General features: G+C 41.7%; 3 protein-coding genes across 3 annotated transcripts; 1 reads left to right on the forward strand and 2 right to left on the reverse strand.

Moving 5' to 3' along the window:
* Window positions 1–27,880: 27,880 nt before the first annotated feature.
* Window positions 27,881–29,442, reverse strand: LOC135473649 (uncharacterized protein F54H12.2-like). The gene is made up of 2 exons (XM_064753514.1): window positions 28,273–29,442; window positions 27,881–28,069 (listed from the first exon to the last, which is right to left on the reverse strand). Exons 1-2 carry the CDS (start codon window positions 29,440–29,442, stop codon window positions 27,881–27,883), a joined length of 1,359 nt encoding a protein of 452 aa, XP_064609584.1.
* A 3,988-nt stretch (window positions 29,443–33,430) lies between these two features.
* On the reverse strand, window positions 33,431–34,552 carry LOC135473650 (uncharacterized). The gene has a single exon (XM_064753515.1). The coding sequence runs from the start codon at window positions 34,550–34,552 to the stop codon at window positions 33,431–33,433; it is 1,122 nt and encodes a 373-aa protein (XP_064609585.1).
* Window positions 34,553–68,097: 33,545 nt separating this feature from the next.
* On the forward strand, window positions 68,098–71,955 carry LOC135473997 (uncharacterized). Its single transcript, XM_064753973.1, has 2 exons — window positions 68,098–68,251; window positions 70,701–71,955. The coding sequence occupies exons 1-2, from the start codon at window positions 68,216–68,218 to the stop codon at window positions 71,817–71,819; spliced, it is 1,155 nt and encodes a 384-aa protein (XP_064610043.1). The 5' UTR covers window positions 68,098–68,215; the 3' UTR covers window positions 71,820–71,955.
* The last annotated feature ends 134 nt before the right edge of the window (window positions 71,956–72,089 follow it).

Below are 72,089 nucleotides of genomic sequence, written 5' to 3' on the forward strand. Positions count from 1 at the left end.
CCTCTACTGTCCAAGCGGGTAGCCTCTTCTATGTTTCAGCTAAACCTAAGGATTGAAACACGTAGCGTGGCATACAAATTGTCAAAAATTTACATTCTTGAATTTTATTTTGAATTACTTATAGTCATAAAACAACTTCAAACTGAACCTTTGGTTTTTGCTTTTCATTCTTTAATTGTGTAATTTCATGTTGTTAGCTTTACATAAAAAATGCATAAATTTTTATTGTTCAGATTATCTCTGTGGCAGAATCTTGAGAATGTTGTCCAGCAGAGGTTACTTCAGATATCTCAGAACCGTATATCCCAGACCCAGGTGCCCGAGTGCTTCAGAGTTACATCAGACTCGTGTATTGAGGACATCAGTTTTACCACTGATGTTGGACTCTGCAGTCAGAGTACAAGGGCAACACAAATTACTCTTCGCCCAAAGCGAAGAAACACAGGTAAGAAACTCCTGTTTTCTGTGTGATTCTTTTCTTGGAACACAAATTGACTGTTTTCAAATTCTATTGTCATAACTGACTTACGATTTTCACTGCTTGTTTATCATTGTCTAAAATTGATCTTTGGTATCTCCCAAACATAGACATGAACATTACAAGTGAACCACTGAAGCTTAATAGACATGAACATTACAAGTGAACCACTCAAGCTTAATAGACATGAACATTACAAGTGAACCACTCAAGCTTAATAGACATGAACATTAAAAGTGAACCACTCAAGCTTAATGGTTCTACAGAAATAGTTCCCTCAAGTTATTTTATTATGGTAGCTACAGTAATGCAAGATGAATACCGGTAATGCATTTACATGTCTAATTATGAATATTACTCCATTTGCTTTTTGGGTGTTTAGGTATTTCATACAAATGGTAGCCTGCTACTGCATGCACAGCAGTACAGTGCAACCCATTGGACGCACCTGCACTTTGCCTCCTGTCTGAGGTTGATGAAGATAGTGGTGAGGAGAGTGAAGAGTCGGAAGAAGGTGACCATAATGAGAACGAGGATCCAGTTTATCACCCTGATGAGGAAGACTTGCAAGAAGAGGAGGCAATCATTAGGTTTGTTCAAAATGTCAACACTCATGCAGTATCTATGAAGATATTCAATTGAAGCACAGGGTCAATAAGTACTACTAGGATGATTTCCCAAAAGTCTTGAGGTATGACTCTTATGAATAAAAGCTATACTTCACTAATTATCTATGACTGTACTCCATATGTCACAGTCGGCCATTATGTTCAGGGAAAAGACGATTCAAACTATGGAAAAATCTTTTATTGTTTTTGAGTCCTGTCTCAGAAGCCTGTATCAGCATTGTTTGCAGTGTTGGAGTAAATGTCTGGTGACATTTAAGACCACAGGCACGATGGTCAGTGTGCGGCAGGTATGCACCAGCTGCAGTTTTACCTGAGACTGGGACAGTCAGCGATTTGGTTGGAAATTATCCTGCACTAAATACCTTAGTTTCCTCAGCTGTTGTGCGGTACAAATGTCTCAAAAACACTTCATGTCGTTCTTGAAGAAGACAGCACAGTATGTTCATAAGAGAGAGGAGCATTGCTGACAGAGTTCCAAAGGTGTCAGACTGGCTTACACCTGGCAGGAGATGGAAGGGCTGATAATCTAGGTGACAGTGCAAGGTATGGCACTTACAGCATTCTGGAAACAAAGATCAGTAAAGTCATCAACATTGAAACAGTGACAGTAAGATCATTTTTTTCATACATAAAAAATAAATTGTAATAAACTAAAATGTGATCAGGCATAAAATAATGCTAAATCATTCATGGTTACCATTTGCACAGTTATGCCTGTTTTTATTGTCGGTCTGTTCTTTGTCCTGCTTTGTAATTAGCATAGTATTAACGGTGTCGAACAGTTTAAATTATACTGTGTGTAAATTAAGAGGTGTGCACTTTGTAATCGTGAGGTCTCAGTGGTTATGGTGCAGCCCTTTATGTTAAATTTCAAGAGGTTGTTTGAAGTTATTCTCTCCATGTTCCGGCGATTTTGGTTATTGACATTCATGAGTCTCCTTTAGAGGCTGAATTTCAGTGTTTTGACTTATGAATGTAAGTGAACATTGCTGATTTGTGCTAAATACATAAATATAAATGTTTCATTATTATTTGGTCACAGAAGTTGCCAGCAGTAAGGCAATGGAGATGGAGGGGTTAATCCGAGGTTTAGATCACCTAAAGAAAGAGAATCTCACTGTGGATGAGATAGTTACAGATCAACACACCTCTGTTTGAAAATATCTTCACCATGAACAGCCTTCAATTAAATGCACCTTTGATGTTTGGCATGTTGCTAAAGGTATATCGATGCTTTTGTTTTACTGTAAAATGTTGTACTTTTAGTGAACACTAATCCCATCAACCACAGGTCAGACAATACATCAGGGGTTGAAATTTAATTTTTTGTGCACTGTTCCTGGGGTCATTTTAGGAATAGTGCTCAATGTATATACTGGTGATGCATGACTGCAGGTGAAAGTAATACATAAAAAACTGACATGACGTTTTAATAATCTGTCACCTTTCCATAAATCGGGAAAAATATGGGAGTAAATTAGTTGAGGCACATCAACCAGCTCTTAAATGTACAATGCCTGTAGTGTAATTTATGCACACTGTACTTCGTACTTATTGATCCATGACCATTTTAATAGTATGTACATGTAATTGTAACACTTTACTGTTACCCTACCAATTATGCAGTTGAAACAAAAAGCTTATTCAATAGCAACCTGTCATTTTGCATGAAGCAACCTTGTTTTGAGCACTGATCGGTCATTCCTTTATTGGAGGCATGATCTGTTCCTAGGCATGCAGTTTGCAGGTCCCAGTGTATTGCCATATTTTATGAATCCGTGTGTTGTGGTCATTTTCAGGTCTGGGTAAGAAACTTGACAAGCCTGGGAAAAAGACGGGTATGAAGAAAGTGAACCTTCTGAAGAAGCCCTTTGTAAACCACCTGTATTGGTGTCCCAATTCAACCAGTGACAGCAGTTCAGAGATGACAGTTTCCAAGTGGAATTCTATTGGTAATCATGTTCAAGACATTCATCGTCACAATGACCAGCTCTTCCCAAAATGTGCCCACAAACGTGTGGAAAAGAGAACAAAAATAGGAGTGGATGGCTATAAGGAGGCATACCTTAGTGTTTTATTTTGCATTATTAAATTTTTAGACTAAGTAGAAGAAGAGTGAAATAAGTTACCTGTTAGTAAAGACAGCCTACAGTTCTTCTCTATGCTAGAGTTTCTCTCTTATGACCCAAGAATTATATATCAACACAGTGTATTTCTGTAATTTAGCATTAGGATACCTTTTTTAAGTTGTGAACCAGTAAATGTACCTTCTCATCTATCACATTTTAAATTAGAGCCTTTAGACTATAGTGAAAATAAAGTCGCTGTATACATGTATGAAGTATTATTCTCCAAAATATAAGTGATTTGAACTGACTGGTTTACAAATGTTTGAGTCCCATTTAAGAGTGGTGTACATGTATGTATAGGCCAGGTGTCTGGCCTACATCATGGTCGTGCATTGTCGGAGCCATTTGCCATCAGTATATTTAGGGCCATATTCCTGGTGGAAGTTTACATAAGGATCATGATATTTATTTAGTTATTTGGCCACAAGTCTAGTATGTAACACTATGAGTGTAAAATGTATCGTTATGTTTCAGAGTCAGTCTTGCAGCACTGCACTTGGATGAAAATTCCGATAACAAGCAGGCGAATACAAGAGAAGGGAAGCTGCAATACAAGCTGTCATATCCGAAGTACAAATGTCCTGGAAAAAAATTCCTGGAACCATTTACACACAGTTTTTAACTCTTTAAATGCAGTGTGTAGGTACGGTAGAAATCATAATAAATGTGTGAGAGGTTGACAGCAGCAAAATTGTGTTACATCTCACAAAAACAAGAGTCAAGTTTCTTTGTTACGAGAAGGGCTGTTCAACTGAAGCAAATTGTATGTGTAGTTGTATTACAAGATTAATTCCATAGTCGTGAAATTAAGCATTTGAGGAAACTCATTTCTGTTTCTCTTTTTTGTTTTTATGTCTTTTATGTTATGGTTAATAGATGTAAAAAATTAAGACCAATAAAATTATCCAGTTGATAATATTTCAGTTTGGCTGAAACAACACAGAGGATCATTCCATACTGACCACATATGGTCTTGAGGTGTTTCCTTTTGGTTTTAGAGTATGTTCAAAAACTCATAGTTGTTGTTTACAAACTAGTCACAGATGGAGACAAAGCCAAAAATCAACAGATAGCGCCTTCAACCATGTCATTTCTAGTTCAGAAGCCTGACAAGGACACCGTTATTGCTGCTATTAAGAGCCGTTTCACACTATAACAACTTACTCAGCCCATTTTAAAAGCAAGGAAGTTCATCAGTTGCTGACCATTGTCATAACTTTTGAAAGTAAAGTACTACTAGGATATAAAATGTGAAACGATCTCGCAGTGTCCAGATGACTATTAAATAATTTGTAATACATGTATTGTAAGTGTATCAGTTTAATGGCTCAGGTGGGGGAAGACTTACTTGACTTCGGTAAGTCGTCTCAGTGAAGCGGCACTAGATAAAAGAGCGGTGAAAATCCATCCTGCAACAAGGAGGTACATTATATACACCCAAAGGATTCCTTCCTCGTCATATGACGAAGAAATCAAATTGTTGAGCACGACGTTAAACCCCAAGCACTGACTCACTCACTCTTTGATGACTGACTGTGCTCAGGGTTTTTTTTGTACCAACAAAACGTTATCCACAGTAAATACTGATGGTCTGCCTTGTCTTTATTGATTTCTTCATTCAGATGTTTTGTTGAATCGTCTTCAATGTGCCAGGGTATGCCGGCTATAGTGAAGTGGTTGATAATATATGATTCAAAAATTTGATCCAAAGTCAAAGGTCGAATGTCAGTACCCCCACCAGCAGGATTCATATTATTTTATGTATGTTGTAAATGTGACAAATAAAAATCTCAGCATATTTGAAAACGGCCCGTTGTGTTGATCTGACATCATCATTGGCCATTTTGTTCATAGATGATAGTTTTGTGATGTCACTACTCCGTTTATCATTAAGACATCAAACTGTAGCGTACTAATTTACAACCAATACAATAGGACTTGGCCAATACGGGCCTGTTGTGGAAGATCTGTACTGAAGTGCTTTTAGGCTGTATTCGAGCAATTCGAGTACAAATTTGATTAATAAGGTGGGCTGGTGCTTACTGTACCACACGGTGTCACTTCAAACCTCGCCTTTCACCAATATGGCAGGCTTTTTTTCGTGGTGGAAATCTGCGTTTGAGGTACATAGCAAAGGTCAGTGTTTTTCTTCAATGTAACGTCCAGTTTAATACCCCATTATGATTAACCTGACTAGAGAATGCCAGGAAACATTTGTGTACACCTTGTTATTGAGAGGTGGTTTTATGGGAATGGGGAGCAGCTGGATCCCACCACATAATACCAATAAATAAGGCGTTCTTTGTATGTAGTAGAGATGGACATTCCCGGAGGGGTGGAGATGTGACGTCACTGAGGGGGACAGGGGTCACAGTCTAGAGGATATGACCTCACGTGGTGCCAATCACAAGTCGGTCGTCTACTGCACACACACACACACACACACACAAAGACGTATAAACTAATATGTACATAGATCTACATAAATATTTATAAAGTCACCATGGCATACAAAATAAATATGCTCAGACTGAAAGTAGATTTTCGGGAGATTAGGGTTGGCCCTAAGAAGGGCCTTTGAGATGACGATTGATGCTGTTAACAGTCGTCATATGACAGTTCGGCGCATCGAGATACTTGGGTGAGTTGAATGATGTAGATGATGGCAGGGTGACACACAACTGTTAGCGGGTTGGTTCAGGGAAATCACACATTTTCGCCCTGTTTCTGGTGAGTTGGGTTCTGGGACGAGAGCGTTGTGGTTATTGACAAGATCATTCGTAATACATCATGAAATCAGTATAGTTCCCGGATGGTGAAGGGAATCGGGCACGGATGGCGGCGACTGCACATGAAGGTATTACTCGTCTAATGTTATTGCCAAGCCCGCGCCAACAGAACCGCACAAATTGACAACATGTCGACGTCTTCTGAAAAGATTAAGTTCAAATGGTGCAAGTTAATACCCAATGCCACATAAAAACCTCCTCTATTATTTAACTTTCAGATTATTGTCTGAAGACCAGCTTAGACTAAGTTCCAAAACTTGTGTACAATTGAATGCCATGTAAGAAATTAGTTACTATCTGGCTATTATGTCACCTAGCCAGTCATGTCTGATGTCTTTGGTATGTTGTTTCAGTGATGTTTTAACGGCACAGACTTGCTCTCCCACAAGGAAGCACAAGTTCAGTCATATGACACAGTTCCTCATTGTCATATGACTGAAAAATTGTAAAGTATGACGTAAAACCTAAGCGTACATACATACATACATACATATATTTACAAATTTATACTCACTGATCTACTGATTTATTGTCGTCGTCCATCTTGTACTATTGCCTGTACTGGTAATATGCCACGTCAAGCACATCGGGGTTGAGGCACACCGGTTCAAGTCCTCTATGGTCTGTGATGCACTGGACTCGAACATCCATCTCCTCACACTTGGGGTAGATCACAGTTATTTCATGGCAACAAACACATTCTGCTGCAGTTGGCATGATGATGTAGTTTCCACATTTACACCTGTCAAAACATTGCACAGTTTCAGAATCTTTACCTTCACAACATCACAAAGAACTGTAGACATAGATAATTTTTAATTATCCTGCTGTAACAATTAGCAGAGTTGACATCAAAGCATATGCATGTCAGTGACGTCAACGAAAGTATAGTCACTGTTCAATGAACCGTGGGTCTGACTCATGCAAATGTAGAATTTCATATATTTTAAAGTGTATTTTTGGACTGTTATGAAATCTGCGTAAAAGAACCAAAGAATTTAGGGAACATGTCTTGAATTCATTAAATTGACGTTATTGCATGTTAAAAACAACATAATATTCTGGTTCTAATCTACTGGAGAAGTGCTTTGAGATGGTAATATTAAAAAGCAGTTGAGGACGTTGCTGTTGTTGTGGTATGTAAATATTGTTGACAGACGTCTGGCTAATATAAATTTCCGGTTATTTACCTGACCAACAAGTGTAACTGGTAATAGAAAACGTTTCACATATGTGTTTATAGTGTCCTTAACGCAGGACTTACGAAAAGGTTATAGTCTGCTAACATATTATGTTACCGTAGCATTCAGTGTTCTGTAAACAGACAGCTCACTTTCACTGTCTTCAGTTGCAATGCTTGCGACCTCACTCCTCGCCTCTGTGTTGTTGCTATTTTCCCCATCATCAGACGCTTAAGGCTCAAGTCTTTAACGTTGGATTAGAAAGAAGAACAGTAAAGTGCTGATATATTTATTATACCATTTAAAGTTTAAAATATGAGTCGAAAACCAGGGCATACTTAAAAATGGTGTTGCCTTGTCTAACCATATATTCAATTAATAAAATCAAGATATACTCTATGTATAAATAAGCCACGCTCATTAATATTCAATATCTTTGATAAGATAAACAGTTTATAACACATGAACATTTGACAAAAGAAATGATTTTTGTGGACAAGATTTAGTCATGGATTAAACACTCAAGTCCTATCCGGTCGTACCTACATGGGAATGTTGCAGCAACCTGTGCATAGTCGTGGGTTTCCTCAGGCTTCTGTGAGCGGTTCCCTCCCACCATTCGTATAAGTGAAATATTCTTTAGTACAGCATAAAACACGAATAAAATAAATAAACAAACAGTCAAGTGTATGTCTGAATGCGAAACGCATGCGCGGTATTAGCGTATTTAGGCGATTATGAAGACACACTAAAGGCCTTCTATTAGGTGTATTCCTTCATGGTCCACGTAGATATGCGGAATTTTTAATCATACATGTAGGTCTATAAATATACTGTTGCCAGGCCACTAAAGAATAAAGAACTGCGGGACATCTGAAGAAATTTGAATTGAATATGATAAAATGTTACTCCAAAAGTTAAGAAGATATTAGGCTACAGGTAGCAACTACAGAGTTGGTGTAAATCTCGGAAGCTATCTTATGTCATACAAAAACACACAGGAGTATGGACAACGATGTAGGAAAAAACATGGTTTCACACGTCTGTAAGCTGTATACATACATAGAGGTTTAAAAGCTAACAGGCTCTTAAAGCAAGAAGGAACCCAGTGTTAAAGTTATAGTGGTGTGGGTGGGGGTTGGGGTGGAGCTGGAGGTGGAGTTGAAATCCTCGATTATCAAATTATCGATTATCAAATTATCGAGGAGAAAACTATATTATACCTTACAGCGTTTCTTTCCTAAGGCACGGCTTGTTTGTCATAATACATTCCGTGTTTTAATAAAGGTGTATTGAAAGAAAAACATAACGAGTTTAAAACAGGTTGCATGTATAAAACTCCTTGGAATGGTGATTCCGAAGGGAACGTTGGTTGCAATAATTATGTCTACATTAGAGCAATGAGCTTTAAACCAAACTGACACGGAGTCGACGTCAATCTCATGTGACTTTAAAGACTTTACTGTTGGCGTGGAATGTTGATGGGTCTCGGCATGACAGGCTCCCACAATAAAAGGACACGCCATGTCCTTGTCGGTCAGCTCTCAGTACAGTTTGGTAAAGTACGTGTCGTGCCTAGTGTCTCCCTTTACGGGAAGATATTGTTGTGATGTAGCTAAAATTCTGGCTAATCGGTTTGCATGGATTTCCTGTGTACGGCAGGAAATGCTGAAAATTAGCCACTTGTTGATCTCATGGAATATTTAATCAGGAAATAACAGCTTGCCTTTGCATCACTATTGGTATACATTATCCGTTAAAGAGGAAACCTACCCAAGACATCAGCACAAATGCAATCTACTTTTTTATTGTTATTTCAGAATAGCTCAAAAATTACCTGTCACAAAACATCAGCCTATGCACGTATTACCGTTACAAATTGGTAATCAAGTTCCTAAAGGTTTTAAAGCGGTTCCCATTACAAGTTGTTTAAACTTTAAAATCATTTTCATGCTAAAATTAGTACAGGTATACGAGTCTGATATTTATTAAAAGGCAATAACTTTAACTATTCTTGCATAGTAAATTCAGACAATTTGATTTAATCGGCGAATATGGATTGTTTTGCTAAAACTTTCCGGTGTATAACCTCTGTAAGTTTATTTGATTTGGCCTACATAATGAAGGCCGGAGTGAAAATGTCTAGTTATCACTCTCGTCTTACAGCGTGCGAGAGGAATACATTAGAGGATAGCATAAGTATGTAGATAAAACACACCTATACAGACAAACAAAATGTGGGTGAGATCAATAAATACTTAAATAGCACAAAACGGTAACATATTTTCCAATATTTTCATCTTTATATAAAGTACATGTACAAGACGACAAACATCAATAATGTATTTTTCTCACATTACTTTGCTGAAAAGTTGTCTTTCATGGTTGGTCGTCCTTATTGTTTATCAACGTGCTCTATGCCATCGTAAGAATTTCTGTGAAAATGATCATCAAGTGGTGTGATTCTGGCCGCCGTTGACAAAACCACATCAAACACCTCGCCTGTCGCAAGTGAACAGTCGCCATTGAGTGTAGTAGATCAGTTCACACTAGAATGAACTGCACAAGTAGTGACGCTATGTTTGTGACGTCACAGTTACGCTGCGTCATGTCGTGTATCATTGCTCGGCGCAAAACACATTCCCACTCCAGAATTGAAGTATGTTTGAGTACCAGCGCTAGGAGTTTCTCTTACGTGCATGTTTACTTGAAATTAAAATAAATACACAGGAAAATTGTCTCAATAGATGTCTTTTTAGAGCAAAACCCTACATGATACAGACTGTGTGCGCGTAACGTTTGTTTCTAGGATTGTAATTTGTCCATCGCATGCTTAGCAACGTCACTGCGCCGACGTTCGGTAAACATCGGTAATCATCGGCTGTTTATATATGAAGGAGATGTGCTATCAGGTTAATCACTGTTTAACCAAACGACATGTTCACATTTGACAAAGTGTGTTAAGAGTTAGTTGTATTTCATGTATGGCTTATTTCTTCCCACAGTAATACTGACGTATAAGTGAAACATTATTGAGTGCAGAGTAAAATGCCAATGAAATAAATAAATGGACACACCTATTTGAGTGAAAAATTGTTGAGTATACGAGACAAAAACCCAAGTATACGTAACAATGGTCTTGTCTCGTTACACTCTTACCATATATTCAATTAATAAAATAAAGATACTCGCTATATATAAATAAGCCACGCTCATTAATGTTCAATATCTTTGATCAAATAAACAGTTTATAACACATGAACATTTGACAAAAGAAATGATTTTTGTGGACAAGATTTAGTCATGGATTAAACACTCAAGTCCTATCCGGTCGTACATACATGGGAATGTTGCAGGAACCTGCTCATAATCGTGGGTTTCCTCAGGCTTCTGTGAGCGGTTCCCTCCCACCATTCGTATAAGTGAAATATTCTTGAGCACAGCGTAAAACACGAATAAAATAAATAAACAAACAGTCAAGTCTTTGGTGTGAGTATAATGGGGACACGTTTCAATGCAAATTTACAAATGTACTCTAAGCAGTCAAGTGTATGTCTGAATACAAAACGCATGCGCAGTACTGGCGTGATTAAGCGATTATGAAGACAGGCTATACTAACAAGTGTATTCCTTCTTGATCCACATAGATATGCAATCGTATATTTAAAAAATATCAGCACGAACTGGCGCTGAAAATATCCCCTCGTTCATTTGATTAGTTCTGGCCATAATAGGGCTGCCGTACTGCAGACGTGGCGTTATAAGCCATAATATTCATTGATTCTTTTAATCATACATGTAGGTCTGTAATTTTACTAATGTCAACCCATTAACAAATTGCGGGACTTCTTAAGAAATTTAAATTCAACATGATAAAATGTTACTCTAAAAGTTAGGAAGATATTAATCTACAGGTAGAGACTATACAGTTGGTGCAAATCTCGGAAGCTGTCCTGTGTCATTGCAAAACACACAGGAATATGGACAACGAAGTAGGAAAAAATGGTTTTACTCGTCTGTAAGCTGTTTACATACATAGAGGTTTTAAAAGCTAACAGGCTATTAAAGCAACAAGGAACCCGGTGTTCAAGTTACAGTGGTGTGGGTGGGGATTGGGGTGGAGCTGGAGGTGCATTATCAAATTTCCGATTATCAAATTATAGAGGAGAAAACTATATTATACCTTACAGCGTTTCTTTCCTAAGGCACGGCTTGTTTGTCATAATATATTCCGTGTTTTAATAAAGGATGTATTGAAAGAAAAACATAACGAGTTTAAAACAGGTTGCATGTATAAAACTCCTTGGAATGGTGATTGCGAAAGGAACGTTGGTTGCAATAATTATGTCTACATTAGCGCAATGTGCTTTAAACCAAACTGACACAGAGTCGACGTCGATCTCTTGTGACTTTAAAGGCTTTACTGTTGGCGTAGAATGTTGATGGATCTCGGCATGACAGGCTCCCACAATAAAAGGATACGCCATGTCCATGTCGGTCAGCTCTCAGTACAGTTTGGTAAAGTACATGTCGTGCCTAGTGTCTCCCTTTACGGGAAGATATTCTTGTGATGTAGCTAAAATTCTGGCTAACCGGTTTGCATGGATTTCCTGTGTACGGCAGGAAATGCTGAAAATTAGCCACTTGTTGATCTCATGGCATATTTAATCAGGAAATAACAGCTTACCTTTGTGTCACCATTGATATACATTATCCGTTAAAGAGGAAACCTACCCAAGACATCAGCACAAATGCAATCTACTTTTTTATTGTTATTTCAGAATATCTCAAAAAATTACCTGTCACAAAACATCAGCCTATGCACGTGTTACCATTTCAAATTGCTAATCAAGTTCCTAAAGGTTTTAAAGCGGTTCCCATTACAAGTTGTTTAAACTTTAAAATCATTTTCACGCTAAAATTAGTACACGTATACGAGTCTGATATTTATTAATAGACAATAACTTTAACTATTCTTGCATAGTAAATTCAGACACTTTGATTTAATTGGCGAATATGGATTGTTTTGCTAAAACTTTAAGGAATATAACCTCTGTAAGTTTATTTGATTTGGCCTACATAATGATGGCCGGAGTGAAAATGTCTAGTTATCACTCCCGTCTTACAGCGTGCGAGAGGAATACATTAGAGAATAGCATAAGTATGTAGATAAAACACACCTATACAGACAAACAGAATGTGGGTGAGATCAATAAATGATTAAATAACACAAAACGGTAACATATTTTCCAATATTTTCATCTTTATATAAAGTACATGTACAAGACAACAAACAAAAATAATTTATTTTTTTCACAAAATTTTGCTGAAAAGTTGTCTTTCATGGTTGGTCGTCCTTATTGTTCATCAACATGCTCTATGCCATCCTAAGAATTTCAGTGAAAATGTCATCAGGTGGTGTGATTCTGGCCGCCGTTGACAAAACCACATCAAACACCTCGCCTGTCGCATGTGATCAGTCGCCTCATTGAGTGTAGTAGGTCAGTTTACTCTAGAATGAACTGCACAAGTAGTGACGCTATGTTTGTGACGTCACAGTTACGCTGGGTCATGTCGTGTATCATTGCTCGGCGCAAAACACATTCCCACTCCAGAATTGAAGTATGTTTGAGTACCAGCGCTAAGAGTTTCTCTTACGTGCATGTTTACTTGAAATTAAAATAAATACACAGGAAAATTGTCTCCATAGATGTCTTTTTAGAGCCAAACCCTACATGATACCGACTGTGTGCGCGTAACGTTTGTTTCTAGGATTGTAATTTGTCCATCGCATGCTTAGCAACGTCACGGCACCGACGTTCGGTAAACATCGGTAATCATCGGCTGTTTATATATGAAGGAGATGTGCTATCAGGTTAATCACTGTTTAACCAAACGACATGTTCACATTGGACAAAGTGTGTTAAGAGTTAGTTGTATTTCATATATGGCTTATTTCTTCCCACCGTAATACTGACGTATAAGTGAAACATTATTGAGTGCGGAGTAAAACACCAATGAAATAAATAAATGCACACACCTATTTGAGTGAAAAATTGTTGAATAACAATGGTGTTGCCATGTTACACTCTTACCATATAATCAATTAATAAAATGAAGATACTCGCTATGTATAAATAAGCCACGCTCATTAATATTCAATATCTTTGATCAGATAAACAGTTTATAACACATGAACATTTGACAAGAGAAATGATATAATAGTGACACGTTTCAATGCAAATTTACAAATGCACTCTAAGCAGTCAAGTGTATGTCTGAATACAAAACGCATGCACAGTACTGGCCTGTTTAGGCGATTATGAAGACACACTATACTAGTATGTGTATTCCTTCTTGATCCACATAGATATGCAATCGTATATTTGAAAAATATCAACACGAACTGCGCTGGAAATATCTCTTTGTTCATTTGATTAGTTCTGACCATAATAGGGCTGCCGTACTATCGCTGTGGCGTTATAAGCCATAATATTCATTGATTCTTTTAATCATACATGTAGGTCTATAAATATACTAATGTCAATCCATTAAAAAATAAAACATTGCGGGACTTCTTAAAAAATTTAAATTCAACATGATAAAATGTTACCCTAAAAGTTAGGAAGATGTTAAACTACAAGTAGAGACTATAGAATTGGTGCAAATCTCGGAAGTTGTCTAATGTCATACAAAAACACACAGGAGTATGGACAACGAAGTAGGAAAAAACATGGTTTCACACGTCTGTAAGCTGTATACATATATAGAGGTTTAAAAGCTAACAGGCTCTTAAAGCAACAAAGAACCCAGTGTTAAAGTTATAGAGAAGTGGGTGGGGATAGGGGTGCAGCTGGAGGTGGATTTTCAAATTATCGATTATCAAATTATCGAGGAGAAAACTATATTATACCTTACAGCGTTTCTTTCCTAAGGCAGGACTTGTTTGTCATAATACATTCCGTGTTTTAAGAAAGGTGTATTGAAAGAAAAACATAACGAATTTAAAACAGGTTGCATGTATAAAAGTCCTTGGAATGGCGATTGCGAAGGGAACGTTGGTTGTAATAATTATATCTACATTAGAACAATGAGCTTTAAACCAAACTGCCACAGGGTCGACATCGATCTCATGTGACTTTAAAGACTTTACTGTTGGCGCAGAATGTTGATGGCTCTCGGCATGACAGGCTCCCACAATAAAAGGATACGCCATGTCCTTGTCAGTCAGCTCTCAGTACAGTTTGGTTAAGTACGTGTCGTGCCTACCTTCTCCCTTTATTGGAAGATATTGTTGATGTAGCTAAAATTCTGGCTAATCGGTTTGCATGGATTTCCTGTGTACGGCAGCAAATGCTGAAAATTAGCCACTTGTTGATCTCATGGAATATTTTATCAGGAAATAACAACTTACTTTTGCGTCACCATTGGTATACATTATCCGTTAAAGAGGCTACCTACCCAAGACATCAACACAAATGCAATTTACTTTTTATTGTTATTATAGAATAGCTAAAATAATTACTTGTCACAAAACATCAGCCTATGCACGTGTTACCGTTTCAAATTGGTAATCAAGTTCCTAAAGGTTTTAAAGCGGTTCCCATTACAAGTTGTTTAAACTTTAAAATCAATTTCACGCTATAAATAGTACAGGTATACGAGTCTGATATTTATTAATAGACAATAACTTTAACTATTCTTGCATGGTAAATTCAGACACTTTGATTTAATTGGTGAATATGGATTGTTTTGCTAAAACTTTCCGGTATTTAATCTCCGTAAGTTTATTTGATTTGGCCTACATAATGATGGCCGGAGTGAAAATGTCTAGTTATCACTCCCGTCTTACAGCGTGCGAGAGGAATACATTAGAGAATAGCATAAGTATATAGATAAAACACACCTATACAGACAAACAGAATGTGGGTGAGATCAATAAATGATTAAATAACACAAAACGGTAACATATTTTCCAATATTTTCATCTTTATATAAAGTACATGCACAAGACAACAAACATAAAGAATTTATTTTTCTCACATTATTTTGCTGAAAAGTTCTCTTTTATGGTTGGTCGTCCTTATTGTTCATCAACGTGCTCTATGCCATCCTAAGAATTTCAGTGAAAATGTCATCAGGTGGTGTGATTCTGGCTGCCGTTGACAAAACCCACATCAAACACCTCGCCTGTCGCATGTGAACAGTCGTGTCAGTGTGTGTAGTAGATCAGTTTACTCTAGAATGAACTGTACAAGTAGTGACGCTATGTTTGTGACGTCACAGTCAAGCTGCATCATGTCGTGTATCAATGCTCGGCGCAAAACACATTCCCACTCCAGAATTGAAGTATGTTTGAGTACCTACGCTAGAAGTTTGTCTTACGTGCATGTTTACTTGAAATTAAAATAAATACACAGGAAAATTGTCTCAATAGATGTCTTTTCAGTGCCAAACCCTAAATGATACCGATTGTGTGCGCGTAACGTTTGTTTCTAGGATTGTAATTTGTCCATCGCATGCTTAGCAACGTCACGGCACCGACGTTCGGTAAACATCGGTTATCATCGGCTGTTTATATATAAAGGCGATGTGCTATAAGGTAATTACTGTTTAACCAAAAGACATGTTCACATTTGACAAAGCGTGTTAAGAGTTAGTTGTATTTCATATCTGGCTTTTTTCTTCCAACCGTAATACTGACGTATAAGTGAAACATTATTGAGTGCGGAGTAAAACACTAAAGTAATAAATAAATGCACACACCTATTTGAGTGAAAAATTGTTGAGTATACCAGTCAAAAACCCAAGTATACGTAACAATGGTGTTGCCTTGTTACACTCTTCCCATATAATTAATTAATAAAATGAAGACACTCTCTATGTATAAATAAGCCACGCTCATTAATGTTCAATATCTTTGATCAGATAAACAGTTTATAACACATGAACATTTGACAAAAGAAATGATTTTTGTGGACAAGATTTAGTCATGGATTAAATACTCAAGCCCTATCCGGTCGTACATACATGGGAATGTTGCCGAAAACCTGCGCATAGTCGTGGGTTTCCTCAGGCTTCTGTGAGCGGTTCCCTCCCACCATTCGTATAAGTGAAATATTTATGAGTACAGCATAAAACACGAATAAAATAGATAAACAAACAGTCAAGTCTATGGTGTGAGTATTATAGTGACACGTTTCAATGCAAATTTAAAAATGTACTCTAAGCAGTCAAGTGAAATGAATGCAAAACGCATGCACGGTACTAGCGTGTTTAAGCGATTATGAAGACACGCTATACTAACAAGTGTATTCCTTCTTGATCCACATAGATATGCAATCGTATATTTAAAAAACTATCAACACGAACGGCGCTGGAAATATCTCCTCGTTCATTTGATTAGTTCTGGCCATAATAGGGCTGCCGTACTGCCGATGTGGCGTTATAAGCCATAATATTCATTGATTCTTTTAATCATACATGTAGGTCTGTAGTTTTACTAATGTCAACCCATTAATAAATTGCGGGACATCTGAAGAAATTTGAATTGAATATGATAAAATGTTACTCCAAAATTTAGGAAGATATTAGGCTACAGGTAGCAACTACAGAGTTGGTGTAAATCTCGGAAGCTGTCTAATGTCATACAAAAACATACATGAGTATGGACAACGAAGTAGGAAAAAACATGGTTTCACACGTCTGTAAGCTGTATACATACATAGAGGTTTTAAAAGCTAACAGGCTCTTAAAGCAACAAGGAGCCCAGTGTTAAATTTATAGAGAAGTGGGTGGGGATAGGGGTGGAGCTGGAGGTGCATTATCAAATTATCGATTATCAAATTATCGAGGAGAAAACTATATTATACCTTACAGCGTTTCTTTCCTAAGGCACGGCTTGTTTGTCATAATACATTCTGAATAAATACTTTTAATAAAGGATGTATTGAAAGAAAAAACATAACGAGTTTAAAACAGGTTGCATGTATAAAACTCCTTGGAATGGCGATTGCGAAGGGATCGTTGGTTGCAATAATTATGTCTACATTAGAGCAATGAGCTTTAAACCAAACTGGCACAGAGTCGACGTCAATCTCACTTGACTTTAAAGGCTTTACTGTTGGCGTAGAATGTTGATGGGTCTCGGCATGACAGGTTCCCACAATAAAAGGATACGCCATGTCCTTGTCGGTCAGCTCTCAGTACAGTTTGGTAAAGTACATGTCGTGCCTACCTTCTCCCTTTACGGGAAGATATTGTTGTGATGTAGCTAAAATTCTGGCTAATCGGTTTGCATGGATTTCCTGTGTACGGCAGGAAATGCTGAAAATTAGCCACTTGTTGATCTCATGGAATATTTTATCAGGAAATAACAACTTACTTTTGCGTCACCATTGGTATACATTATCCGTTAAAGAGGCTACCTACCCAAGACATCAGTACAAATGCAATCTAATTTTTACCGTTATTTTGGAATAGTTTATATTATTACATGTCACAAAACATAAGCCTGTGCACTTGTTACCGTTCCAAATTGGTAATCATGTTCCTAAAGTTTTTAAAACGGTTTCCATTACAAGTTGATCAAACTTTAAAATCATTTTCACTCTGTAAATAGTATAGGTATATGAGTCTGATATTTATTAAAAGGCAATAACTTTAACTATTCTTGCATGGTAAATACAGACAGTTTGATTTAATCGGCGAATATAGATTGTTTTGCTAAAACTTTCCGGTGTATAACCTCCGTAAGTTTATTTGATTTGGCCTACATAATGATGGCCGGAGTGAAAATGTCTAGTTATCACTCCCGTCTTACAGCGTGCGAGAGGAATACATTAGAGGATAGCATAAGTATGTAGATAAAACACACCTATACAGACAAACAAAATGTGGGTGAGATCAATAAATACTTAAATAGCACAAAACGGTAACATATTTTCCAATATTTTCATCTTTATATAAAGTACATGTACAAGACAACAAACATAAAGAATTTATTTTTCTCACATTATTTTTCTGAAAAGTTCTCTTTTATGGTTGGTCGTTCTTATTGTTCATCAACGTGCTCTATGCCATCGTAAGAATTTGAGTGAAAATGATCATCAAGTGGTGTGATTCTGGCCGCCGTTGACAAAACCCACATCAAACACCTCGCCTGTCGCATGTGATCAGTCGCCTCAATGAGTGTAGTAGATCAGTTTACTCTAGAATGAACTGCACAAGTGTGACGCTATGTTTGTGACGTCAAAGTCACGCTGCATCATGTCGTGTATCATTGCTCGGTGCAAAACACATTCCCACTCCAGAATTGAAGTATGTTTGAGTACCAGCGCTAGGAGTTTCTCTTACGTGCATGTTTACTTGAAATTAAAATAAATACACAGGAAAATTGTCTCCATAGATGTCTTTTTAGAGTCAAACCCTACATGATACAGACTGTGTGCGCGTAACGTTTGTTTCTAGGATTGTAATTTGTCCATCGCATGCTTAGCAACGTCACTGCGCCGACGTTCGGTAAACATCGGTAATCATCGGCTGTTTATATATGAAGGAGATGTGCTATCAGGTTAATCACTGTTTAACCAAACGACATGTTCACATTGGACAAAGTGTGTTAAGAGTTAGTTGTATTTCATGTATGGCTTATTTCTTCCCACCGTAATACTGACGTATAAGTGAAACATTATTGAGTGCGGAATAAAACGCCAATGAAATAAATAAATGTACACACCTATTTGAGTGAAAAATTGTTTAGTATACGAGACAAAAACCCAAATATACGTAACAATGGTCTTGTCTCGTTACACTCTTACCATATATTCAATTAATAAAATAAAGATACTCGCTATATATAAATAAGCCACGCTCATTAATGTTCAATATCTTTGATCAAATAAACAGTTTATAACACATGAACATTTGACAAAAGAAATGATTTTTGTGGACAAGATTTAGTCATGGATTAAACACTCAAGTCCTATCCAGTCATACATACATGGGAATGTTGCAGGAACCTGCGCATAATCGTGGGTTTCCTCAGGCTTCTGTGAGCGGTTCCCTCCCACCATTCGTATAAGTGAAATATTCTTGAGCACAGCGTAAAACACAAATAAAATAAATAAGCAAACAGTCAAGTCTATGGTCTGAGTATAATGGGGACACGTTTCAATGCAAATTTACAAATGTACTCTAAGCAGTCAAGTGTATGTCTGAATACAAAACGCATGCGCAGTACTGGCGTGTTTAAGCGATTATGAAGACAGGCTATACTAACAAGTGTATTCCTTCTTGATCCACATAGATATGCAATCGTATATTTAAAAAATATCAGCACGAACTGGTGCTGAAAATATCTCCTCGTTCATTTGATTAGTTCTGGCCATAATAGGGCTGCCGTACTGCCGATGTGGCGTTATAAGCCATAATATTCATTGATTCTTTTAATCATACATGTAGGTCTGTAGTTTTACTAATGTCAACCCATTAAAAAATTGCGGGACTTCTTAAGAAATTTAAATTCAACATGATAAAATGTTACTCTAAAAGTTAGGAAGATATTAATCTACAGGTAGAGACTATACAGTTGGTGCAAATCTCGGAAGCTGTCTAATGTCATTGCAAAACACACAGGAATATGGACAACGAAGTGGGAAAAAATGGTTTTACTCGTCTGTAAGCTGTTTACATACATAGAGGTTTTAAAAGCTAACAGGCTATGAAATCAACAAGGAACCCGGTGTTAAAGTTACACTGGTGTGGGTGGGGATTGGGGTAGAGCTGGAGGTGGATTATCAAATCATCGATTATCAAATTATCGAAGAAAAAACTATATTATACCTTACAGCGTTTCTTTCCTAAGGCACGGCTTGGTTGTAATAATATATTCCGCGTTTTAATAAAAGATGTATTGAAAGAAAAACATAACGAGTTTAAAACAGGTTGCATGTATAAAACTCCTTGGAATGGCGATTGCGAAGGGAACGTTGGTTGCAATAATTATGTCTACATTAGTAGTATAGAATGTGACTTAGGTGTCGCTTTGGGGAGCCGTTTTTTGTGGTTTTGGGGAGTCGTTTTTTGTGGTGATGTGGTGGTGACGTCACACCTGCCAGCCCGAAGGGCTGGTAGGTGTGACGTCACCCCTCAGTTGTGGGTTTTTCCCTCACCGCGGGGCGTATGTGTATAGACGAGTGTGATATGTTGTATAGTATAACAGTATAGGGAAAAAAAGAGCGAAAAAAAAGAGGCAAAACGTCGGCTTGTAAAGTCGAGTGGGACAGCTCGAAAAGAGCTCCCGGGCGCCAAAACGGGCCAATGGGTGAGCTGGATTTGCCCCAAAACTGCCCAATGGGAGGCCCGCAAAACGGACCAATCAGCGTGCGAGAAGAGGTTACATAAGAAAAAACGAACCAATCAGCGTGTGGTGAATTTCCGCGTAGATAGGTACAAAAAGACAGGTGCAGGAGTAGCAGATCACTTCACCCGAAGACACCGACCGAGCGAGCGAGCGAGCGACCGAGTAAACAAGCAACGATGGATCAAGAGGATTTCGAGGTTAATATGGAGAAGAAGACGTTGGAGGAGAAGAAGACGGAGAAGCTATTTACCTGCGAGGTGTGCGATCGAGGGTTCACCCGACGCGATAGCTGGCGACGTCATCAAAAAACACAGCACGGCGATAAGGAAAAGAAGACGGAGAAGTATTTTTGCCGGGTGTGTGCCCAGCATTTTACCCTGCGGCGTAACTGGCTCCGGCACCAGCGGACACATCACCAGCCCCAGACAAACAAAAGATTCACCTGTCCGACCTGCGACCGGGCGTTTTTGCGCCGAGGACATTTGATCCGCCATCAACAGCGCCATGGCAACAAACGAGAACGTGTGTGGTATTGTGAAGACTGCGAGAAGTCTTTCTACCGGTTGTGGGATTGGCGGACCCATCAACGTGGGAAACACGGCTCGGTAAGTTTTTTTTTTATTATTTTATTTTATTTTTCTCCACCCCAAGCAGCAGGTTGAGTGACCTACTAACCCACGAAGACGCCGCTTGATTATGGAGGTTGAAAAGCCACTCTATTGCAGGAATGGCCGGTTAGCTCAGTCGGTAGAGCGTCGAGCTAACAATGCGAATGTCACGGGTTCGAGCCTCATATCAGCCAGTAGACATTTTTTCATTTTTGTTGGTGGGCATTGATTTTTTTTTATCATTTTCGTTTCTTTGCATACTATTTCGTTTTAAATAACGACGAGTATGTTGAATTTGGGGATAGTCTTTGAAGTCCAAATGTTGAATCATGTGCATGTATGAGTAGTTGCTTTCCGCGTTCAGCGTTGGTCATCTCAGACTTGGTGATCAAAAGGGTCCGTTTCCAAAAAAAAATCATGCGCACAATAAATGTACATGATTTGTTTGTTTCAGGCTGGGGATAAATTAGGGGGAGTAATTTGCTTCTTGAAAGTTAATTTAAGACAGTAAGAGCTATCTCATGTTACATGTTTGTAACAGTATATGAAAAAAAGTATAAAAAAAAACTTCTTTACTGGATCATATGCAATAAGACATGCTGCATTTCATTGCTGAAAATTACTATGCAGCCGATCAAAACAAAAAAACACGTGTCCAAACAAAATCCACGTGTCAAAACAAAGCACAGCTGACAACGATATGTTTCCTGAACAATGGTGAACGGGAATACCTATCTGGGTGGTTCCTATGTTTTATGTATTAAAAAAAAAAAGGGACTGGGTCAGTGTGTCAGTGTGTCATGCTAGGGCTGCTATCTATCGGAATGGTTCCTATGTATTATGTATTAAAATAAATTTTTTCAGCGGATTGACGCTTCATTTTAATTAGTAGATTACCACATAAAGTAGTTGTCTATCGGTCACCTTCAGACGTTGTTGTTGTTTCCAATTAATTAATATTACGTAATATTACGCTTCGTATTCGCTAGATTTCTTATTGAACAGTAGTTTTAGTTCAATATATTTAAGGATAGTTGTGTCTTTTAATAGTTTGTAACTCCAGTAAAGCCGGATAGAAAGCTTGAGTAGCTTAGAGGATATTTCCTTATGTATTTCGTAGTAGAAATCCATGAATGTGTGCAGTGTCAAATGTATGTAAACAAGGGGGATAACTCCTGATGGAATACGCTTAGCAGGGGCGACTACTTTTGTTGGAATACTGGAAATAAGGGGCATAACTCTAAATGTCAAACGACAATACGTGTCTGGAAAGAGTAATATATAGTCATTTTCTTTATTTTTTGTTCCAAAACTGTATAGGGGTTTTGCAGAGTTAACAATTGTATCAGTATATATATCTATATATATATATATAGATTTATTTTATTTAGTTCATATTTGTGTAAAGCAAACTCATGTCACAATTCATTTAAACACATTGTATGACTTTATTTCACTTAATTTACAATATCCCATGGAAATTAATTATGGTTTGTTGTTATTTAAATCGGGCACTCATTTACCATCCTTGAGACGACCCCCAATAGTATGGGTCAGTGTGTCAGTGTGTCAGTGTGTCATGCCAGGGTTAATATCTATCGGAATGGCTCCTATGTATTATATGTATTATAAAATTTTTTAGCGGAACATATGTACATATGCACATATGTACAATAGTATGTATATAGAGTATGTCTAGGGTTTGGTTATAACGTCTACACCCTTGTATGTTACAGAGACCTGTTTCATCTACCACCACCACCATCACCGACGACAACAAACCCAGCACGAGTCAAGCTCAAGTGAGTTTAGCGGGGGATGCCTCGCTGGGAGAAGAAAAGAAAAAACAAAAGAAAAAAAGTCCAACGAGCCAGTTCGAGCCCGACCCGGTACAGCCTCACGAGGCTGTCTTGCCGAGCGGTGACAGTGACGTACGGGAGTTGTACCAGCGGCATTGGCGATCGATCAGGACGTATTTCCATCGCCACAAGCCAATTCAAGACTGCTATAATTACCGACTGAGTGATCTCGGTGCTATCCCAGCCTATGTAGACGAGATTTACGAAGACCAACCGACTGCTTTCACTATCAATTACAGTTTTGGATATATCCTCCGCCACAAAGAGACGGGTCAGGTGCGGTATTATTACCCGAGCACCAACAACACCCGAGTACTCGACGCACCGTACCGCGTGGCGAGTCGGGCTGACCTGCGAGGATTCCACACCCAGCATCTCCTCACCCAAGACCCGCTTACCTGGGCCCAAAAACAACGCCCCAATACGAAATGGACCGTCGACCTCATCACCAACGTGCTGTTTTTCGTCCACAAACTACCGCATCAGCCTATCGGTAAAGGTGGGGTGACGTTACCCTCTTACCTGAAAGGAAACAAGGGGCTACACACGTTGGTGGGTGGAGCTCATGGTCCTTACAGGGACTATTTGTGTTTGTTTCGGTGTCTGGCCGTTCATCTAGACCAAGCCGACCCCAAAAACTGCGACGCCCAGGCTGGGGTGTATTACCGCAGGTATCTGGAGGAAATGGAGATGGAGCCGAGGTATTTCCGCGGAGTACCCCTCAGTGCGCTGGACACGGTGGAAAGCCTGTTTCAAGTGAACATTCAAGTCTACCAGCTCATCCCCATGGACAGGTCGTACTCAGCACAACTCATTCACCGCAGTGCCGAGCGTTATTCTACACCTACCCTGCGGTTAAACCTGTACCAGCGGCATTTCAGCTATATCAAAGACATGGGCCGTTATGCTCGATCTTTCACCTGCCAGGTGTGCCAGAAGAGTTTCCCGAAACTGTGGGAGTTACGACGGCACGGTCAAACGTGCACCGACGCCATTCGACGAAAGTACCCGGGGGGTGTCTTCCGCAATCAGCCCACCATTTTCGAAACGTTGGCGGACATGGGGATCGAACTCCAGGACGGTGACGACGGCATCTTCCCGTACCGAGCGTGTTATGACTTTGAGGCGTACTTGGCTCCGGTGAACCCGGTGGACGATGCGGCGACTACCTCGACGGAATGGACGGCTCAACACATCCCCATGAGTGTCAGCGTCAACTCTAATGTACCGGATTACGACCAGCCCGTGTGTTTCATCTCCACCGGCGATCCCCAGGCACTCGTCGGGGATATGATGGCTTACCTCAACACCATCAGCGAGATCAGTAGCGCCTATCTCCACGAGCGTTATGCTTACATCCTGGACGCCTTAGACGAGCGGATCGATCCCGACGAGAAGAAACCGTCTTACACGCGCCGAGTGCGGGACAGATTCGCGACCTATATGGACCAACTCCCCGTCCTCGGCTTTAACTCGGGTAACTACGACCTGAACTTAATCAAACAACAGCTTTACCCCCACCTGGTCCAGAGCGGTGATTTGGAGTATGTGATTAAGCGGAACAATAATCACATGGCCCTCGCCACACCACAGCTGAAATTTCTGGACATTCGGAATTACCTGGCCCCGAATTACAGTTACGACAAGTGGGTGAAAGCTTACGACTGTCACGTGACCAAAGGGAAATTTTGTTACAGCTACATAGACTCCCTGGCCCGGCTGGAGGAAACCACACTGCCACCGCAGCATGCTTTCGACAACGATCTCACCCACCAGCCGTGCACGGACGCGGAGTACAAGACCTTACAGACGGTGTGGCGAGAGCACGGCATGCGGACCGTCAAAGACTTGCTGCGGTGGTATAATAACCTAGATGTCATTCCCTTCATGGAGGCTGCGGAGAAGATGTCGGTGTTCTACCGAACCATGCATGTGGATGTCTTCAAACTGCATCAGCATACCAGGGCTTACCCTCCGCTACTTATTCCATGATTTACGCTCCGTGTTCACCCTCGTCGGTGAGAAAGACAAAGACATGCACGATTGCCTCAAGAAAAACATCGTGGGTGGGCCGAGTATCATTTTCCACCGCTACCACGAACGAGGTGTGACCCGTATACGGGGCGGAAAGCTTTGTCAGCGCATCGTGGGATTCGATGCCAACGCGCTGTACCTGTACTGCCTGGCCTCACCTATGCCGACAGGTCACTGCGTCCGTTGGCGCCGTCAGGACGGGGAAGAGAAGTTCGTTCCCTCCGGCACCGCCACCCGTCTGGCTGAAAAATGGCTGGACTGGAAGGCACAGCAGCTGGGGGTATCGATCCGTCACCGACTCAACCACACCGAGAAGCGGATCGGTGATCGACAACTCCCCGTAGACGGGTTCGCCTATATCGACGGGCAGCCTACTGTGTTTCAATTCCACGGGTGTTATTTCCACTATCACGGCTGTCACCTGAATCACCCTCGCCCGGGGAAGGTGTGCTACAACGAGCGGCGGGGATTAACCCCCCAGGACTTACGGCAGGAGGTGGATGCGAACGACGCATACATTCGCTCCCAGGGCTATCCATTGGTAACGATATGGGAGTGCGAGTTCCACCGCCAACGCGCGACAAACCCAGCCTTACGGGACTTCCTACAACAGTACGGTTTACCCCCGTCACAGCGACAACCCAAGACACAAGCTCAGCTCATGGCGGCTGTCATTCAAGGTCAGTTGTTTGGATTTGTGGAATGTGACATCCACGTGCCGGACCACCTCAAAGCGGACTTTGCCGAATGCCCACCCATCTTTAAAAACACCGAGGTGAGTCGGGCTGATATAGGCCCCACCATGGCAGAGTTCGCGGCTGTGAATGACATCATGCCCACACCCAGGCGTATGCTGATCGGGAGCATGTTTGGGAAGCAAATTCTGCTAGCCACACCTCTGCTCCAGTGGTATCTCGGTCGGGGATTGGTCGTCACGCACGTCTACCAAGCGATGGAATATACACCGGACCGAGCGTTCGAAGCCTTCGCAGACGCCGTCACCCAAGCTCGACGGGAGGGAGATGTCGACCCGACCAAAGCCCTGATCGGAGAGACGATGAAGCTGTTGGGGAATTCAGGTTATGGAAAAACAGTCACCAATCAAGACCGACACGTGGATGTCAAAATCTGTGATCTGGCAAAAACACGAAAATTACTGGCGAGTGTTCGGTGTCGAACCGTCGACCCCATCGACGAGACCACCTTTGAAGTGACGAGTAGCAAGAAGACCATTCGCTACAATCTCCCCTTGCAAATAGGGTGCATGGTCTACCAGTATGCCAAACTCCGCATGCTGGAATTTTATTACGATTTCATGGCTCGTTTTTTCGACAAGGCGGATTGGCAGTACTGTGAGATGGACACAGACTCTGCGTACATGGCTTGGTCCGACCCAGACTGGGAATCCCTCGTCAAACCCGAGCTGCGAGTTGTGTACGAGACCGAGCGGGATGCGTGGTTACCCCGTCGCGACCATTACGACCACGATAAGCGCACACCGGGGCTTTTCAAAGTCGAGTGGACCGGTGATGCCATCGTCAGTTTGTGTTCCAAGACTTATTACTGTTACGGCGGGGCATCCAACACCAAAGACAAACTCTCCTGCAAAGGTGTGAGCGCACGAGGTGTGGACAAGGCCGTGTACCTCTCTGTGTTGCGCAATCACCAAAGCGCGAGTGGTGTGAATCGGGGGATGCGGATGCGGGGTAATACGATGTACTCGTATACCCAACACAAAGACGCATTCACATACTTTTACGGAAAGCGAAAAGTGCTCCCCGACGGGGTGAGCACCACCTATTTAGATCTGTAGAACGGTGCTATGGATACTCTACACACCCGGCTCCTGTGCTCTTGTGGTCTTGTGCTCTTGTGATACTTCCCACGGCCCTTTTCAGGGCCAACCAACTCTTCCCGAAAGAGTACTTTCTCAATCTAAGCACTAAAAAAAGAAAGAAAAGAAACCCCACACCAGACACAGTCTTCCCATTTTTTTTTTTTTTTTTTTTTTTTTTTTTAATTGTACAATTTTTTTCATGTGTTTTATCATTCGCAGTGGTACGTACGTGAAAAAGTTAAAAACGCCTAGCGGGGGGGCGGCGGGCCGGCAGCCGTAATAGCCTGACACACTGACCCGACTTGCCGTGCCTGCTACATCGTCATACATTGTTGCCGAGCGGTGCCTTGCCGGTATACGGCAGACGGCCTGGTAACAATGTATGACGCAACAATGTATGACGATGTAACAGGCGGTGAGTGGGTCAGTGTGTCAGTGTGCTATAGCTGGCCTGCATGCTGTTGTGGTAGTCCTCATCATAATAAAGAAAAAAGTCAAACCACCACGGTATGTGAGTCTCATAGTCTCTTTTTTTAATTTTATTCCATACTGTATGGGGTAACAGGTCGAACAGGAAAAACAAGAACGTGGAATGCATAACACGTCGAACTGGGAAGCAAGAATGTTATTTGATGAATGTTTTACAGTCCATGGGTGTGGAAAAAAAACGAGGGATGGATCCCAAACTGACGATCCACCCAATCGAACACCCGTAAGTCATTATCATAGGTCGTGCACGCTGTGTCCAACGTGTGTACAATAGCATCCATGGGACGGCCTCGAGCTCGCTGGGTTAAGTAGTACACACAATATTGACCGCACACGGTCGTGTCCAGACTCTGCAGCCGCCGATCGTTCCACGTCCAGTGATGTGTTCCCCGGTTAAGCCAAGCGGTGATATCGGGGTAGAGGGGTGGGAGTCCGTAGGAATCAAAGTATTCACCCCGGAGATGGGGTGGATTGGACCACTGGTCTATGAAGACGGCGACCCAATGTCGTCCTGGGCGAAGACACGTGTCTGTGTTAATGATGCAGGCCCAGGGGGTCCAGGGGATCCTAGGGGTGGGGCGTGAGGGTCGTGAGGGGGGTGGGGGAAGTGAGGGGAGATGATCCCGAGGGTAGACCCCACCTCCTGCCCCCACCACAGCCCGGGTAAACGCGTCTGTTTGTAGCACACGTCGCAATTGTACCGTGTCCATGTTGTTGTTTGTTGTTTTGGGCTGTTCAACTGGCGAAGTCACAGAGCACGTTTCGGCTTTGGTCTATTTCTATGATATTGCTGAATTCAGCGTAGCACACCACGTTAATGGTTTCCGGCAGTGGTTTGGCAAACCGCATCTCCAGGCGCAAATCCCCTTTTTGTACCAGGTTCAGTTGGTGGTCATCGTGGAGGCTAGGGGTCAAGTCGAAACAAAACAGCGTGTGGCCTTCGGCGAATGTGGTGCGCTTGATATTGTTTCCCTCGTCGTGGAACGCTTTCCCCGTGTGGGTAAAGAGGTTCATGTACGTGCGGATGAAATTCTCGTTCTCAAAGTCGGGTGTCAGGGGCTTGGTTGGAATCTGACGACCGCCGACGTACAAGGCGACGAAGTTTGTGTAGTAGTGTCGGAAACGAAACGGGTTTTTAGTGTAGTCCCCGTCAAAAGCCTTGTTGCTCACACACCCCACCACTAAACGTGTCGGTAAGCTGCCCAGAAATAGGTTTTGTTCATTGATGAGGGTGTGGCCTCTGGGGACAGAGAAATACTTGGTCAGCACGCGGCGGATTGGGTACTTGGCAGGAGCTTTGGCCAAGGCTTTCAAATGCCCCAGTTGCACACCGCTGGTGATTTTCACTTTGCGCACAAAGATCAAGACCTCCTCCAAGCGAGTCTTGTAGCCGGGAGCGGCTTCATCGGACATCAAAGCAAACGAATCCTTAGCCGGGGTGAGACGGATGCGGACCGTGACGTTGTTGAGCAGGTGTCGGTGTTGCAGGAACATGTCACAATGCAGGCGACCCAGCATGTCAACCGACCGACTTTCAGCCGTGCACTCCAGCCGATCGACAAACCCATCGTTGGTGTCACTCATCGTGTCAAACTTTCCTGGGGTGTCCGCATACCACAAGGCAGCAGACAGCTGGCTCTTTTTAGCCTCTTTACCGTAAGACAACAATGTCCCCAAGTAAGCCCGGTATGGGTACATGTTGGTGGACGGCGTGATGAGTTTATCGTTCAGGGAGACGTCGACCTGTCGCCACATGGATTGTATCCACAGGTTAGTCGGAGCCACCTTCTTGTCAGCCGCCACAGCCGTCCCGTCCCCGTTGAGGATTTTTGCCTTCACGTACAGCATGGTGTTGGCCAAGTCCAAGTAAGTGTCTGCGTCAGCGTTGGTGATGACAAATTCTACAGGTCCCACATCACTCAGGCTGGCGATGGGGCTGTAAGCATCCCAGCGGCCTTCTCGAACGCTGGTGTCGGTCGGGGGTAAGGTCCACAAATCAAACTCACTGCTGACGGACGGGCAGCATTCGGGGTGGGGAAGAGCCATGGCTTGTGTATGTGCGCGTGCGCGTGTGTGTTTAGCTGAAAATATCCGGTGGATTCAGGGCATTCGATGTGGCTCGAGCTTTGATGTGTCTTCTTCTGGGCTTGACGGCACGTCTTTTAAGTCCCACGTGTCGGTGACGAGTGGGCGTGACGCGCGGTGTCTTCCGTTTTATAGGCTCACCCAGTAACCGCTGTCGGGCGTAGCGACTAGCTTTGACCAGCAGCTGTTTTCCAGTCGCCAAACCGCGTCGTTTCAAAGCCTGTTGTGGTGACACGCCCCCACTCAGCACGTCCCCCACGACTTGCAGTCCTGTTCGTAACGCCGTTTTGCCCAGTGCTTTCACAGCCGGCGAGGTTAACAAGGGTTGCGGGAGGAGTTTGCTGAGACCGCCCAGCAAACCGTGACCGCGCTGGACAGCCACACCCCGAAACACAGGTAACCCACCTCCGCCGGCTTGTTTGGTGTAATAGTCGATGTAAGCCTGCTGTGATGCCATTATTGCAAGGGTAAAGCACGCCGCTGTCGAAAGTGAAGTGTCACCACCACTTTACCGCGTTCAAATGCGACGGATCGACCCGTGTCGTCCCTAATATCAATGTCCACCGTCGAGAAATGTTTGGACTGCACGGGGATGTATTCCACGTGTTGGAAAGTCTTGGAGACGTGCTCCCCATACTGCCCTTCCGTGGTAACCGTCCGCAACAGCGGGGCCAACGTGTCCCCCACCACACGCGGTTCGATAATGTCTGTGTACACGTACAGCGTGGGGGTGCTGATCGTTAAATCCTCGGCACCAACATACATGAGGTCCGCCGGTCCCATGAGCCATCCGTAGGGTAAATTCATGAGTTGCATTAGCCGTGGGCTGAAACCAAGCCCCAGTGGTTTCTCAAACCGCACGCTGTATTTCCGCTGCATATCGTCGAACTCAAACGTTAAGTCCCCGGCGTGCTCCTGGAGATCGCGGATCTCTGTCTCGCTTAACAATTTGGTCAACCCCCAGGCCAGGTCTTTGGGTGTCGGGTAGTAGCCGGCTGGTAATATGAGCTTATGCGTACCGTGGTGCGAGTCTTTTGGGGAGTCTATGGTATACCACACTTCACCTGACCGCACGTTAAACCAGGTCCGGGGATACTGTATTTCGACCAGCCCACATTCCCAGTCACCTGTCAAATGGATGGGGCGGGGTAATTGGGTGGTGAAACGCGTCAAGGTATTGTTGGGGAAGTAGTCCAGCGAGCTGTTACTGGGTAGCGTCACGTAAAACATGGTGTGGGTGAGATGATCTCCCTCAGGTGGACTGATCGTTTTGTCCTCTGGTGCCTGTATTTAATTAATAGGGACTCCACCTGAGCGGGCGTATGATAGATGAAGCGGGCCGGAGTTCAGGTCGCTGGCCTCGTCGCGTCTTCTTGGGTCGCTTTGGTGTGGTGTGTGTGGTGTGTGTGGTGTGTGGTGTGTGTGTGGAATTAGAGGTGGTAGTGGAGGGCCTGGTTTTTTTTTTATGTTGGCTGGTCGGGGTTCTGGCGATCGGGGGATTCCCCAACTCGGTCGGGGGATTCCCCAGCTCGGCGGGTGTGCTCATTTTTTCCCGCACCCAAGCCCGGTAGTGATCCCGGGGTATTGAGCGCTCGTGTGAGGGGCTAGGGGTGGTAGGGGTGGTAGGGATGGTAGGGGTGGTAGGCTGGAGGGTTTGGGTCGGGGTGTCTAACATCGCCTTGTCCGCCTCGCTCAAAAATCGACTGGCTGTGGATTTGGCCTGAGGTGGGATCGAACTCGGTCGCTGTCCGATTTGGTATTGATCTTGAAACGTTCGGTACCGTTGAAGGGTGTGGTGATATCGCTGTATTTTCTCCTCGTCCGAGAGAGTCCTGTCGTGGAGGATTGAGGCCATCTCTTGATCGAGCGTGTTGAGGGCTTTCACCGTACTGGGGACGGGGTATGGGGAGCTGGGATGGGCTGGAGGTGGATGGGCTGGAGGTGAAGGTCGTGTGAGCGTCTCTAAGAGCCGTGGCTCGACCAAGGCCATTTTCTTGGCGTGCTGCATTACCTCCCACCAGCTATAGCCTTACTAGTGACTCCCTTAACGACACCGCCGACAACACCCCCGAGAACGGCTGGTACAATGGCTTTGGCGAGGAGGGGAGCGAGTAGCAGTGGCAGGAATCCACCACGTTGAACAATCCGTCCTTTCTTATGCAGGGGAACACTTTTCTTCACCAAAGTGCGAAGACCCGTCTTGTGTCGCTGTAACTTCACCTTCTGAGCCGGCGAGAGTGGGACGTTTCCATTTAACACATTCTTAGCACATTCACATAAGCACCGGAGTAATCCTGGATCGTTACCCCGCAGCACAGCCTGACGAATAGAGGGGGTGGCTCGCGCGAGCAGGGTTAATAAGGGACCGTAACGTTGGAGACGGTGTGACCTCATCACGGGTCGTCGTCGTGAGAGCAACTGAGGTGATAGACTGTGTGTTCAAAGTTTTATGCTGACACACTGACACACTGACCTAGTCACCGCTCGCCGCAATAATACACTGTTTTACCAGTCCGTCAGCTGACACGTCAGCCCACCCACCAGCCTACCCACCAGCCAGCCAGCCAAAACAAACTGATGTGATAGATTGTAGGTTCAAAGTTGGTGTTATGACTTGGGGAGATAGGCGTGTTGAATCTCCCCGGGGAAAATGTGGGTGCGAAGTCGCAGGTGATCGGGTGTGGTTTGCTTGAAATCCACCAGCAAATACCCGTGAGGTTCAGCCGTGGCATCTTCAAAGGCCTCGCGCACGTACTGTGTCCGCCCTGGAGCCATTTGTTTAGCGATCGTGGTAATTTGGGATACATCTCGCGGGTTTTTGAACAGCACCAAGTAGTGTGCGTTCAGACTGATGGTCCGATGGTCTTTGGTTTTGTTAAACAAATTCTGCACGATGTACACCACGCTGATATTGCGGTGGTGACTGCCTTTGGTGAAGAGTTTTGTCACGCGATCGTCGGCTTCAGCCATCAAATCATCCACGACGACTAACGTCCGCTCCCCCGGGTCGAAACTGGACGGGCTGGGCACACCTTCTTCAAACTGAACGTGAGGTAACGTGGTGTACAATGGCTGCCACTCCCCGTAACACCAGACGATGCGTTGTGGGGGCGGATGAATGAGAGCTGGAGCGTGTTCCACTAACCGTTTCACAAACACAGACTTCCCAGATCCCGTCGGGCCGCTGACAATGCAGGTAAAGGGATGCTCCCATCGCGTGTCCATGGGTAGAACTAGCTCCGTCGGCGGTTTGGATCGTCGTACGGGTGGGGGTGGTGGATAGTGGGGGGAGTGACGGCAGGTGATGGTACCTGTGTCGCCTGCGTTGCCTGTGTTGCCTGTGTTGGCTGTGTTACCTGTGCTGCCTGTCTTGCCTGTGTTGCCTGTGTTACCTGTGTTACCTGTGTTACCTGTGTTGTGTTAGGGGGTAGATAGACAGGTGTGGAAATGATGCCCGGTATTGGTGTGGTGGAGTGAGTAGGGGTGGGTGAAGGGGGTGAGGAGTTTGAAGAGTTTGAGGAGTTTGAGGAGTTTGAGGAGTTTGAGGAGAGTGGGTGTCGTCGGTGTAGTGTGGTTGTGGTGGGTGTGGAGGGTTGTGACGTGGGAGTTCGATCCCAGCTCGGGGTAATGGCGCTAGTGGCAGTGACGGCGTTCTCGGTATTGTCAAACCGACGGGCAATTGACGGTGGATGGGGTGGCGGTACAGGTGTCCCAATCCAGCGGAAACGCGTCTTGTTTAATTGTCCTCGTAGATATTGGAGGGTTGACTGGTCTTGGAGTAGTTGTAGGCTGAGTTCCGCAGCCAATCCACCCACTAAAGCACCGATGTACAAGAGAACGCCCAGTACGGCTGCTACGGTCCCTTTATTCTCGCGCAAGCCTTGTATACACCGATCCATCCCTTAAGGCAGGTCAGTCGGAAGTGGTAGCGACCCCGTTAGCCTCGGGTTTAAATACGTTTCACGTCCGTGGCCGGCACCCAAGAATTAAAGCTGGGTGGATAACCGACCCACTTCACCCAATAGTACAGTTTCCCTCGCCGCCGCTCCCTTTTTAAGATCTTCTCCACCTGATAAAACTTATCCACCGCGGCTGTCACCGGTTGGAGTTCGGTTTCGTAAAACGTCCCTAGCAATTGGTCCCCGTTCAAATCCTCCAGTGTGTACACAGCAGGCTGTCGAGGATGGGAGCGGACGATGCGGAACATTTCCGTGCTCCAATTCGGCAGGTATGATTTTTCAAATTTCCCTTTCACTTTACTGATACGCACGAGATCCCCGACCCGATACCGGTGGACCGAGCGTTTGTGTGTGGATGGACCGTACAAGACTTGCCGGACTTCCTTCTGGTTCTGGGGAGTGACGTCGATAGGGGCTCGTCGTATGCTTCGGTGGTAGGCTTGATTGTAACCGCGAACCAGCGCCGGTAAGGCGTCCAGGTAGCGCCGAGTGTTGTGAGCGGTGAAATATTTGTACATGCGACCTTTCAAAGTGCGGTTGAACCGTTCTACCGCGGAGGCTTTGGTTTCGTTAAACGTGTGAAAGAAAAACACCCCTTTGTCCTTTAAAAAGGCTTGAAAGGGTCTGTTCAGAAACTCTTTCCCCTCGTCCGTTTGCAGGTACAACGGTCGGCGACCCGTCTTGAAAATCTGTTGAAATGCCTCGATCAAACGAGCCCCGGTTTTGGCCCGGAGTGGGATCACCCAGGCATACTTGGAGAGCACATCGATGCAGGTCAGTAGGTAACGGTTGTTGTCATTCTCTTTGGCGAACGCTGTCATGTCGACCAGGTCCGCCTGCCACTGACTGTCCATACCCCCAACCACCACTCGGTTACGCGGGTAATGGCGGCGTGCAGGTCGGTGGAGTGTGTACGTGTCCTGCTGAGCCAGCCAAGCCGACACGTGGGTTCGACTCACTTTGAGTCCCTGTTGTCGAGCTGCCTTGAGCAGGGGTTGAACCCCGCTGTAAGCCGCTGGACTGTCCGGGTTGTAATACAAAGCATGGAGAGCGGTATCGATCGGGTTTGAACCACGACCCGGCGTGATTGATTTTTTTTTCGTGCGAGGCATAGTCCACCACGTCGTCCTTGCTGCTTGGTGTCTGTTGTGTGTAATGAGTGAACCCACCTCACACCGCCTATATATAGTATAGAGTGGCCCTAGCCTGACACACTGACACACTGACCCAGTCCATATAAAAAGAAAACACAAAAACACCGGGGATGGATTCCATAGTAAGGGAACAGTATTATTAGTATTCTTTACAGCAATGTACAGGTCTGTAACACGGAGCGTTGATAGACCTCTGTTAACGTGGGCCGAGCAATCTCTACGTAATACGCTTGAATAGGTCGGGAATCCTCGACATGCTGACAGACGTCTTCAGTATACGCTTGCAGCACCTGCAGTCGTCCCCCGTTCACCCTACCATCCGCAAACATACTATGTAGTACACTTGTGTAGCTTCGCAGGTCGGTGACGACAGCGACCCAGTCTTTCCATTGCGGTGTTGTACGGAGCTTCGCCAGGCTAGAAAAGACATAAAGAAAACACCGTCGTCATTCTAATGCCGTCACCGACCGAACCCTAGCCACATCAATCAAAACGATAGATAGATAGATAGATAGATAGACTATCCCTACACCAACAGGTAAAGACAATAACCAACACCAAAGACCAGGGTCGTCAACCTGAAAACTTTTTTTATTTATTTTTTCGAACTCGAACAGTGAACAAACGAATGAACGAATAAATACATGCTGTAAGTGTCCATTATTTTGGTGTCACGGTGAGAAATGTCTCGTGATGATGATTGTATCGCCAATATGAAAGTCCTGACACTGGTCAATGTTTATAACGTGCATCACCCTAGTCATCTCCCTGTAAAAAACACACATAGGTAAACACAAAACGAGAATGTATGAAGGGAAAAAAAAAAAAAAAAAAAGCTGGGTAAGGGTGGTGCAGTTAAAACAAAAACACACTCACTCGGTCATCGTAGCCTGGGTGGCCTGGGTAGCCTGGGTAGGCTGGTTGGTTTGGTTGTTAGGCCGGATTGTAGGCTGCTTGTCAGGTGCAGAGAGGTTGTTGGCTGTTGTCAAATACTCCACGTACATCTGGGCGAATGCCGGGTTCGATTTGTTGATCGGCGTCTCATTTAAAAACTGCCGCAGTTGGTCTTTCACACTCTTCTCCACAGCCCACGGGAGGGAGGCTGCCTTACGGGCCTGGCGCATGAACTTGGCCAACACAGTTCCCTCTTTCAGGTAACGCATACGGGCCTCGTCCACGATACTCAGGGCCAGCTCTCGGTTCTCCAGCAAGGGAGGCCGGGGAGGAGATGGATCACTCGCGGTGTTGGTGGATTGTCGAGCGTACACATCGCGCTGTAACTTGAGGAGGTGGGGTTGGAGAGCTACATCGTAAGCTTGCCACAGCAAGGCTGTTAGCGCCGTCTCAAGCTCAGGGTTTAACGGGTCCGCCTTTTCCACCTTTTCCACCTTTTCCACTGGGATGTCGGGGATGGTGGGGGTTGCAGTAGCAGCAGTAGTCGCATCATCGGCAGTCTCCTCATCAGCAACCGTCACAGCAGCCGTCACAGCAGCGGTTAAAGCAGCACTCATAGCAGCATTCACCCCACCTCCAGTCCCTCCAGTCTCTCCAGTCTCTCCAGTCTCTTCAGTCTTCCCCTCCTCCGTTTCCATCATCTCCATCCCCGGCTCTTGGGGCTCTTGGGGGTCTTGGGACTCTTGGATGTCGTCGTTATCACCAGCCTCGACCACCACCAGCACCAAGGCGTCGATGTCGGGGATGGCCTGGACTAGTTTTTGCCAGTAAGTCCAGTACTTGAGCGTGATACCCTCACTCGTCGGGTAGAGTCGACCGTTCGGCTGGTAGGCTCGCCATTTCTTCACATGAACGTACAGGACACCCTCCGAGTTCGTCAGCGTGAATAGAAAGTACCCGTTGGAGAGTGGCTCCCGCACAGGTAAACCCGCCTCAGGTAGATCAGCAGCCAGGGTCTTGAGCCGAGTCCACCCCACCCCGTCAAGCCTGACGCGTTTGGGTGGAGCGTTCGGGTCTGTCGGTGATTGGCAAATCTCAATCGTCTCGTCTCTACACACCCCCACCCACAGCCAGGGGGCCAGCTGTAATTTGGCGAGAACCTCGCTGGGTAAGGGCAGGCACACCTTCCTCTTCTTCTCGGGAGGTTGTTGTTGTTCGGCTATGGTGGATAGCCGGGCAGGTACAGACGCTGAGCGTTTCATCCTGATGGCAGCATGCAGGGGGTTCACGGTGGTGGAGCGTTTCATCTCACCAGGCAGGTAGGTAGGTAGGTAGGCAGGTAGGTAGGTACAGGTAGGTAGGTAGGTCGTGTAGCAGTCTCTTCTCTTCTCTTCTCTTCTCTCGGCAGGTCAGTAGGTCGGGTCGTCAGCAAGCAGGTCGGCAGGCAGGCAGGCCGGTAGAGCGTCAGGTGCGTCTGAGGCTGCCGGTCGCTGTCTTCACCGGCTTTTATCCTATCCACGCGGAAATTCACCACACGCTGATTGGTTCGTTTTTTCTTATGTAACCTCTTCTCGCACGCTGATTGGTCCGTTTAGCGGGCCTCCCATTGGGCCGTTTTAGGGCAAATCCGGCTCACCCATTGGTCCGTTTTGGCGCCAGGGAGCTCTTTTCGAGCTGTCCCACTCGACTTTACAAGCCGACGTTTTGCCTCTTTTTTTCTCTCTTTTTTCCCTATACTGTTATACGGTTATACTACCTATCCACGCGGAAATTCACCACGCGCTGATTGGTTCGTTTTTTCTTACGTAACCTCTTCTCGCACGCTGATTGGTCCGTTTTGCGGGCCTCCCATTGGGCCGTTTTGGGGCAAATCCGGCTCACCCATTGGTCCGTTTTGGCGCCAGGGAGCTCTTTTCGAGCTGTCCAACTCGACTTTACAAGCCGACGTTTTGCCTCTTTTTTTCTCTCTTTTTTCCCTATACTGTTATACGGTTATACTACCTATCCACGCGGAAATTCACCACGCGCTGATTGGTTCGTTTTTTCTTACGTAACCTCTTCTCGCACGCTGATTGGTCCGTTTTGCGGGCCCCCCATTGGGCAGTTTTGGGGCAAATCCAGCTCACCAATTGGCTCGTTTTGGCGCCCGGGAGCTCTTTTCGAGCTGTCCCACTCGACTTTACAAGCCGACGTTTTGCCTCTTTTTTTTCGCTCTTTTTTTCCCTATACTGTTATACTATACAACATATCACACTCGTCTATACACATACGCCCCGCGGTGAGGGAAAAACCCACAACTGAGGGGTGACGTCACACCTACCAGCCCTTCGGGCTGGCAGGTGTGACGTCACCACCACATCACCACAAAAAACGACTCCCCAAAACCACAAAAAACGGCTCCCCAAAGCGACACCTAAGTCACATTCTATACTACTTACATTAGAGCAATGAGCTTTAAACCAAACAGACACAGAGTCGACGTCAATCTCATGTGACTTTACAGACTTTACTGTTGGCGTAGAATGTTGATGGATCTCGGCATGACAGGTTTCCACAATAAAAGGATACGCCATGTCCATGTCGGTCAGCTCTCAGTACAGTTTGGTGAAGTACATGTCGTGCCTAGTGTCTCCCTTTACGGGAAGATATTGTTGTGATGTAGCTAAAATTCTGGCTAATCGGTTTGCATGGATTTCCTGTGTACGGCAGCAAATGCTGAAAATTAGCCCCGTGTTGATCTCATGGCATATTTAATTGGGAAATAACAGCTTACCTTTGTGTCACCATTGATATACATTATCCGTTAAAGAGGCTACCTACTCAAGACATCAGCACAAATGCAATCTACTTTTTTATTGTTATTTCAGAATATCTCAAAAAATTACCTGTCACAAAACATCAGCCTATGCACCTGTTACCGTTTCAAATTGGTAATCAAGTTCGTAAAGGTTTTAAAGCGGTTCCCATTACAAGTTGTTTAAACTTTAAAATCATCTTCACGCTAAAATTAGTACACGTATACGAGTCTGATATTTATGAGTAGGCAATAACTTTAACTATTCTTGCATGGTAAATTCAGACACTTTGATTTAATTGGCGAATATGGATTGTTTTGCTAAAACTTTCCGGTATATAACCTCCGTAAGTTTATTTGATTTGGCCTACATAATGATGGCCGGAGTGAAAATGTCTAGTTATCACTCCCGTCTTACAGCGTGCGAGAGGAATACATTAGAGGATAGCATAAGTATGTAGATAAAACACACCTATACAGACAAACAGAATGTGGGTGAGATCAATAGAAACTTAAATAACACAAAACGGTAACATATTTTCCAATATTTTCATCTTTATATAAAGTACATGTACAAGACAACAAACAAAAATAATTTATTTTTTTCACAAAATTTTGCTGAAAAGTTGTCTTTCATGGTTGGTAGTCCTTATTGTTCATCAACGTGCTCTATGCCATCCTAAGAATTTCAGTGAAAATATCATCAAGTGGTGTGATTCTGGCCGCCGTTGACAAAACCACATCAAACACCTCGCCTGTCGCATGTGATCAGTCGCCTCATTGAGTGTAGTAGGTCAGTTTACTCTAGAATGAACTGCACAAGTAGTGACGCTATGTTTGTGACGTCACAGTTACGCTGCGTCATGTCGTGTATCATTGCTCGGTGCAAAACACATTCCCACTCCAGAATTGAAGTATGTTTGAGTACCAGCGCTAAGAGTTTCTCTTACGTGCATGTTTACTTGAAATTAAAATAAATACACAGGAAAATTGTCTCAATAGATGTCTTTTTAGAGCCAAACCATACGTGATACAGACTGTGTGCGCGTAACGTTTGTTTCTAGGATTGTATTTTGTCCATCGCATGCTTAGCAACGTCACGGCACCGACGTTCGGTAAACATCGGTAATCATCGGCTGTTTATATATGAAGGAGATGTGCTATCAGGTTATTCACTGTTTAACCAAACGACATGTTCACATTGGACAAAGTGTGTTAAGAGTTAGTTGTATTTCATATATGGCTTATTTCTTCCCACCGTAATACTGACGTATAAGTGAAACATTATTGAGTGCGGAGTAAAACACCAATGAAATAAATAAATGCACACACCTATTTGAGTGAAAAATTGTTGAATAACAATGGTGTTGCCATGTTACACTCTTACCATATAATCAATTAATAAAATGAAGATACTCGCTATGTATAAATAAGCCACGCTCATTAATATTCAATATCTTTGATCAGATAAACAGTTTATAACACATGAACATTTGACAAGAGAAATGATATAATAGTGACACGTTTCAATGCAAATTTACAAATGCACTCTAAGCAGTCAAGTGTATGTCTGAATACAAAACGCATGCACAGTACTGGCCTGTTCAGGCGATTATGAAGACACACTATACTAGTATGTGTATTCCTTCTTGATCCACATAGATATGCAATCGTATATTTGAAAAATATCAACACGAACTGCGCTGGAAATATCTCTTTGTTCATTTGATTAGTTCTGACCATAATAGGGCTGCCGTACTATCGCTGTGGCGTTATAAGCCATAATATTCATTGATTCTTTTAATCATACATGTAGGTCTATAAATATACTAATGTCAATCCATTAAAAAATAAAACATTGCGGGACTTCTTAAAAAATTTAAATTCAACATGATAAAATGTTACCCTAAAAGTTAGGAAGATGTTAAACTACAAGTAGAGACTATAGAATTGGTGCAAATCTCGGAAGTTGTCTAATGTCATACAAAAACACACAGGAGTATGGACAACGAAGTAGGAAAAAACATGGTTTCACACGTCTGTAAGCTGTATACATATATAGAGGTTTAAAAGCTAACAGGCTCTTAAAGCAACAAAGAACCCAGTGTTAAAGTTATAGAGAAGTGGGTGGGGATAGGGGTGCAGCTGGAGGTGGATTTTCAAATTATCGATTATCAAATTATCGAGGAGAAAACTATATTATACCTTACAGCGTTTCTTTCCTAAGGCAGGACTTGTTTGTCATAATACATTCCGTGTTTTAATAAAGGTGTATTGAAAGAAAAACATAACGAATTTAAAACAGGTTGCATGTATAAAAGTCCTTGGAATGGCGATTGCGAAGGGAACGTTGGTTGCAATAATTATATCTACATTAGAACAATGAGCTTTAAACCAAACTGACACAGAGTCGACATCGATCTCATGTGACTTTAAAGACTTTACTGTTGGCGCAGAATGTTGATGGCTCTCGGCATGACAGGCTCCCACAATAAAAGGATACGCCATGTCCTTGTCAGTCAGCTCTCAGTACAGTTTGGTTAAGTACGTGTCGTGCCTACCTTCTCCCTTTATTGGAAGATATTGTTGATGTAGCTAAAATTCTGGCTAATCGGTTTGCATGGATTTCCTGTGTACGGCAGGAAATGCTGAAAATTAGCCACTTGTTGATCTCATGGAATATTTTATCAGGAAATAACAACTTACTTTTGCGTCACCATTGGTATACATTATCCGTTAAAGAGGCTACCTACCCAAGACATCAGCACAAATGCAATCTACTTTTTATTGTTATTATAGAATAGCTCAAATAATTACTTGTCACAAAACATCAGCCTATGCACGTGTTACCGTTTCAAATTGGTAATCAAGTTCCTAAAGGTTTTAAAGCGGTTCCCATTACAAGTTGTTTAAACTTTAAAATCAATTTCACGCTATAAATAGTACAGGTTTACGAGTCTGATATTTATTAATAGACAATAACTTTAACTATTCTTGCATGGTAAATTCAGACACTTTGATTTAATTGGTGAATATGGATTGTTTTGCTAAAACTTTCCGGTATTTAATCTCCGTAAGTTTATTTGATTTGGCCTACATAATGATGGCCGGAGTGAAAATGTCTAGTTATTACTCTCGTCTTACAGCGTGCGAGAGGAATACATTAGAGAATAGCATAAGTATGTAGATAAAACACACCTATACAGACAAACAGAATGTGGGTGAGATCAATAAATGATTAAATAACACAAAACGGTAACATATTTTCCAATATTTTCATCTTTATATAAAGTACATGTACAAGACAACAAACATAAAGAATTTATTTTTTTCACATTATTTTGCTGAAAAGTTCTCTTTTATGGTTGGTCGTCCTTATTGTTCATCAACGTGCTCTATGCCATCGTAAGAATTTCAGTGAAAATGTCATCAGGTGGTGTGATTCTGGCTGCCGTTGACAAAACCCACATCAAACACCTCGCCTGTCGCATGTGAACAGTCGTGTCAGTGTGTGTAGTAGATCAGTTTACTCTAGAATGAACTGTACAAGTAGTGACGCTATGTTTGTGACGTCACAGTCACGCTGCGTCATGTCGTGTATCAATGCTCGGCGCAAAACACATTCCCACTCCAGAATTGAAGTATGTTTGAGTACCTATGCTAGAAGTTTGTCTTACGTGCATGTTTACTTGAAATTAAAATAAATACACAGGAAAATTGTCTCAATAGATGTCTTTTCAGTGCCAAACCCTAAATGATACCGATTGTGTGCGCGTAACGTTTGTTTCTAGGATTGTAATTTGTCCATCGCATGCTTAGCAACGTCACGGCACCGACGTTCGGTAAACATCGGTTATCATCGGCTGTTTATATATAAAGGCGATGTGCTATAAGGTAATTACTGTTTAACCAAAAGACATGTTCACATTTGACAAAGCGTGTTAAGAGTTAGTTGTATTTCATATCTGGCTTTTTTCTTCCAACCGTAATACTGACGTATAAGTGAAACATTATTGAGTGCGGAGTAAAACACTAAAGTAATAAATAAATGCACACACCTATTTGAGTGAAAAATTGTTGAGTATACTAGTCATAAACCCAAGTATACGTAACAATGGTGTTGCCTTGTTACACTCTTCCCATATAATTAATTAATAAAATGAAGACACTCTCTATGTATAAATAAGCCACGCTCATTAATGTTCAATATCTTTGATAAGATAAGCAGTTTATAACACATGAACATTTGACAAGAGAAATGATTTTTGTGGACAAGATTTAGTCATGGATTAAATACTCAAGCCCTATCCGGTCGTACATACATGGGAATGTAGCAGGAACCTGCGCATAGTCGTGGGTTTCCTCAGGCTTCTGTGAGCGGTTCCCTCCCACCATTCGTATAAGTGAAATATTTATGAGTACAGCATAAAACACGAATAAAATAAATAAACAAACAGTCAAGTCTATGGTGTGAGTATAATAGTGACACGTTTCAATGCAAGTTTACAAATGTACTCTAAGCAGTCAAGTGTATGTCTGAATACAAAACGCATGCGCAGTACTGGCGTGTTTAAGCGATTATGAAGACAGGCTATACTAACAAGTGTATTCCTTCTTGATCCACATAGGTATGCAATCGTATATTTAAAAAATATCAGCACGAACTGGCGCTGAAAATATCTCCTCGTTCATTTGATTAATTCTGACCATAATAGGGCTGCCGTACTGCCGATGTGGCGTTATAAGCCATAATATTCATTGATTCTTTTAATCATACATGTAGGTCTGTAATTTTACTAATGTCAACCCATTAAAAAATTGCGGGACTTCTTAAGAAATTTAAATTCAACATGATAAAATGTTACTCTAAAAGTTAGGAAGATATTAATCTACAGGTAGAGACTATACAGTTGGTGCAAATCTCGGAAGCTGTCTAATGTCATTGCAAAACACACAGGAATATGGACAACGAAGTATAGGAAAAAATGGTTTTACTCGTCTGTAAGCTGTTTACATACATAGAGGTTTTAAAAGCTAACAGGCTATTAAAGCAACAAGGAACCCAGTGTTAAAGTTACACTGGTGTGGGTGGGGATTGGGGTGGAGCTGGAGGTGGATTATCAAATTATCGATTATCAAATTATCGAGGAGAAAACTATATTATACCTTACAGCGTTTCTTTCCTAAGGCACGGCTTGGTTGTAATAATATATTCCGTGTTTTAATAAAGGATGTATTGAAAGAAAAACATAACGAGTTTAAAACAGGTTGCATGTATAAAATTTCTTGGAATGATGATTGCAAAGGGAATGTTGGTTGGAATAATTATGTCTACATTAGCGCATTGTGCTTTAAACCAAACTGACACAGAGCCGACATCGATCTCATGTGACTTTAAAGGCTTTACTGTTGGCGAAGAATGTTGATGGGTCTCGGCATGACAGGCTCCCACAATAAAAGGATACGCCATGTCCATGTCGGTCAGCTCTCAGTACAGTTTGGTGAAGTACGTGTCGTGCCTAGTGTCTCCCTTTATTGGAAGATATTGTTGTGATGTAGCTAAAATTCTGGCTAATCGGTTTGCATGGATTTCCTGTGTACGGCAGGAAATGCTGAAAATTAGCCACTTGTTGATCTCATGGAATATTTAATTGGGAAATAACAACTTACCTTTGTGTCACCATTGATATACATTATCCGTTAAAGAGGCTACCTACCCAAGACATCAGCACAAATGCAATCTACATTTTTATTGTTATTTCAGAATATCTCAAAAAATTACCTGTCACAAAACATCAGCCTATGCACGTGTTACCGTTTCAAATTGGTAATCAAGTTCCTAAAGGTTTTAAAGCGGTTCCCATTACAAGTTGTTTAAACTTTAAAATCAATTTCACGCTATAAATAGTACAGGTATACGAGTCTGATATTTATTAATAGACAATAACTTTAACTATTCTTGCATGGTAAATTCAGACACTTTGATTTAATTGGCGAATATGGATTGTTTTGCTAAAACTTTCCGGTATATAACCTCCGTAAGTTTATGTGATTTGGCCTACATAATGATGGCCGGAGTGAAAATGTCTAGTTATCACTCCCGTCTTACAGCGTGCGAGAGGAATACATTAGAGGATAGCATAAGTATGTAGATAAAACACACCTATACAGACAAACAGAATGTGGGTGAGATCAATAAATACTTAAATAACACAAAACGGTAACATATTTTCCAATATTTTCATCTTTATATAAAGTACATGTACAAGACAACAAACAAGAATAATTTATTTTTTTCACAAAATTTTGTTGAAAAGTTGTCTTTCATGGTTGGTTGTCCTTATTGTTCATCAACGTGCTCTATGCCATCGTAAGAATTTCAGTGAAAATGTCATCAGGTGGTGTGATTCTGGCCGCCGTTGACAAAACCACATCAAACACCTCGCCTGTCGCATGTGATCAGTCGCCTCATTGAGTGTAGTTGGTCAGTTCACACTAGAATGAACTGCACAAGTAGTGACGCTATGTTTGTGACGTCACAGTTACGCTGCGTCATGTCGTGTATCATTGCTCGGCGCAAAACACATTCCCACTCCAGAATTGAAGTATGTTTGAGTACCAGTGCTAGGAGTTTCTCTTACGTGCATGTTTACTTGAAATTAAAATAAATACACAGGAAAATTGTCTCAATAGATGTCTTTTTAGAGCCAAACCCTACATGATACAGACTGTGTGCGCGTAACGTTTGTTTCTAGGATTGTAATTTGTCCATCGCATGCTTAGCAACGTCACTGCGCCGACGTTCGGTAAACATCGGTAATCATCGGCTGTTTATATATGAAGGAGATGTGCTATCAGGTTAATCACTGTTTAACCAAACGACATGTTCACATTTGACAAAGTGTGTTAAGAGTTTGTTGTATTTCATGTATGGCTTATCTCTTCCCACCGTAATACTGACGTATAAGTGAAACATTATTGAGTGCGGAGTAAAACGCCAATGAAATAAATAAATGTACACACCTATTTGAGTGAAAAATTGTTGAGTATACGAGACAAAAACCCAAGTATACGTAACAATGGTCTTGTCTCGTTACACTCTTACCATATATTCAATTAATAAAATAAAGATACTCGCTATGTATAAATAAGCCACGCTCATTAATGTTCAATAGCTTTGATCAAATAAACAGTTTATAACACATGAACATTTGACAAAAGAAATGATTTTGGTGGACAAGATTTAGTCATGGATTAAACACTCAAGTCCTATCCGGTCGTACATACATGGGAATGTTGCAGAAAACCTGCGCATAGTCGTGGGTTTCCTCAGGCTTCTGTGAGCGGTTCCCTCCCACCATTCGTATAAGTGAAATATTAATGAGTACAGCGTAAAACACAAATAAAATAAATAAACAAACAGTCAAGTCTATGGTGTGAGTATAATAGTGACACGTTTCAATGCAAATTTACAAATGTACTCTAAGCAGTCAAGTGTAATGAATGCAAAACGCATGCACGGTACTGGCGTGTTTAAGCGATTATGAAGACACGCTATACTAACAAGTGTATTCCTTCTTGATCCACATAGATATGCAATCGTATATTTAAAAAAATATCAACACGAACGGCGCTGGAAGTATCTCCTTGTTCATTTGATTAGTTCTGACCATAACAGGGCTGCCGTACTGTCGATGTGGAGTTATAAGCCATAATATTCATTGATTCTTTTAATCATACATGTAGGTCTATAAATATACTAATGTCAGGCCACTAAAGAATAAAGAATTGCGGGGCATCTGAAGAAATTTGAATTGAATATGATAAAATGTTACTCCAAAATATAGGAAGATATTAAGCTACAGGTAGCAACTACAGAGTTGGTGTAAATCTCGGAAGTTGTCTAATGTCATACAAAAACACACAGGAGTATGGACAACGAAGTATAGGAAAAAACATGGTTTCACACGTCTGTAAGCTGTATACATACATAGAGGTTTTAAAAGCTAACATGCTATTAAAGCAACAAGGAACCCAGTGTTAAAGTTACAGTGGTGTGGGTGGGGATAGGCGTGGAGCTGGAGGTGGATTATCAAATTATCGATTATCAAATTATCGAGGAGAAAACTATATTATACCTTACAGCGTTTCTTTCCTAAAACACGGCTTGTTTGTCATCATACATTCCGTGTTTTAATAAAGGTGTATTGAAAGAAAAAACATAACGAGTTTAAAACAGGTTGCATGTATAAAACTCCTTGGAACGGCGATTCCGAAGGGAACGTTGGTTGCAATAATTATGTCTACATTAGAGCAATGAGCTTTAAACCAAACTGACACAGAGTCGACGTCAATTTCATGTGACTTTAAAGACTTTACTGTTGGCGTAGAATGTTGATGGGTCTCTACATGACAGGTTCCCACAATTAAAGGACACGCCATGTCCTCGTCGGTCAGCTCTCAGTACAATTTGGTGAGTGAGTGCGTGCTTGGGGTTTAACGTCGTACTCAACAATTTTTCAGTCATTTGACGACGAAGGAATCATTAGGGTGCATGCATTAGGGTGCATTAATGTGCCTCCTTGTTGCAGGACGGATTTCCACCGCTCTTTTATTTAGTGCTGCATCACTGAGACGACTTACCGAAGGCAAGGAAGCCGCCCCGCCCGAGCCATTATACTGATACGGGTCAACCAGTCGTTGCACTATCCCCTTCATGCTGAACGCCAAGCGAGGAAGTTACAACTTCCTCTTTTAAAGTCTTAGGTGTGACTCGACCAAGGATTGATCCTGGATCTACCGGTCCCGAAGCGGACGCTCTACCAACTGTGCTATCCGGGCCGGTCCAGTACAGTTTGGTGAAGTACGTGTCGTGCCTAGTGTCTCCCTTTATTGGAAGATATTGTTGTGATGTAGCTAAAATTCTGGCTAATCGGTTTGCATGGATTTCCTGTGTACGGCAGGAAATGCTGAAAATTAGCCACTTGTTGATCTCATGGAATATTTTATCAGGAAATAACAGCTTGTCTTTGTGTCACTATTGGTATACATTATCCGTTAAAGAGGCTACCTACCCAAGACATCAGCACAAATGCAATCTACTTTTTTATTGTTATTTCAGAATATCTCAAAAAATTACCTGTCACAAAACATCAGCCTGTGCACGTGTTACCGTTTCAAATTGGTAATCAAGTTCCTAAAGATTTTAAAGCGGTTCACATTACAAGTTGTTTAAACTTTAAAATCATTTTCACGCTAAAATTAGTACAGGTATACGAGTCTGATATTTATTAAAAGGCAATAACTTTAACTATTCTTACATGGTAAATACAGAAACTTTGATTTAATTTGCGAATATGGATTGTTTTGCCAAAAGTTTCCGGTTTATAAACTCTGTAAATTTATGTGATTTGGCCTACATAATGATGGTCGGAGTGAAAATGTCTAATTATCACACCCGTCTTACAGCGTGCGAGAGGAATACATTAGAGGATAGCATAAGTACGTAGATAAAACACGCCTATACAAACAAAGAAAATGTGGGTGAGATCAATAAATAATTAAATAGCACAAAACGGTAACATAGTTTCCAATATTTTTATCTTTTTTTATCATATACCTATGTGTTTTACCCGCCTGATACAGAGCCCCCTGATATTTTTTCGTGTCACCATCCTCTGAACATTTTGCACGCGCGGAACTATTTTCGCACCGAGTGACCTTTCCCTGGGAAAGCCCTGCGGTCCTTGACGGGGATTTCCATGCAGAGCTGACCTATTTACACGAACATTCGATTTATTCTCCCTAAAATTAGGACCCAGAAAAACTAATAAAATTTTTTCTACACTGTCTACATGCCAACATTATGGGCAAAAAGGTTATAACCAAATATTTTCGTCCTTTTTTTTGTGTCGTCTGCTTCGTGATTTTTGGCGTCAAATTACATTCCGCAACGCTGATAGCTGCCGATGTCAAACTATATGACTGCCCGGTAGAGGCGTACAAAGTCTACAAGGACCACAGGCCACAAAAAATGTGAACAGCCGACAGTCCATTTTCCCTCGGCATCAATTACAAAAGAAAAGCTTGCAGTAATGTATGGTACAAATCCCAACCAATAGGACAGCACACCCTAAAATCAATTATGAAAACCACGGCAAAACGATAGAACTTACTTGGCCGTTTTACAAACCACCGTGCCCGCAAAACAACATGTAACCGTCTCCATCATGCTGGCGTAGTTCCCACGACTATTATGCAACTTACTGGCCACGAAAATGTTGCAAGTATAAATAATTACGCTGTTTTTGTCTTTTTTTTCTCATGGAACGTAGGAAAATATGAGCTACATCATTTCAAATGCACCAGTCACAAAACCTTCCGCTGCGAGCGTAACTCTTCCTCCCCAACCCAGTACATCCGCAGAAATTGATGCAGCTGTCCCATCATCTTCTACAGTACAGAATGATCTGTTTATTTCATAGAATTTCACACACAATGTAAACCATGCCACTAGAACATGTACAACTGCCGGTATTTTCCAGGGTGCATTCTTCTCAAATTGCACGTTCCACCTCAATTTCTGCCACGGATCAGCTGTCCATTAACTTTGTTGACAAACTCTTTCAAGAACTCACAGAGACTTCAGCAAATTTAAAGAACTTTCAGTCATTCACATGTAATTAAATCACTTCCTCACTTCTAAAATTGGTGGTTGACCTGAATTTTTTTGGCGCACTTAACAGCTGCTATACTCCATTTCAAAATGCCACTTGCCAGGTTTGAGATGATGTTCATATAAACGTTATAGCTCTTGTATTCAGATAGCATCTGTGTTTCGAAAAGCCAGCTATACTTACTTGATGTATAAATAATATTTCCATGGTTTTTCGAGTCTTTGTTTTATTTTATTTCCTTTATTTTCATTTTTTTTTACCCAATGTTTGTGTCTTCTGCGGTGGTCAACTATTTTGAAATATGCTATATTTAGAACGAATCCATGTGCGCGTAATGGTTTGTGAGCCTTATCACACTATTCGCCAAGCAAAGTAGTCTAAAGAAATATATGGATTTTATGCCCCCCAAAGTAGTGTCAATAGAAGGTATGTAACAAATAGATTATCATTACACTGTGCAGATCTGCATCGTCGCATCTGCTCTCGTTCTCTGCGGTTGCATCGCCGTATCGGCGACGCAACCGCAGAGAACTCGAGCAGATACGACGATGCAGATAAGCACAGTGTGATGATAATCTCTATATATACAGTACATGTGCAAGAAAACAAACATAAAGAATTTATTTTTCTCACATTATTTTGATGAAAAGTTGTCTTTCATGGTTGGTTGTCCTTATTGTTCATCAACGTGCTCTATACCATCGTAAGATTTTCAGTGAAAATGTCATGAGGTGGTGTTATTCTAGCCGCCGTCGACAAAACCACATCAAACACCTCGCCTGTCGCATGTGATCAGTCGTCTCAGTGTGTGTAGTAGGTCAGTTTACGCTAGAATGAACTGCACTAGTAGTGACGTTTTGTTTGTGACGTCACAGTCACGCTGCGTCATGTCGTGTATCATTGCTCAGCACAAAACACATTCCCACTCCAGAATTGAAGTATGTTTGAGAACCTCCGCTAGGAGTTTCTCTTACGCGCAAATTTAGTTGAAATTAAATTAAACACACCGGAAAATTGTCTCCACAGACGTTTTGTCAGAGCCAAACCCTACATGATACAGACTGTGTGCGCGTAACCATATATTCAATTAATAAAATGAAGATACTCACAACGTATAAATAAGCCACGCTCATTAATATTCAATATCTTTGATCAGATAAGCAGTTTATAACACTTGGACATTCGATAAGAGAAATGATTTTTGTGGACAAGATTTAGTCATGGATTAAACACTCAAGTCCTATCCGGTCGTACATACATGGGAATGTTGCAGAAAACCTGCCCATGGTCGTGGGTTTCCTCAGGCTTCCCTTCCACCTTTCGCATCAGTCAAATATTCTTGAGTACAGCGTAAAACACGAATAAAATAAATAAACAAACAGTCAAGTCTATGGTGTGAGTATAATAGTGACACGTTTCAATGCAAATTTACAAATGTAAATTTGAATTGAATATGATAAAATGTTACTCCAAAATTTAGGAAGATATTAAGCTACAGGTAGCAACTACAGAGTTGGTGTAAACCTCGGAAGCTGTCTAATGTCATACAAAAACATACATAAGTATGGAGAAAGAAATAGGAAAAAAACATGGTTTCACACGTCTGTAAGCTGTATACATACATAGAGGTTTTAAAAGCTAACAGGCTATTAAAGCAACAAGGAACCCAGTGTTAAAGTTACAGTGGTGTGGGTGGGGATAGGGGTGGAGCTGGAGGTGGATTATCAAATTATCGATTATCAAATTATCGAGGAGAAAACTATATTATACCTTACAGCGTTTCTTTCCTAAGACACGGCTTGTTTGTCTTAATACATTCCGTCTTTTAATAAAGGTGTATTGAAAGAAAAACATAACGAGTTTAAAACAGGTTGCATGTATAAAAGTCCTTGGAATGGCGATTCCGAAGGGAACGTTGGTTGCAATAATTATGTCTACATTAGAGCAATGAGCTTTAAACCAAACTGACACAGAGTCGACGTCAATCTCATGTGACTTTACAGACTTTACTGTTGGCGTAGAATGTTGATGGATCTCGGCATGACAGGCTCCCACAATAAAAGGACACGCCATGTCCTTGTCGGTCAGCTCTCATTACAGTTTGGTAAAGTACGTGTCGTGTTTAGTGTTTCCCTTTACGGGGATATTTTGTTGTGATGCAAGTAAAATTCTGGCTAATCGGTTTGCATGGATTTTCTGTGTACGGCAGGAAATGATGAAAATTAGCCACTTGTTGATCTCATGGAATATTTAATCAGGAAATAACAGCTTATCTTTGTGTCACTATTGGTATACATTATCCGTTAAAGAGGCTACCTACCCAAGACATCAGCACAAATGCAATCTACTTTTTTATTGTTATTTCAGAATATCTCAAAAAATTACCTGTCACAAAACATAAGCCTGTGCACGTGTTACCGTTTCAAATTGGTAATCAAGTTCCTAAAGGTTTTAAAGCGGTTCACATTACAAGTTGTTTAAACTTTAAAATCATTTTCATGCTAAAATTAGTACAGGTATACGAGTCTGATATTTATTAAAAGGCAATAACTTTAACTATTCTTGCATGGTAAATACAGAAACTTTGATTTAATTTGCGAATATGGATTGTTTTGCTAAAACTTTCCGGCATATAACCTCTGTAAGTTTATGTGATTTGGCCTACATAATGATGGCCGGAGTGAAAATGTCTAGTTATCACTCCCGTCTTACAGCGTGCGAGAGGAATACATTAGAGGATAGCATAAGTATGTAGATAAAACACACCTATACAGACAAACAAAATGTGGGTGAGATCAATAAATAGTTAAATAACACAAAACGGTAACATATTTTCCAATATTTTCATCTTTATATAAAGTACATGTACAAGACAACAAACATCAATAATGTAATTTTCTCACTTTATTTTGCTGAAAAGTTGTCTTTCATGGTTGGTCGTCCTTATTGTTCATCAACGTGCTCTATGCCATCCTAAGAATTTCAGTGAAAATGTCATCAAGTGGTGTGATTCTGGCCGCCGTTGACAAAACCACATCAAACACCTCGCCTGTCGGATGTGATAAGTCGCTTCAGTGTGTGTAGTAGGTCAGTTTACTCTAGAATGAACTGCACAAGTAGTGACGCTTTGTTTGTGACGTCACAGTCACGCTGCGTCATGTCGTGTATCATTGCTCGGCACAAAACACATTCCCACTCCAGAATTGAAGTATGTTTGAGTACCTCCGCTAGGAGTTTCTTTTACGAGCATGTTTACTTGAAATTAAAATAAATACACCGGAAAACTGTCTCCATAGATGTCTTTTCAGAGCCAAACCCTACATGATACAGACTGTGTGCGCGTAACGTTTGTTTCTAGGATTGTAATTTTTCCATCGCATGCTTAGCAACGTCACTGCGCCGACGTTCGGTAAACATCGGTAATCATCGGCTGTTTATATATGAAGGAGATGTGCTATCAGGTTATTCACTGTTTAACCAAACGACATGTTCACATTTGACAAAGTGTGTTAAGAGTTTGTTGTATTTCATGTATGGCTTATTTCTTCCCACCGTAATACTGACGTATAAGTGAAACATTATTGAGTGCGGAGTAAAACACCAATGAAATAAATAAATGCACACACCCATTTGAATGAAAAATTGTTGAGTATACGAGTCGAAAACCCAAGCATACAAACAATGGTGTTACCTTGTTACATTCTTACCATACATTCAAATAATAAAAGGAAGGCACTCTCAACGTATAAATAAGCCACGCTCATTAATATTCAATATCTTTGATAAAATAAGCAGTTTATAACACTTGGACATTTGACAAAAGAAATGATTTTTGTGGACAAGATTTAGTCATGGATTAAACACTCAAGTCCTATCCGGTCGTACATACATGGGAATGTTGCAGGAACCTGCTCATAGTCGTGGGTTCCCTCCTACCATTCGTATAAGTGAAATATTCTTGAGTACAGCGTAAAACACGAATAAAATAAAGAAACACACAATCAAGAGTATGGTGTAAGTATAATAGTGACACGTTTCAATGCAAATTTACAAATGTACTCTAAGCAGTCAAGTGTATGTCTGAATGCAAAACGCATGCGCAGTACTGGCGTGTTTAAACGATTATGAAGACACGCTATACTAGTAAGTGTATTCCTTCTTGATCCACATAGATATGCAATCGTATATAAAATATCAACACGAACAATTCAATATGATAAAATGTTACTTTAAAAGTTAGGAAGACATTAAGCTACAGGTAGCAACTATAAAGTTGGTGTAAATCTCGGAAGCTGTCTAATGTCATACAAAAACACACAGGAGTATGGACAACAAAATAGGAAAGAAATGGCTTCACTCGTCTGTAAGCTGTATACATACATAGAGGTTTTAAAAGCTAATATGTTCTTGAAGCAACAAGGAACCTAGTGTTAAAGTTATAGTGGTGTTGGTGGGGGTGGGGTGGAGGTGAACTTAAGGGTTGTTTGAATAATGCTACAATTTTCAAAGTTTAATGATCTGGATTATACATTTCTTTTTGTTTATTTTCACACGGTATTGATTTTACTCAATATGGCGCTCTTTACTTCTGGAATCCTCGATGATTAAATTATCGGGGAGAAAATTATACTAAACCTTACAGCTTTTTCTCCTAAGGCACGTCTTGCTTGTCATAATACATGCTGTGTTTTAATAAAGCTGCATTGAAAGAAAAAACATGACGAGTTAAAAACAGGTTCCATGCATAAAACTCCTTGGAATTGCGACGTCAGTCTCATGTGACTTTAAAAACTTTACAGTTGGCTTAGAATGTTGATGGATCCCTGACAGGTCCTCACAATAAAAGGATATGCCATGTCCTTGTTTGTCAGCTATCAGTACATTTTCGTAAAGTACGATTCGAGGCTGGTGTCTTTTTTGACGGGAAGATATTGTTGTGATGTAGCTAAAATTCTGCTTAAAGGCACGTGCGACCAAAATTTGATAAACAGGTGAAAGACATGGGCAGCGATGGTGGATGCCTTGAGGAGGTGAAAGACATGGGCGGGGATGGTGGATGCCCTGAGGAGGCAAATGACATGGGTTGGAAAAGGTAGTGGTAGAAGTGGTGGGATGGTGGATGCCATGGGGAGCTAGATTGCATGGGTGGGGATGGTGGATGCCCTGAGGAGGCAAATGGTAGTGGTAGAAGTGGTGGGATGGTGGATGCCATGGGGAGCTAGATTGCATGGGCGGGGATGGTGGATGCCATGGGCGGGAATGGCGAGGAATTGAGGAAGCCATGTTGAGATGTATGACCTGGGCGGAATGATGGGGGTGGTGGATGCCATGGAGAGGGATGGTGGATACCATGTGGAGGTGGATGGCATGAGTTGGAATGGTGGATGATATGAGCCGGAAAGATCAAAGCCATATTGAAGTGGATGTCATGGGCGAGGATGGTGGATGCCCAGGGAAGGTGGATGGCATGGGGAGACGGATAACAGGAGGCGGGGATGGTAAATGCCATTGGAAAGTGGAAGGCACGGGCCGGGATGGTTTAAGCCAAGGATGAGAATTGTGGATGCGATGGGAAGGTGGATGGCATGGGGAGACGGATAACGGCATGGGCGGGAATGGTGGGTGTTGTGGGCGGGGATGGTGGATGGCATGGGATAGTTGATGGCATGGGCGTGTATGGTGGATGGCATGGGGAGGTGACGTACCTTATAAGGCCGCTTAAGAGTTTTTGAGAAGTTTGGATAATCCACACAAAGGTGAAATGCAGTATGTGTAGTTTAAAGTCACGACTTGCTAGTTTGCATGTACTTTAAATCTTAGTTTACATGAAAATTATACAGTATTTCCCTTTACTGTACTTATTTTATTTAATCTATACAACGTTTAATTAAGTTTTGTAGTAAATGATGAAACGAAACTTTCCATTAAGAATTTTTAAGTCAATAAATGTGTCTGATTTGAAAAAATGCTGTTCAAATGAAATGTCATCATTCCTCGTGTTTATGTGCAGGCCTACTTGTTTTATCAAATTTGATAGCCTAAACTAAAGGCGACTGAGGGAAATTACTTTGTATTACATCAATCCTAATTTGATTTTTCGTACATCTTTTTGTTTCGGAGAACAAATCGGCCATTTCTATGTGTATTGTACAGCGGCTTAGCGTAAAAGCCGGTCTGTGTTCCGGTCTGCCGGTCTGAGATCCGGTCTGGGCATTGTGGCTAAACGGTAATGAGTATCGACCTGAAACTGATATAGATCGAATGATATTGAGTTTCTGTATACAGCGATGTATAATATGCAAAACTGAAGCAGCATTTACCGAGTTATTGTATTTCATGACACACATGATGGCGAACGACAGGTGATGTAAAAATTTAAAGAAAATTCGAAAACGGACTATACCGGTGTTTTATGGTATGTACATAAAGCCACATATTGGGATTCATGTTCATAATATACGATTTGAAACTTCTCCATATTATTATTATTATATCATTTTGCTGTTACAAAAACTGTTAGGTTTATGAGTGAAAGAAACTATTAAACCTGTTCAGGTACTAAAAAGAAGGTGCGCAGATCTGAGTTGAAACCTTGTCACTTTTACGCTCCGAAGAACCCTAGAACTACCCGACGTGGTATCATTCCTGAAAGACTTACTTAACCTTCCGTGGAGAGTGAGCATGATTAGATGTTGGTTGGTGGTTGAGTTTCCGCATGTAGGTGAACAGCTTGGAATCCCTGACACTGTGGAAAATGAGCAAGGTCGTGTATACGCTAAGGTATCCAGCGCGGATGAATCGGGTTCAGAATGGATCATGCTCCGAAGATCTACCAAAGTAACAGCAAAAACCCTCATCATGTGCCCCGGTTTGTGGCTTCCCATGTTGACACTAGGAGGAGCCCTGAGACATCACAAGCAAAGGCTGCAAGTACATCCGAAGCCAAATGTTATCAATGGGCTGTCATGGAGTTGTCTGTGGGAAGTATGCGTGAAGGTGGAAAACTGTTGAATCCGAGTTGTTCTATTTGGTGTTTTCGGTTTATGTTTACAGTAGTTTATATGGACTATCGATATTAAGCTGGGGAGGATGTGGACTGACCTAATATGGATTATATCCCTTTGGTCGGACAAGTGCGATTGTACTGTTTGATGTCAGTTAGTTCCCTTTGATTGTTCTAGTATGGTTGGAGGCAAAGACAACGTTAGATCGCTGTACATCCGGAACCACATTGCCCGTGTGTTCCACTGTGATTTCTTATTAAGTTATTGTACTTGCCATGTTGTTCATGTAGTCCGGGTCAGAGTAGTGCTGTCAGAGTAGTGTTGTGATTACCGATTAGGTATAAATTATTTATTAAGTGATGGATAAGGAGGCAGGGTAATGTGTCCCAGATGATGTGCCCTGGTGAAGTGTTCCCGGTGAAAATGTGACAGGAATAATCCCGCAGGAAGGTGTGTAGATTAGGTTTGCTTCATAATAGAACTTATTTGTAGTAGTTGGTTAGCGCACTAGCGCAGCGCAATGGCCCAGGAATCTCTCACCAATGCGGTCGCTGTGAGTTCAAGTCCAGCTCATGCTGGCTTCCGCTCCGGCCGTACGTGGGAAGGTCTGTCAGCAACCTGCGGATGGTCGTGGGTTTCTCCCGGGCTTTTCCCGGTTTCCTCCCACCACAATGTTGGCCGCCGTCGTATAAGTGAAATATTCTTGAGTACGGCGTAAAAACACCAATCAAATAAATAAATTATTTGTAGTAAACTGACCAGTCGTTCCTGCTTGTACGTGAACAGGCCGCCCCACAAATGTCAAGTTAGATAACCATTGTAAAGCATGAACTCTTAAATCTGATCATGTAAACCGAAAGTGGATTAGGTCACCTCAACATCTGTCCTTGCTAAGATTCTTACTGGTTTTATGTCAGCCATATGCTCAAGCAGCTAGTGTTCATTTTTGCTTATGTCAGCATAAGTAATTTGCCCATGAAATGTGTATATTTATCTGTTACTTACATCTGCTGCTTTACAAAAATATGTTATGTTCTTAGTAGTACGGGAACTTATGTTCCTACTACAGCGCATTCGACCTGATCAGTTGCCATTTTCTTTTGTCTACCTTGTGAGAGATGTTTTCCACAATCCAAGTGTACCCTCGAATCTGCCTTGTGTTATTTCGACTCCAATCGGCTTACATGATGATGCAGTCAAGTGTGGTGTACAGACTGGCCAAACCAAAACAGACGAATCATGTCTTGACTGCAGTCAAGTGTGGTGTACAGACTGGACACAGACCCCCATTACAACTTCCTTTTTTCAGTAGGGACGATTGTAGTTCTGTGTATTTTAGGGTGTCTTTTTTTGCTGCCAGCCTGCCGTTTTTGGTGTACAGGGGCATGCTTGGTATCAAAATGATGGAAATTGTCTAAGCTTTGGGCAGGTATGAGTTTTAATGGTGAAAGTTTGAAATTCTGGGCGAGAGGACACAAAGAGACAGGTGGTGATGAGTCTGCGAGTGATGTCCCCTTGGCGTTGCTAGGCACCCCTCCCAGCTGCCGGCATGGAAAGGTCCAGATTTTGACGGTCAACCTATGTCAAGATTTTTACAGCTTCTTTCTAACAGGCTGGGCCAGGTATGCACCAAAGCTTATTGGCCTCGGAATGTTTGGGACTGAGCTACAGCGCTAAACGTTAACATTGTCGCTTATGGAAAACTAATGGGGGTCTGTGGCCAGACTGGCCAAACCAAAACAGACGATTCCAGTCTTCACACGCTTCTCTCCTGTGAAATCTTCACGCTTTAAGCCCCACTGTTGTGTTATAGTCAATGGTACTGTAGCGATTCAGATGTTGTTGGTATTTGTCTTATGTGTTTTCGTTTTTTATGATATCTTCTCAAGCATGCAGGTACCTATGAGTGCGACACCATTCAATCACTTTAATCCTGTTTGATATTTAACGTGCCGAGCGAAGCTTGTTAAATGAACAAACCAATCAGGATTCTTTCCCCTGAACTCGGAGACGCCGTTACTATTTGGATCCGATTTCATAACATTCCCTGAACTCGGGCTATTATCCAGTATGACTTACGCATGAGATTTGAAATTCCTGTACGAAATGAAAGTTCTCCAACAACAGATTTTCAGTGAATCAGATGATGAATATTTATTATGACGAGGGAGGAACCAGCAGTTGACAGTTAGCAAACAGTTGAGTGTCATATGGTACAGAGTCCAAGTTAAGTGTCATATGGGACAGAGTCCCAGATGAGTGTTATATGAGACAAAGTCTCACAAGACTCCTGCTTCAAATTATGGTACAAAAGTTCAGTTGATTTACTCTGATGTATGGTCTCTGTGGTCCACTTTTGATATCTCAGACAAGTTCCACTTGTTTGAGCCTGGAGCTTGATTCTCAGGTATCGTGAGACTGATGAGTTCCAGAATTTTGGGACTGGGAAAATTCCCAGATTTTTGATACTGTATTCCCGGCTTCCTGGGACTGATTCCCACCAAGTGTCAACTGTCAACTGTCTCTGAATTCTCAAACTGGATCACAAATCACTTTTCCCGATACTGGGACTATTTCCCAATTCACGGTACAAGAATTTTCCCATTCTTAATAAAATATCTACTTACTGCGAATGCTTACCAACAATTTGGTGACTGCTCTCGGCAAATTCCAAGGCCATCTGCAGACGCTGAAAAATCAGCCTATTTATGGATTTCCACATGGTGTGGGAGGAGCCATGAACCGAATCAGGAGACTCTGATTGGTCACAAGAGACATTTTTGACAGCTTGTAAACACAGATGACACGATGACGTCATTGCGATCGCAACCAAGAACTCCAAAATAATGGCTTTGTTTTGAAGCCAAAATGTAAATGTCAGTCTCTGAAAAGTCCATATTTTTATCCATATTACTCAAAAAGTATAAGCAATTTCCACACAAGGGTATTAAATGATAAATTCCTTTTCAAACAGTGGTGGGAAAATCCTGGTCCGCTTTATAAAAGCCTGTAAGTGCGAGTTCTACAGACACCCTAATGACCATAAATGTACAAAAATGGCGGTAACACAAACTTCTGCTTTCGAGGTTGAACTGAGGACAATGCATGTCATATTTTATGTGTGAAACAAGAACGAAAATAGAAGGTAAATATTTTCCAGATAAGTCTGTGGCATAGAATTTCGTAACTTCTACATTATCATCATTGCATTGCTGAAAAATACTTATAATTATCCCAAATATGTAGGAATGCCGATACGACAACAACATCACTAGTCCATGAAACAGATAAACGTAAGATTAAAACTTCCCACGAGAATAAATGAACTCTATATTGTCAAAATATTGACTTTGTAAATTAATTAGTATGGCCTCAGATAACGATCTTAACAAAACTTCCGTGAAAATTCATTAAGAAATGAATATATGAAACTTCCCTGCGTTAAATTTATTTCTTAAATCCTACTTCCTTAAATTCCGCTACATTACGATTTATCCAAAGCTTATACACAGTATCAGATGACATTTCATCGAAAGGAAAATGAAATTACAATGGGAACTGTATTACTATAATAGTGATAGGTTATATTCTTTTTTCGCGGGGCGCATAAGAGTTCAGGTTTCCGCCATGCAAAAATCATAGACCAAACATTACACCAAACATTACACTAAGCATCACATAGTTCAATTAGGGAACTAAATTTAGTAAATTTTGGTCGGCAAGAAACTTCGACACAAAAATATAAGGTAGTAACATGTTTACGAGTGGCGCAAGAATATGTACCGGTCTGGAAAGAAAAGACGCTATGTCATTCAATGAAGTGACGGTGACGTCGCGTTGCCCATGCCAACATAAGCATGTGAAACACGAGCGGCACTGTTGCCACAACGTTCAAAAATAGGCAAGGTATATAGTAAAAGCAGCTATCTGCATGACAGTTCAGTGCTATAATATAGAGTTTTGTTTGGGAAAATAACGTTTATGAGGCCTAGTGAGGTACGGTCCACCCAGGACAGTTTGTCACGAAACGTCCGTGATGGCAAACACACGGTGGGTGACACTCTGTAAAAGTTGGCAACTGGATACCTGAAACACCCGGATATGCCGATGATACAAGTTGTTGAACATCAAGAAACATGATATTCGCTGGACAACCACCGACTGGATGTGCTCAAGCGGTTAAAGTCGATGGGGAAATGTAAAAATAAACTCTGTCAAAAAAGAAACGCAACCCCTGTCCTCGGATATCAAAAATTCGTTCGAATAAAGTTATCGCTTCCAAACTAAATTTTAGCCAAATGTAATGAAATTATACACGTTTTTAATGAAGATTACCATCCAAACAACTGCCTTTTCTCTCTTAAGTGTATTTTATTGCTTATGGCGTCACAACGCATGGACTGACCCTGTTGACGTCGCACACAGAACCATTCACATGCAAATCGTGTCAATGGCAGTTATAGTGTGGGGGTGTATAAAAGCCCATGTGCTTTCGTATTTTATTCATTCATTCGTCGACGAAAGGCAGTCGGTAAAATGCCGCGACTGAGTGCTGCCGACCGAAATATCGCCATTGGTCGTCTTCAAGCCGGATAAAGTTTTGGTACTATTGCACGACACCTAAATGTTCACAAAACAACGATATCCCGACTTTGGAGCCGTTACAACAACTTTAATTCGACCAACGATCGCCCGAGAAGTGGAAGGCCAAGAATCACGACCCCACTTCAAGATCGGTACATCCGGATCCTTCACCTGCGTAATTGGCATGCCCAACCAACCGTGACTACCACACAAATACCAGGTTTGAGGAGAGTGTCGGCTCAAATGATTAGGAACCGTCTGAAAGAAGCGGGTTTACGTGCCTGTAGACCAGTTATTGGACCTGTACTACGCCCCTTACATCGACGCCTACGACTCAGGTGGTGCAACAACATAAGGATATGGACTTTACAAAACTGGAGGCGCATCTGGTTTTCTGATGAATCCCGTTTTCTTTTGACACGTCACGACGGAAGACAGCGTGTGTATAGGAGGCGTCATGAACGCTTTGCGCCCATCTGCGTCCGGCAGGTGGACAGATTTTGCGGAGGCAGTGTTATGGTTTGGGGAGCCATCTCGTACAACCAGAAATCAGACTTGGTGATCGTTCCAGGGAACCTGACAGCCCAACGTTACATCAACCACGTGTTACAGCCTCACCTTCTCCCGATTATTGACCGACAGACACAGCTTTTTCAACAGGACAACGCCAAGCCTCATACTGCACGTTCAACAATGAACTTTCTGCAGGATTCCAACGTCAATGTCTTGCCGTGGCCCTCTAAATCACCAGACCTCAACCCTATTGAACACCTGTGGGATACTCTGGATCGACACGTGCGTCAACGTCAGCCACCGCCACAGACGCTTCAACAGCTCGCCGTTGCGTTACAGGAGGAGTGGAGGGCCATTCCCCAGGAGAGAATCCGGCGTCTTATCCGTTCTTGTCCAAGGAGATGCCGTGCACTGATTGCAGCTCGTGGTGGTCATACGAGATACTGAGAAAGACTCCCCCTGGTGAGCAACTGGTGTCTGTGAGATGACTTTTGAAAAGACAGTTTTAAACATGACCATCTTGATTATTGTTCTGCCAAATTTCTGACTTCTGTCTTCAATAAGAAAAGAGTTGTGCCGTCCTAAAACTAAATATTAAAATCTCTAAAATACGGGGGTTGCGTTTCTTTTTTGACAGAGTTTATTAAAGTTGATTCAGTGCCTAAGGGTAATGAATTCCAAAAAATTTAGGACCAGAAACTACGGAACAAGCAGGTATAGCAGACTATATCTGTAGCGATCTGTATCGTAATCGTTTGTATTGAAATGAACTTGTTTGTTTGTGTGATGTCAAGGCTTGATACTAACTTTGATTACAGTCTACATGAGGGCCTTCATAGCTGAGGACATTACTTGGTGACCCTATGCCACCCGAACAGTAATCTTTGTGATCTATATAATCATGGTAGCCCTTTATGAAGCTACAGTTAATGACGTCACTGGCGTTCTCCGCCCACTTCGCTTGTTGTTAGGTATATATATTACGTAAGTAGAGCCTCCTAAGGAAGAAGTGTTATTAAATTTTAAATGAAAAAAAACCCCAAAGAAAACACACACACACACACACACGTTGTCTTAAAATATCGTCCAAGTAACCTGCACTCATGCGCGATACAGCCCTCTTAAGGCGTCAATAATCATTTCAAAAGCCTCAAAACAGATATATACAGATACGCCTTAACGCCTTAAGAGGGCTGTATCGCGCATGAGTGCAGGTTACTTGGACGACGTTAATTACTTATTTGAATGGTGTTTTTACGTCGTATTCAAGAATATTTCACTTATACGATGGCGGCCAGCATTATGGTGGGAGGAAACCGGGCAGAGCCCGGGGCGAAGGTTTTGTTTTTTAATTGCAAATTTAATAACACTATCAAAACACAGTAAGTTGTTCCCCTCCTATCTCATTATCTCTTGAAGGTCATTCTACCAAAGAATAAGCTTTCAACAACTAAATAAAGATCATTGCTATACGTCTGTGAAGATTTTGTCCGATAAAACCCTTCCGGAAAAGCCTTGTGGGATTTTGAAGAAACGCGTATAATGTCAAATGCTTGTTGATTTTTTTTTTACGGGCAACACAAAGCCATGCAAATTTTGCAGTGGGCACTTGGCTGCGTTGGATGTACATTGGTGGAGGTGTATAAACTGGCGGAAAGGTATGGTATGGCGGAGGAGTATACCCTGGTGATTGGCGTAGCGGTATAGGGGATTGGTGGAGGAGTATACCCTGGTGATAGGCGGAGGGGCATAGGGAATTGGTGGAGGAGTATACCCTGGTGATTGGCGGAGCGGTATAGGGGATTAGTGGAGGAGTATACCTTGGTGATTGGCGGAGCGGTATAGGGGATTGGTGGAGGAGTATACCCTGGTGATAGGCGGAGGGGTATAGGGGATTGTGTTCATAGGAGGATTGGTGGAGGAGTATACCCTGGTGATTGGTGGAGGGGTATAGGGGATTGGTGGAGGAGTATACCTTGGTGATTGGCGGAGCGGTATGGGGGATTGATGGGGGAAGTATACCCTGGTGATTGGCGGAGCGGTATTGGGGATTGGTGGAAAAGTATACCCTGGTGATTGGCGGAGCGGTATAGGGGATTGGTGGAGGAGTATACCCTGGTGATTGGAGGAGCGGTATAGGGGATTGGTGGAGGAGTATAAACTGGTGATTGGCGGAGCGGTATAGGGGATTGGTGGAGGCGGACACAATGGCAGAGCCAATGATTTAGGTGACATCCACATGCAGACAAACGACAGAATATTTTTATCTTGAGTATAAACGGAAGTACTACTGAAACTGTTAAAACACCTAATTGTTTTCTTTTGTTTCACTCTTGTTTTGTTATTACTGTGTTACTTTTTTTAATGGAATTTGACTCTTAAAGTTACGGGTTGCAGACTTGCACGGTTCAAGGTTGTAAATCTGTCTTTAGACTCGTATGGGGAGTAATTCTGAAATTAAATGTCATCTTACCCATGCGTTGTGCGAGTGATTAAAAGTAAAATCATTATTATTACACGAGATTTGTTTGTTTTCTAATGTGTATATTATAGTTTTTTGTGTGTGACACTTTAGACCTACAGGATAGACCCATACATGTGTACTGGACACATGTATGTACATGAATGTACATGTGATATCAGTGTTGTTACATATATATCGAATAGGACCGTAGACGATAGCAATCCGTAGCATATTCATACTGCCTACAGTATAGTATCCAGTCTGTAGCATATACCATCTAAAAATAAAAACCATAGACTGTGACTGTCTGGCATGCCGATACGTGAAGGCCGGTCTAGTTCAAACTGAAAGTAGGTCAAGACATACACTATTGTCAAGTGACTCTTCACAGAGTAGTTTCAGTCATCGGCGAGGCAACATGGCGGATGACATTATTTTCTTGCTGCCGCGAGACATAAGGTTTACCCACAGCAGTATATCACGATACTTTGGCGATGGAACTCCTCTGACTGAAACTTTGGATGACCTATTACAACGACGCATAAAGAAAAGATATATCCCACTTATGGAAGTGGTTTATCGCTATAACAGGTGGTGGTCGCTGGACAACCGCAGGCTCTGGGTTTTCAAGGAACTATGGCGTAGAGGTGGTTGTAACAAAATCAAAGTTCGAGAGGTATACGTAAACGACGCCAAATGGAGTAAAAAATTCACAACACAAAACGACGGAACAAGTGTGATCCTTAGAAGTAATTGTAAGTTACTGTCTTTTCCTTTTCATTTTTCTTATATCTTATTTTATTGTTTTTTTGTTGTTGTTGTTTTTTGCATTATTTGGTAGAAGTCATTGTACAATTAGATATACACTTCATTTTAAAGACGGGAAAGTATCATCCTACAAACTACACCGCATAATACACTGTGATGCTTCTGACGTAGGTAGCTTACTATGAATGAGTTCCAAAGGTTTCTTACAATGCAACTGCAATGATTTTTCATTTCAGATCACAGAAATTATTCTACATTTCCTGATACACATATGGACTCCATGATGGCCCAGTTCTCTGACTGGAGGCTGTAGCGATGAGAACAAACCACTATGTGGGTTTTCGTGATACAAGTGAAACCTGTGTGCATCATAAAGATTGATATATTCTCAACAAGTACATAGTGTATATAAGTGTGGTGAACAGAAATGTAATCTTTAGCCAAATGGCCCGTTGTGCTGTAAACTAAAAGGGAGGCGACAGTCGCAAACATGGCGGCTTGTCATGTTACTTAATGTGGATGTGAATGACAGTGACTTGACATTTGAGAAAAGGGTATAGAAACTTCGCTGAAAGTAAAAATGAAAATGGACACAATCCACTTTGTACACATTATGTTTAAGAAATAAAACATCTGCTGTATTAAAGAGATTTGTTCTTATGGTAAAATAGATGTCGAATGTCTGAGGCATCATCCCTACTAGTTTATTAACTATTATTAATTAGTAATTTCCTATAAAGCCTGAGTTTGCCAGTTTTGCCAGTACATTACAGGCAGCAGTAGGCCTATACCCATTTTATCTTGAGCCTTTTGTTTTGTCATTTTCAGCAAACGCCTATCCCAATATTTTCCGACAAGAAAGGATAAATGATAACAACGGGCTAATTTCAAAATCCCAGCACAATTCTGTAAATTACCGAATCAGAAGAATAAGCCTTGGTCGAACAACCCATGAACATTATATGGCCGTAAAAGAGATAGTTAATAAATACTAACCCGTCAAAAATGCACTCTCGATCAAAAGCAACAATTTTGCTATCAACCGAGGCACTGTGTTTTTAATTTACCTTATGAAGAGGGATGTTAACCATAAAAATATTTTTACTGAAACTTCCCTATATGTTTTTCTACATGATGTCAAACTTTTGTTTTAGTTAACGTTTGTCTTCAAATGTGAAATGTAAACTTTACAATGCGATCAGTTTGTCATAGTTTTGCAAGTTTAAAATCCGTATTTCTACCATAGTCTCCCATGCAGGAATCATCCACGGTACAGTGAACAAAAGAGGTCACCGCGAAAAACACATAGCACATAGGACGAGTTCTAATCTTCGTCGTTCTCTTATTTTTTTTTCTTTGGAAACATACTTTTGTGTGAGTGAAAAGATATAAGTCGTCGTGCATTAAATAAGTGTTATCATCGATTAGAATGGGTTGTTAAGATATGGTATATGGTAATGTGTAAGTTATAGCGAAATCATACATAAATCCTACTTGAGAGTACATGTGGTCGTCTATCATTAACATTAACATTTTATGCGTAGCGTGTTACAAGGCTGAAAGTTCCAACTGCTATATATTTATTTGATTGACTGGTGCATAATTGTGTGCCCCAGGTTTTTTCTCTCAGAAAATTGCATTTGTGGTTCAGTGATTTCCCCCCATTCTACAGTGTCTAACGATAACAAAAAGATATTTACAAGGATTTTTAAGTAAATTACCATTTTTCGATTTTATGACCTATATAGCCTACATCGCTTTAGTGCATGCTTTCATTTTTTTATAAGACACATGCTTATTGTCCTGTGGAAGAGGACAAACTGAAAAAGAAGTGATCTTACGGGTGTGTCATCACTTGTGACTTACAGCTATAGTTAGTTTCGCCTCTTGAGTTTCTTGCACTTCCCCGTCTTATAATATAACGTCCATTCTGACGGATGCAGCCTGTTTTGGGCAAAATATTGTGTTATAACTGTGATAAATTTTAATGTTATATAATATCTTAACTAGTCTCATAAAACAAATGTGTACTGTTTGCACACGATGCAAGCAATATGTGCCAGTTTTACACGATTTGGTTTACATTTCAAGAGTATGATTATGCATGCAAGGTACAAATAGTATTATTGTACCGATGCAATCTTGTCGCAATTCAGTGGTACACATCTTGTGTTTTTTAAAATGATATATTCCATCAGCCTGTCCACAGTGTCGGATAGGGCGAAACAAATGTAAACAAGAGTTTTGTAGCAATATAGTAGACGATGTCACACGGTATCTAGGGCTGAAATATTGTCGACGTAGCGTTAAGCCATAATCGCCCAATCGAGAGGTATTTTGTCCCGTTCTTTTGCGACCACGTCCAATAATAGCTGTGCAATTCAATCACGTATGTGGGAGAACAAGTCTGGAATGTTCTTGTCTAAGGTGTACATGTGCGTCCTTTGTGTGGTCCGGTGATGATTCCGCATAGCGTGTATGGTTTGCATGGTCAAACGGTAAATTCAAGTGCAATGAGTTGTTGTATTTAAATTTATTTATGTATAAAAGTGTCAACCAAGTAACACAGTGGTCTGTCCATACAATTTGACGGTAAACAATAGCTCCCATTTCCTCCCACCATAATGCCATAACCGCCGTAGTATAAGTGAAATATTCGGGAGTATATATTACGTTTACGGTATCCTTTTGGATAGTTCGAAAATGTGAATCATCAGCTATCTTCAGCTTGTATACCTAATCAATTTCTGGCAACATATGTGCTTTTTATTCTGTTGACTTCTATGTGTTGAGTTCAGGGCTTGGTTGTTAGCCAGACTTGCAGTAACAGCAGCCTCAGGGCATCTATGGGCGCCAGTACGGCTCTTGTAATAATGCAATCGATAACATAAGCCGCGCCAGATCTGACAAAAGCAGACAAACCTTACGTAACTGGCTGCTTCGATCCAGCGGTGACCTGATGACTAGGTCAGTCATTTACATCTACATATCTACATTAGCTATTTCAACAGAACCAACGGCTAAATTCCCAATTATCATCACAATCTCCCAAATTTAAAATGAACTTAAAGATAGGATAATATAAAGACACTTGACAGAGAAAAGTCAGTAGACTTAATGTATAGTAAGCCTATAGAGATGACAAAGATATGTGTCAGCAATATCCTCTTCACCAGATTGGTGTTATTGTTGAATGGGGATTCGGCCTGCCTTCAAAATACTTTGTAGACCTGTTTTTTGTTGTTTTGTTTTTAAATCAAAGTATTACTTAAAGTTTCTATGCTCTGGTATACACTGAAGCGATTCCACCATTTTACTACTATACTAGGCTACCTGAAGCGTTGTGGATGTAATGTGTTTTCTGTCCTCGTTACCACATTTGTGGGTTGAAATGCGGATCAGTTCCGCGACAACTATTAGCGCCCGTCCTAGTTGAGAGCCTCTTCGTGAATGCTAGCCGCGTTCCCATCGTACAATGCAAGTCTACTGGGAAACAGCTCATGCTGGCTTCCTCTGCGATCTTACGTGGGAAGGCCTGACAACAACCTGCGGATGATCGTGGCTTTTCCTCTCATCATAATGCTGGCTATACGTAAAAATATTATAATGCTGGTATACGTGAAATATTCTTGGGAGCTGGGTAAAGTATCAATCCAATAAATAAATCGGTACTAGGAAAACATGTTACCATTTCAGAGCTGCAAGACCCTGTAAACACTTGTCTAGCAAGGGTATTGTCCCTTGGTTCAGCATAGCTGCACAACAGAGTTTACACTTCGTTATTTCTCTCCGTGGCCGCAGGAGAAGGAGGACAGAGCATGCTCGTAGTTCTAAATTTGAACAGGATACCTGTGCAGGCTACCCACCTGCTACAGCTTCATTCTTGTCTCCTATGAGCATGTTACAGGCCGGGCGGTTGGTCAAATGGTAGCACTAACAGCGATGACTACCAAACAAAAGGTAATGTACTGATCACGGAACTGTTAGTTTGTAGGTCCAGCGCTCCACATACAAAGTCATGACCCACTAAACAAACTCGAATCATAGGCCTACCTAAAGGTGTGCACGTGTTCATTATGACCTTGTGATTCAATGTCACTGCTGGCTTAAATTTTAACCTGTTCAAATGTCATTTAAATCAAGCAGAACACAGCCTATCCATTTTATGTATTTATAAGCTGTATTAGCTAATAAATATATATATATATATATATATATATATATATATATATATATATATATATATATGCTACACACACACACACACACACACACACACACACACACACACATACACACATATATATATATATATATATATATATATATATATATATATATATATATATATATAGCATGGACTACACATGCAGGTTTGATACATCCACGTATAGGTGTGTCTAAGTATATAACATATATATGGATATACCATACAAACAGGTGTTGGTAGCTGTAGGCCTACAGACAACTTACAACTCGACCTTTCTAGGTCACATTCCATAACGCTGCGGAAAACACGCCGACCCCAATACAGGGACGTAGCTCACTGGCCAAAAGTGATTCAAGATGACAGTAGAAAAGGGAGATAATAACAGATAGGTTCACCTCATTTTCTCTCCCGGTATTGTTGGATTTTTTTGTTTAAGTTAGTAAGTGTTAAGAAACTCAGAAACTCAGAAAATGCATTTTTACGAAGAAAATATTTGTATAAACTAAAATACTTTCGTTGAGTAAATATATAGTTTTGGTTTATTAGCCTTGGATAGGAAGTTAGAGTATCAAATATTGTACTAGAGTTATCCCAATATCTCCGAATCCGCGCAGACTTGTAGGCCTACATACAAATGTAGTTATATGGGGTTATACAGAAGTTTCTATGGTCCATGCAGAGAAAGGTGAGTGTACAAAGAATGGAATCATTATCCTAGATTTTTTGTGACACGATATGAAGCTGTTCAGGCGTTTTCTTTCCTGACAATGTTGACAATCTTTCACATATTTAATCATGTTTTTGGGGTCTTAAGCTGTAGATATACATAGCTGATATAAACAAAAAAGTACACCATCTGTCACTTGTACCCACTTTCGGGGTGTGTAACTTATCTGATGAGGGCACAGCGTAATCCTCACATATACTTTCTTTGAAATCACTTTGATGTTATCTTGTTTGTGACCAAATGTTATTGCACACGAATAACTGGACTAGAGACAAGGTTTTAAATGATCTGATCATAATGTGGGCGTACCTGTAACGACCCTAATCATTTTAAAAGCGGTAATAAACCCTAAACAGAGAACCTATAGTAGTTCTTAAATTAACAGACCGTTGCGCAGAATCTCACAAAGGAAACCCCTCGGATATGCATACGTTGTGTGCGATTTTCACGTTTTGCCAAGTTCCCAGTTTTACGTTTATTTATTTATTTATTTATTTGATTTGTGTTTTATGCAGTACTCAAGAATATTTCATTTATTCGATGGCGGCCAGCAATACGGTGGGAGGAAACCTGTCCGGGGGGAATCCACGACCATCCACAGGTTGCTGAAAGACCTTTCCACGTACAACAGGAGAACCCAGTTTTATATATCTTACACGTTGAATGTCATACATAACACTGCTTTAGACATAATTTCATGCCAAATAACCTTGCGAGTGAGTGAGTGCTTGGGGTTTAATGTCTTACTTAGCATTTTTTCAGTCATATGACGACGAAGGAGTCCATGTAATGTGCCTCCTTGTTGCAGGGCGGATTTCCACCGCTCTTTTATCTAGTGCTACTTCACTGAGACGACTTACCGAAGACAAGTAAGCTGCCCCGCCCGAGCCATTATACTGATACGGGTCAACCAGTCGTTGCACTATCCCCTTCACGCTGAACACCAAGCGAGGAAGTCACAACTTCCTCTTTTTAATGTCTTAGGTGTGACTCGACCCAGGATTGACCCAGGAGCTACCGCTGGGATAAGCGGATAAATAACCTTGCGGTCAACATAATTGTTTTATAGGCCTATAGGCAGGTCACAGATAAGTTATCCCTCTTTTCATAAGGCTGCTTCCTGGCTCAGAGATGTTCTGGCTTAGACATGGCTGACATACTGTCAAGGCGAGGTAAACCCAACAGCATTCATTCATCCATTCATTCTTTCAAAGTGCCATCTCACCGTGCTAATTTCACCATCATAAAACTTCATAACGAAAGCTCTCATAATTCTGGATTTGATCATGTGTATGTTACTTGTTTCTGAAGTAAAATACACATTCAATAACAATGAGTTTATGTACGTGACACTTAACTCATGTAGACTTAAGTAATGTTCTTGGCTTATAGATGTGTAGAATACAACAACAACATGTAATCAGATCGCTATGCTTTGTCATCTGAATTAACAAATTCTCATTTCTTTTCAGATATTTGTGGCCGTGAACTGTTTTGTCGCTAGTCTCCTTGTCACTGGGCTGTATTTCCGACTCCTTACACCCGCGCCACCTTTATGCAACAGGGGAAGTTACTCTTTCATTGCGTACATTTCTCATGTGCTGTTAGGGTACCATCGTGATAGATGGATTATATACGTCTGTGATTATGGACAGAGCTGCGGGGAGCTACCATTACGGCTTGACGGCATAATATCAACCTACATACTTTCAGTTTTATCTACCAGAAAATTTGGGATTATATTTACAAAGCCGGCCCCTTTACATCAGCTTTTAAAACCAGTGAAGTTTAACTGGATTGTTAATCCCAGTGCATTGGGATTCGCCTCTTGTAATTATTACAATTATATGTTTAATGATGAATTTGGCAGCAAACTGAAGACAATGGATTTAGATTTGGAATTCCAAGAAGAAGTCGTGTATATTAAGCTGCATAAATATTACTGGAATTCGCTGTACCAAAATCCACGTTACGCAGGAAAACTACGAGGCAATACTGCTTCCGGAACGTACTATCAAACTTTTCTTAACCTTTTTGAACCTCAGCCAAAGTTCAAGCACACTGTGTTGAAGTACAGCAATCACTTTAAATCCAACTTATCTACAAATCTTGTCTGTGTTATTGCTAGTGAGACAGATCAAAAACATAACCAGGGTTACACTATATGGAAGTTTCTGGATAAAGTTTCACATTCCAAAAATACCAGGATTTTGTTAAGTACAGCAGATCAAGATCTCGTGAGGCAGACCCGGCAAAGGTTTCCTAGCAACGTCTTCACAGTTTCCGGCTCTCAGCGTTATATAGACGGCGACGACACGTCAACCTCAGCGGGAGAGACATTGAGTGATAACCTCGTTACAAACCTCTTAGACTTCTACGCGTTGATCCAGTGTGACGAGTTAGCAATGACATGTGGCAGTGTCTGGGGCCGGCTGGTTGCGTTCTGTCGAAACACTAACCAGGGGTTGCGCTACCTTCAAAATGACATGGTAAGGAATGTAGATCTTGATGCCTTGTCAATGGATTACGAAGAAGGAGCTTGTTCGAGTAGCACAATCAACAACCAAAATGCACAAGTGATCTCAGCGTAGCAGAAAGTGGGTGTGAAGTTCATGCCAAAGTTGTTATATACTTTGGACACTTGTTATGTATAATACTCCATGCAGCACTTGTAAAATCCAAGTTTCTATGTATATAATTGCAGCAAATAAAACTAATTATCATGTAGTGGCCATAAAATGCTCATTAGGTTAAAGGCTTGTTCTCTTCGCCATCCATCGGCTCTTGACCAATCCGACTGTGCTCAAATCCAGTTCCCGCCCTCTCGAGCGCCGCTTTAAGTTATTAGGTTTGTCAGATAT

The sequence above is a fragment of the Liolophura sinensis genome, chromosome 8 (assembly GCF_032854445.1).
Source record: "Liolophura sinensis isolate JHLJ2023 chromosome 8, CUHK_Ljap_v2, whole genome shotgun sequence".
In the NCBI taxonomy this organism is placed as follows: domain Eukaryota; kingdom Metazoa; phylum Mollusca; class Polyplacophora; order Chitonida; family Chitonidae; genus Liolophura; species Liolophura sinensis.

Coding starts and splice junctions, on each gene's coding strand:
- LOC135473997 (XM_064753973.1), top strand. CDS start 68,216: ATGGTAGCACTAACAGCGATGACTACCAAACAAAAG. Junction 68,252..70,700: donor CGATGACTACCAAACAAAAG/GTAATGTACTGA, acceptor ATTTCTTTTCAG/ATATTTGTGGCCGTGAACTG.
- LOC135473649 (XM_064753514.1), bottom strand. CDS start 29,442: ATGGCTCTTCCCCACCCCGAATGCTGCCCGTCCGTCAGCAGTGAGTTT. Junction 28,070..28,272: donor ATGACCACCAACTGAACCTG/GTACAAAAAGGG, acceptor TGCTACAAACAG/ACGCGTTTACCCGGGCTGTG.
- LOC135473650 (XM_064753515.1), bottom strand. CDS start 34,552: ATGCCTCGCACGAAAAAAAAATCAATCACGCCGGGTCGTGGTTCAAAC.